At 35.4% G+C, this 72,089-nt stretch overlaps 7 protein-coding genes across 11 annotated transcripts; 3 read left to right on the top strand and 4 right to left on the bottom strand.

Annotated features, from left to right (window-relative positions):
• The first annotated feature begins 26,989 nt into the window (after positions 1 to 26,989).
• Positions 26,990 to 30,748, top strand: LOC140890332 (GDSL esterase/lipase At1g29670-like). The gene is made up of 6 exons (XM_073298091.1): positions 26,990 to 27,092; positions 29,007 to 29,207; positions 29,332 to 29,456; positions 29,638 to 29,883; positions 30,201 to 30,447; positions 30,522 to 30,748. Exons 1-6 carry the CDS (start codon positions 26,990 to 26,992, stop codon positions 30,746 to 30,748), a joined length of 1,149 nt encoding a protein of 382 aa, XP_073154192.1.
• Positions 30,279 to 33,579, bottom strand: LOC140890888 (cyclic phosphodiesterase-like). 5 transcript variants are annotated; one of them, XR_012152348.1, is made up of 5 exons: positions 33,094 to 33,579; positions 32,384 to 32,438; positions 31,332 to 31,596; positions 30,520 to 30,724; positions 30,279 to 30,414 (listed from the first exon to the last, which is right to left on the bottom strand). XR_012152348.1 is itself a non-coding variant. In XM_073299036.1 (3 exons), the coding sequence occupies exons 1-3, from the start codon at positions 33,376 to 33,378 to the stop codon at positions 31,391 to 31,393; spliced, it is 546 nt and encodes a 181-aa protein (XP_073155137.1). In that variant the 5' UTR covers positions 33,379 to 33,579; the 3' UTR covers positions 31,107 to 31,390. The 5 variants fall into 5 exon arrangements, 1 of the variants encoding a protein (XP_073155137.1); XR_012152349.1 differs by having other exon boundaries at positions 30,326 to 30,414; positions 30,529 to 30,724; XR_012152350.1 differs by having other exon boundaries at positions 30,336 to 30,409.
• Positions 33,580 to 35,924: 2,345 nt separating this feature from the next.
• On the bottom strand, positions 35,925 to 36,933 carry LOC140893207 (oil body-associated protein 2C). The gene is made up of 4 exons (XM_073302269.1): positions 36,663 to 36,933; positions 36,491 to 36,573; positions 36,290 to 36,404; positions 35,925 to 36,181 (listed from the first exon to the last, which is right to left on the bottom strand). Exons 1-4 carry the CDS (start codon positions 36,931 to 36,933, stop codon positions 35,925 to 35,927), a joined length of 726 nt encoding a protein of 241 aa, XP_073158370.1.
• A 1,543-nt stretch (positions 36,934 to 38,476) lies between these two features.
• Positions 38,477 to 39,685, bottom strand: LOC140890331 (uncharacterized). The gene is made up of 2 exons (XM_073298090.1): positions 39,130 to 39,685; positions 38,477 to 39,042 (listed from the first exon to the last, which is right to left on the bottom strand). Exons 1-2 carry the CDS (start codon positions 39,683 to 39,685, stop codon positions 38,477 to 38,479), a joined length of 1,122 nt encoding a protein of 373 aa, XP_073154191.1.
• Positions 39,686 to 46,199: 6,514 nt separating this feature from the next.
• LOC140890330 (uncharacterized) lies at positions 46,200 to 47,684 on the top strand. The gene has a single exon (XM_073298089.1). It carries the CDS (start codon positions 46,200 to 46,202, stop codon positions 47,682 to 47,684), a length of 1,485 nt encoding a protein of 494 aa, XP_073154190.1.
• A 3,193-nt stretch (positions 47,685 to 50,877) lies between these two features.
• On the bottom strand, positions 50,878 to 51,988 carry LOC140890329 (senescence-specific cysteine protease SAG39-like). Its single transcript, XM_073298087.1, has 2 exons — positions 51,565 to 51,988; positions 50,878 to 51,476 (listed from the first exon to the last, which is right to left on the bottom strand). Exons 1-2 carry the CDS (start codon positions 51,986 to 51,988, stop codon positions 50,878 to 50,880), a joined length of 1,023 nt encoding a protein of 340 aa, XP_073154188.1.
• Positions 51,989 to 56,724: 4,736 nt separating this feature from the next.
• On the top strand, positions 56,725 to 57,681 carry LOC140890328 (uncharacterized). Its single transcript, XM_073298086.1, has one exon. The coding sequence runs from the start codon at positions 56,725 to 56,727 to the stop codon at positions 57,679 to 57,681; it is 957 nt and encodes a 318-aa protein (XP_073154187.1).
• The last annotated feature ends 14,408 nt before the right edge of the window (positions 57,682 to 72,089 follow it).

The following is a 72,089-nucleotide window of genomic DNA, read 5'->3' as shown; positions in this document are numbered from 1 at the left end:
CAGCTCGTAATAAATCTTCAAGTGTCTGAATAGTCCTTTCAGATTGACCATCTGTCTGTGGATGATAGGCAGTACTCATGGCCAATTTAGAACCCAAAGCTGATTGCAAACTAGACCAAAACTTAGAAGTAAATCTGGGATCACGGTCTGATACTATAGTAACTGGCACACCATGCAATCGCACTATCTGATCAATGTACATTTTTTCCATTTTCGTATATGTCCAAGTACGATCATATGGAATAAAATGGGCAGATTTAGACAATCTATCCACAATAACCCAAATGGCATCACAACCACGATTAGATCGAGGTAGGTGTGTCACGAAATCCATAGTAATGTGTTCCCAATTCCACTGTGGTACTTCAAGACTAAGTAACATACCACCTGGTCTCATTCTTTCAGCCTTAACTTGTTGACACGTCAAACACTTAGCCACAAAATCAGAAATATCATTCTTCATACCTTCCCACCAGTAATGGGCTTTCAAGATATGATACATCTTTCTAATTCCAGGATGTACACTATGTCGACTACAATGAGCTTCTCGTAGTATATCGTCTTTCAAATCTATCAAATTCGGAACCACAAGTCTACCATTATAACGCAAACATCCATCAGAAGCAACAAGAAATTTCCCTGACTGACCAGCTGGAGTTAATTATTTCAAATGATGAATATATGGATCAGTCTTTTGTGCTTCTTTGATTTTTGAAATTATTCGTGGTTCAACTTGAATAGATGAAACTATGAAATGATTACCTTTAGCTCGATAAGTCCATCCTGAAGTTCTCAAATGCTCATGAACTTTAGAAAAAGTTAAAGATGCCAACATCTTAGTATGAACTTTTCTGCTCAAAGCATCTGCAACTCGATTCACGTTTCCTGGCTGGTATTGAATATCACAGTCAAAATCCTTAAGTAATTCCAACCATCGACGTTGTCTCATATTCAAATCAGACTATGTGAATAAATATTTCAGACTCTTATGATCGGAATAAATCACAAACTGTTCACCGTACAGATAATGACGTCATATTTTCAATGCATGCACAATGGCAGCCAATTCTAAATCATGAACTGGATAACGAGTCTCATGTGGTTTCAATTGACGAGATGCATACGCAATCACACGTCCATTTTGCATCAAAACACAACCCAGTCCATTCAAAGAAGCATCTGTACAGACAACAAATCCACCTGAGCCTGAAGGTAATGCTAGTACTGGAGCCGTAGTCAATTTCTCTTTCAAAGTCTGAAAACTAGCTTCACATTCCTCAGTCCACACAAAACGTAGATCTTTTTGCATCAATATAGTCATAGGCCTAGCTATTTCAGAAAATCCCTTGATGAAACGCCTATAATATCCGGCCAAACCCAAAAAGCTACGAATATCAGAGACATTGGTTGGTCTGGACCAATTAAGAACAACTTCAATTTTACTAGGATCGACAGATACCCCTTGTGCTGATATCACATGTCCTAGAAATAATACTCTGTCCAGCCAAAATTCACACTTCGAAAACTTAGCATATAATTGTGATGTTCTGAGTGTCTGAAGAACTAATGTTAAATGTTCTTTATGCTCCTTCCTTGACTTAGAATAAATCAAAATGTCATCTATGAAAACGATAACAAATCGATCTATAAACTCCCGAAACACACGATTCATTAAATCCATAAAAACCGCTGGAGCATTAGTCAACCCGAAAGGCACAACTAAGAATTCATAATGCCCGTAACGCGTTCGAAATGCTGTCTTGGAAACATCTTCCTGTCGAACTCGAAGTTGATGATATCCGGAACGAAGATCAATTTTAGAATATACAGATGTACCCTGCAACTGATCAAACAAGTCATCAATTCGTGGCAAAGGATACTTATTCTTCACAGTAGCCTGATTCAATTGCCGATAATCGATGCACATTCTCATCGTTCCGTATTTCTTCTTCACAAACAAGACTGGAGCACCCCAAGGTGATACACTTGGTCTAATATAACCTTTTTCCAGCAAATCTTGCAATTGCGTCTTGAGTTCTTTCAATTCTGCTGGAGCTAATCGATATGGAGCTCGGAAAATAGGACTTGTCCCTGGCATTAATTCAATGCTAAGATCTATTTCTCTTTGAGGCGGAAAACCCGGAATCTCATCAGGAAATACATCAGGAAAATCCTTAACGACAGGAATATCTGAAACTTTCAATTTCTCTTCATTCGTCGCATCTAGAGCATAAATCATAAATCCTTCATTTCCTATCGACAATAATCTAAACATTTCCATTGCCGATACTAATGGAATGCGAGATTGTGAATCACTACCATAAAAATTCCACTTATTGCCATAATACGGTCTAAATCTCACAATGCCATGGAAACAATCAACCGTAGCTCTATAATTCATCAGTGTATCCATACCCAAGATACAGTCAAAATCAGACATAGCTAGTTTGATTAGATTGGTTATCATGATCTTATCCTCAAATCTAATCACACAATTCAAAACTATCTCATTAGACATCAAGAAAACACCAGCAGGAGTAGCAACAGACACAGTATCCAATAACGGGGTAAAAGCAATCTCATGCTCATCAGCAAATGTAACAGATAAAAATGAATGAGATGCTCCTGTGTCTATCAAGATACGTGCAGGATACTCAAAAATATAACAAATACCTGCAATAACTCCCCCAGGTGCATCTTGTGCCTGATCCTGAGTCATAGCATGGACTTGAGCCTGATGTGGACCTGGAAAACGCTGCTGACTCTGAGGAGATGGATACTTAGGCTGCTGAGTGGACTGTACTGGAACATAAGGCTGTGTAGGAGCAAACTGTGGTACAGGAGCATATGGTCTCAATGATGGTCGTCCAGGAAATTGGCCAAACTGTTGTGACTGAAATTGCTGTCTTCCAGCATTTGGACATACTCGAGACGAATGTCCAGCCTGCCCACAAATATAACAAGTTCCTAGAAATCCTGTACAATGTGCACTCAAATGCTTACCACCACATCTGTCACAGTATACCCTACCAGACGATCCAACTGAACTTTCTGCACGACTACCACTGGAACTCGATGAACTAGACTGCTGTTTCTTTTTAAATGGTTTCCCCTTAGCTTTAAACCAAGGCCTTTTCGCTTGCTGAGAAGATTGAATAGGCTGATATAAAGGTAAACCCATTGGTGTCTGTGAACTACTTCCAGCTCCTTGAGGACTAGCTGCTGGGATTGATTGTGGTTCACCCCTAAGTAGACTTGCTTCAATCTTCTTTGCCTTTTCTACGGCTTTCATAAAAGTTGATGGAGTTCCTGTAGTTACCAATGTGTGGATAGTTCGTGTAAGCCCCTTCAGAAAATGTGAAAGCTTTGACCGATCATTCTTTGCAACGTGTGGGACATAAGGCAGAAGAGCAGAAAACTGAGAAGTATATTCATCAACAGATTTATTGCCTTGCACCAACAGATTAAATTCATCTTCTTTAGGAGAATAGTATGATGGTGGTGCATATTCTTGTGCAAACTGCTTACAAAATACTTCCCATGTGATCTTTTCACCAGAATCAGAAAGTGTTTCTGCTGTCGTTTCCCACCAAAGTTGCGCACGGTCTTTAAGTTGAAAAGGAACTAACTTCAGTCGAATTTCATCAGGTTATTCTAGTCCATTAAACATATTGTTGAGACTTTTCAACCAACTAGCAACTTTCTCACTTCCTTCATTGCCAAAGAACTTTTGCGGACGCAACTCCTGAAATTGAGAAATTATTAATCGTATTCCTCCCATTTTCTCAGTCAATTGGGCTACTGGATCAGCCTCAGCCTGAATCGCTTTTTCTTTGTCAGGATTTACCCGTGGTTGTTGTTCCACCTCTAATTCCACATCTTTCGGAGGCTGAACAGCTGGTCGACCACGTCTTCCCCTGACAATATCATCAAGATTTCTAACATTTTCCGCTGCAGACTCTTCTACAACTTCCTTCCCTTTTCTACCTCTTCCTCCTGGTGCCATTATACAAGACACAAGGATTTAAATACAGGCAAAAATATCTTAAAAAATAGAAAACTATGATAGGAACTCAGAGTTTTAATAGAATTCATAAACTAATTCTAAAGCCAAGAACTACTGGTTCTAACAAATACGTTCAAAAATAAACACCACAAGTAAGTCACGTAAGAACAAGTAGTCACACACATACGCAACCATTTTTTTAGTGTCTAAACTCGAGTGTCCTAGACTCTAGTTCGAGCATATCCCAGTATACGCTCTGATACCAAATGAAAGGGCCCGTGTCCTGATTTAATATTTAATGATCAAACAACCAGGATTAATTAATGTAAACAGCGAAAACGAGTTAAAATTTTGCGTTTGGGCCTACAGAAATTTCGGCATGACCTATTCGTAAATAGGACATCCCAAAAACCTGTACAACACAACCAGCAATATATACTCGAAAATAGAGTCACAACTCCAATTTACAAACTTATAGCCGCACTGGCCAGGACTAAACACATGCAGAGCCGGCAAGGCTCGATCACACAAATAACAATTCAAAACAAGGTCCAAAACTATTTATACAGATACACAGGGCATGACCCCGGCAAATATAAAACTCGCTAAGCTGATATATATACATATATCTGGGAACTCGACTCCACGCTCGCCTCACTGGGTACTATTAGATGACGCTCCACCAGATGCGTCAAATCCCCCTGGATAACCTGCTATGGAATCACAAACAACCACAACATAAAAAGAAAACAGGGGTCGGACCCCAGTACGACAAACTATAAAAATTACGACAAATATAACTGACATGAATAAAATCAAGTACAATGCAATGAAATGCAATGTAATGCATGACAGGTATCAATGAAATAAGGGATACCAAAAGGAGTCCAAATAATCGTATCACAATAAACTCAGTGGCCACCCGTTCTAGGAACGCAGCAGACCTCGAATCATCACTGCTAATCCATACACGTAGCATCGGAGGGTGACAGGAGCGACCCGTCCAGCCTCATGTTGCCATCAGGAGTGTCGTACGTAGCATCGAGAGCACGGTTGCTACCCGCTCGGTCTCGTGCTAACTCAGGAGTGCACTAAATAATGTCACTCGCTCCATCGATGACTCAATACATCTCAAGAGATCAATATCAATAGCAATCAAAGGAGTCAAGGCTCAACGTGCTATGAAAAATTAGTAAAATGAGTGAATGCAATCATATAATTCATATAAGCACATAAAACATGTTAGCACTCATTACAAAATACTTAATATCATTACATGCCATTATAGGCGTCGTAATATAAACAGCTCATACGTACCTCAACCAATTCTTAATTTACCATAGAAATTATCCCAAATATTTCTCGGATATTCCAATCCCAAATTTTCAGAATCTGTAATTCCAGAAAAATTGCTCATAAATCCTAAAATTCATATTTAATATTAAAACATCCTATTAATGATCAAATATCGAATATACGACTCTAAAAGTCGAATTACCTAAATATAAATAATCTGAAATTGTCCATAATTAGTTACTAAATCCTAAATTACTATAAGACAATTCTAACACAGTGAAACATTTAAATAGTAATTGCAATAATCCTAAAAGTCAAAAATCCCCAACTACAATAATCTGAAATTTCGAAATAATGCTAGAATAATTTTTGAAAAATAGCCAATACCTCCAATCGAGTCCGATATAATACCTACAACCAATAATAAATCAAATATTAATTATCGGAAGTCGATTGAATCAAAATTCCCAAAATTCGAAACATTAATCTCGAAATCTACCTCAAATATTCGAATTAGAGGTCTAATCAACCGAAACAACAACCCTCTAAACTCCGGCGGCGATCGGCGACGGCGATCGGCGGTGAACGACGGCGGCTGGTGCGACGGGTTTCCGGAAATCTCAATAAAAATATAAAATATAGGTACCAAAAGATAGCTCTCGTCGAGAGGATTCCAGAACTATATTTACTTTTGAAATCCGGCCAAAAACGAATGAGATACGACCCTTACAAGCGACGAAAAGATTTTGAAAGAAAAAGAAAACGATACAGACGGGGATGACGATGAACGCGTGAGGAGAGAGAAACAGTCTGAATATATATATATCCATATCTATTTAATTGGATATGTATTGCTTTAATGTGTGTCTTATTTTATTCATTCGGGGTCCAAACTTGACCCGGTTCGAGTTATTTCAACTCATGTGTGCTCTATTAATAACATATTCATTTTAATATCGTCTATAAACCGATATTTATAAATACATATTTTTAACACACAAATTAATTAATATATTAATATCGGGTCCTTACAATAGTTGTAATTAATCCTAACACATCGTAAAAGTGTTTCTTAGAAGCTCTCTGAAACACTACCATATCTTTCATGTTTTGCAGATTTTATATATCATCTAGCTATGTCAAGTAAATTTAATTTACTATAATCCTTAATATTACTAGTATTACTATTATTTTATTTTATAAATTTAATTCTTTGATAACGTTGATCATGCCAATTATTAGATATTAAATTGTTGCAGTTTATTTATTGTTATTCTTACCATTGATAATTAGGGATGGAAAAAAATATTGAATTTTTGGTATACCGAGGTTACTATATCGAAAAAATATCGAATTTTTGGTATGTCGATTTTTTTCTAACTGTACGGTAACGGTACTGAATTTTTCGGTACAGTAATGATATGAAATTTGAAAATTTAGTATATACCGGTATACCGATATACCAAAATATTATATAAAATTTTAAAATATATAATATTTTTAAACAATAAATGTATAAATTATAAAAAAATATAACGTTTTTTTTTGTATAAAACGATATATATATTGATACTGTAACGAAATCTCGATATACCGTAAACTTTTGGTATAATCGGTATGCTAGTTATATGCACCGAAATTTTTGGTATACTGAAATTTTCGATACGGTATCGGTATAAAAAAAATTTATACCGTAGTTTTCGGTATGGTATACGGTATACATTTTTCGGTACGGTATGGTATGTCACCCCTATTGATAATGATGAAGCTTGGTCCTGCTTCTGGTATAAGTACTCAATCAATTCCCGAGAAGAGCTGAGTTGGGGTCATTAACTTGGAGTTAGCTAAGTGATTATGAGTTAGTTAGTTGATTCAACAGTATAACCATTTTTTGTTCTTCAAGTTGTATATGTACTTAACAATTCACTCTTGGCCATTGATATTGAATCTCTTGATTGTTGGCTGCCGTGAAGTAGGTATCACATATCAAACCACGTAAAATTCTCGTGTAATCATCTTTTTCATTTCTATGTATGTTTTGCAAGTGAGTTCATGATCTTGAGAGTTCGAATTCATTCTTGGAGTTAAAATTCATAACAAGTGGTATCAAGATCCTGGATGTATTAAAAAATGGAGACGACGATGAAATTTGAGATCGACAAATTCACAGAGAATAATGACTTTAGCCTTTGGCGAATCAATATGAAAGCTCTATTGGTGCATCAAGGAATCTCAGATGCGATCGATAAACAAAGAAGCCATATCCACCAGCACTGATTCATAGAAACTGGCGGAAATTGATTCAAAGGAGCATAATGCAATCCTATTGTGTTTGGGTGATGAAGTCTTGCGTGAGGTTGGTGAGAAAGGAATGACAATGAAAGTCTGGAACAAGCTTGAAGGATTGTATCTCAAGAAATCCTTGGCGAACAGATTATATCTCAAGAATTCACTGTATTCGATCCACTTGGAAGATGGAAAGGATTTGAGGAAACAGGTAGAGGATTTTAATAAGACCATTTTGGATCTTAAGAACATAGAGATTAAAATCGATGAGGAAGATCAATCCATTATGTTGCCGAGTTCTTTTTCTAAGCCGTATGTACACTTTGTTGACACTATGTTATACGGAAAAAAAATCTTGACCATGGAAGAAGTTAAATTTTCACTAATGTCCAAGGAGTTGTAGAGGAAACATGTAATCAAGTGTTGGGCTTTGGCCCAACTAATATCCTTATTTCTCCAGCCCATTTGCTTGGCCCTCATATATATTATTCTTAAGCCCTAAAGAACTAGTGCGCCTCATTTTTGTGAAGCGGCCGAGAGAGAGGGAGAGCGAGAGCGAGATTGAGAGGTTGCTGGGGTGAGAGATTAAAGGTTGCTCGGTGCTCCTTCATTGGTGACTTTGTGTCTTCTCCTTTCTCCTTTGCTTTATGCTATCCTGCTGCGATGGGGCGAGAGAGTGAGGCGGTCGGGCTTAGTGTTGCTGCCCTCTCTTGCCCTCGGTTTTGCATGAGCCGATCTCGTGTGCTCTCGTTTGTGGACTGACCGGAGATTCCTACTGTGTAGGTGTATGTAGAGGGCAGTGAGTTCGGGGTGCTACTACTTTGTGTAGTGCGGACAGTGAGCGTGAGTTGGGTTGGGAAGACTTTGTGGCCTTCGTCGTGGATTTTCGGTGGTTTGGAGAGTCGTAGCGTCTGAGCCCCAGAATCCCCTCTTTGTGTTCACTCACGTTTTACTGTCTATTGTTTTGTTTTCTTTGGTTTCTGTTTTGCCCAGGTCAGTTACGTAGAAGAAGGCGGCAGATCGGACGGTGCGATCGACGATTTCCCAACAGTGGTATCAGAGATTGGTTGTCGTTGGTTTGTCGCCGAGGAACCGGCTCCCTGGACTGAAGCCGCCTGGACTGCCACCTGCCGCTGCCCTGCAGCCCGATGCCATAGCTGCCCGCTACCCAACGTCGCCGCTGTGTGCCGCGCACCGTGCCGCCGTGTTGGCATTACTGGTTTGTTGGAATCGAAACTCTTGCGATGAGTTTCGCTCTGGTATATATTGGCTTGACCTCTTTTACTGCTTTAGTAGTGTAACCGTTTGGTGTCGCTTGGTGCGGATGTTGTTTGCATTTGTTGCTGATAGAAGCCTGGGATTTGTGCATGTGTTGCTCCTAGAAGCCTAGGATTTGTGCATTTGTTGCTGGTAGAATCCTAGGATTTATTTGTGTTTATTGGATCCTGTCGTGTTTTCATGTTTTTTTTGCGTTTCTTTGTGATTTGCCCGTGTCTTTGTGACCATGTGCGTCTTTGTGACCATGTGCATTTTTTCTGTGTGAAAATGTGTTAGCTTTGTGTTTGTGTCTCTTTGTGAGACCTGTGTCTTTGTGACTATGTGCATTTTTCTGTGTGAAATTTGCTAGCATGTTTTTTCCTATTTTTTCTGTGTGAAAAATAGTTGTCTCGATATTTTTCAGAACTTGACTGGCTCCAAGCGAGGTGGAGCATTTATTTGGTTCGAGTTTTGTTTTTTGAAAATGTTTAAAAGTTTAATCTTTGTTGAAAAGTTTTTTAAACTTTGATGTTTTTTGACAGATATGTGTTCTGTTTTTGTTGTAGTATTGTAGTATACTTTGTATTTGCTGCATATTTGTTCTTGTACTAACTTTGTGTTGTCTGTGTGGGGCGATAATGATGGCTATAGGTGACTCTCGTAACTAGTGAACTGGTGTTGGGCCAAAAGGTGGAGATTGTTGGGCTTTGGCCCAACTAATATCCTTATTTCTCCAGCCCATTTGCTTGGCCCTCATAAATATTATTCTTCAGCCCTAAAGAACTAGTGTGCCTCATTTTTGTGAAGCGGTCGAGAGAGAGCGAGAGCGAGAGTGAGATTGAGAGGTTGCTGGGGTGAGAGATTGAAGGCTGCTCGGTGCTCCTTCATTGGTGACTTTGTGTCTTCCCCTTTCTCCTTTGCTTTATGATATCCTGCTGCGATGAGGCGAGAGAGTGAGGCGGTCGGGCTTAGTGTTGCTGCCCTCTCTTGCCCTCGGTTCTGTGTGAGTCGATCCCGTGTGCTCTCGTTCGTGGATTGGCCGGAGATTCCTACTGTGTGTAGGTGTATGTAGAGGTCAGTGAGTTCGGGGTACTACTTTGTGTAGTGCGGGCAGTGAGCGTGAGTTGGGTTGGGAAGACTTTGTGGCCTTCGCCGTGGATTGCCGGTGGTTTGGAGAGTCGTAGAGTCTGAGCCCCGGAATACCCTCTTTGTGTTTACTCACGTTTTACTGCCTATTTCTTTGTTTTCTTTCTGTTTTGCCCAGGTCAGTTACGTAGAAGAAGGCGGCAGATCGGACGTTGCGATCGACAATTTCCCAACATCAAGGAAGAAAGTAGTGGAGAAGGGTTGATGATCAGAAGCAAAAGTTCCAGTAGAGATTTTAGTGGTGATTCAAAAGGAGAATCAAGATACAAAAAGAGTATATCTTGCTCAATGTTCAAAGGCAAATTGATATGTTTTATTTGTCACAAAGAAGGACATTTCAAAAGTAATTGCCCTAATCGGAACAAGAAAGAACAAAAGAAATTGGTGATGCATCAGTAGCAAGTGATGGATATGAATCATCAGATGTCCTACTAGCTGCCATTACTGAATCCAATGAAAATTGGATCATGAACTCAGGTTGTTCTTTTCATATGAGCCCACATCGAAACTGGTTTCAGGATTACTAAGAGGTTGAAGGCGGTTCAGTAGTGCTTGGAAATAATAAATCTTGCAAAGTTGTGGGAATCGGAAACATCAAATTGAAACATGATGATGGCTGTGAAAGGCTACTTGATCTTCTGTAAGATATATTCCTGAATTGAAGAGGAATCTCATGATATCAGTTGGAATGCTAGATCACTTGAATGGTTTTACAAGATCAAATATTTATCTATTTATAAAAAAATATAGATGGTGATTATAACAATACAATTACAATATTTTAAATAATCATATAGCAGTTTACGTCATGTTTCAGTCATTTTATAGTGGGAAAAGTTATTGTAATTTTCCAAGAATTGTACAAATGAAAATTAAACAAGTGATCTCGACTCTGATATTAATAATAAGATGAAATGTTCTACCAAAAGTTGTATTTAGTATTGTTAATCCTAGTTTGAAAAACATGTTAATCTGTACCAGGATGCAAAAAAGTTAGAATTGACGAAAAAAAAAACGAGAGAGAAAAATCAATTCCCTGTAATTACATTAATAATTGGTTGTTGATGTCAAAACAAATATAAAAATAATTGATTGTCACATAGGGATGATCGGGTAGGATTCAATGCCTCGTCTTCATCTGTATTTATTATAGGAAAAATAATTTTTTTGATCCATTAACTTGTCCATGTTTTGGTTTTGGTCCATTAACTTTTTCGACGTGGGTTTTGGTACACTAACTTTTCATTTTCTGTGATTTTTGGTCCAACTGCATACGTGTCATCTTCTGATTGGTCCAAAATGATGACGCGGACCAATCAGAAGCTGACACATATGCAGTTGGACCAAAAATCACAGAAAATGAAAAGTTAGCGTACCAAAACCCACATCGGAAAAGTTAATGGACCAAAACCAAAACATAGACAAGTTAATGGACAAAAAAAAATATTTTCTCTTTATTATATCCATCCTTATAACCCCACCGGAGGATCATATCCATGCTTTATACAAATACCATATTACCACCTTATAAACTAAAACTATATTTTTTTAAAAAAAATTAAAATTATTTCGATAAAATTACTCTTATTTACCAAATTCTTAAGAAATAAATAAGAATAATTTAAATATAAAAAATAAAAAAATCATACAAAATAATAATAAAATATTATTAATAATTTAGGCTACATTTAAACAATAACTTTAAATACGTTTCTAGCCTATTATGATTAGAAAAAAAAACTATAATATGTGTTTGGAAAAAGTTTTGAAATTTTTTTCAGAAATGTTTTTTAAGGAGTTTTTTTAATTAAAAAATAAAAGAAAACTCACGGGTCAAAAAATTGATTTGATCGCATTAGCAACTTAATATTATGTATATTTATTTAGTTATTATATTTTTTTATTTCTAAAATTTTTAATTTTAAATTAAAATAGATGCACAAAAAATAGAGAAAATAATGGATTTAAAATAGATATAAATATATTTTTTTTATCTTTTGAAGGGTACTAAATCAATTTTAATTCGTTTATAATTAATTGGTGCTCTTTTTAATAAGATATAGTAAGATCGTAAGATTACATTTTTTGTTTTTTTATATACATTTTTGGTTTAGGTTGGTCAGCTGAATGTTTTATAAGATCAAATGTTTATTGGTTTATCAAAAATTATAGATGATAATTATAACAAATAAATTTCAATATTTTAAATCATATAGCAATTTACATCATGTTTCAGTCATTTTCTAGTTGGGATAGTTATTGTAATTTGCCAAGAATTGCACAAAAGAAAACTAAACAAGTGATCTTGACTTTGATATTAATTAATTATAATAAGATCAAGTGTTCAGCCAAAAAAATTAGTTAGAAAAATTGTAGTTAGTACTTTTAATGCTATTTTGAAATATATATATGTTAGACTGTAGCAAAATGCAAAAAAAAAAAAATTGACAGAAAAAAAATGAGAGAGAAAAATCATCTACATCATTTTCCTGTAATTACATTAAAAATTGGTTGATGATGTCAAAATAAAAATAAAAATAATTGGTTGTCACGTAGAGATGACAATGAGTTGTGTTCGAGTAGGATTCAATGTCCCGTCTCCATCTCTATTTAAAGTATCCATCGATCCTTATACCCATCCCCACCTGATAGGCCTGTCGTCGAGCCACCAAACTTAAATTCCTACTCCCGAATAAAATGAGTGTAATGGCGAGCAGGGTCGAATCCATAGAGAACGGAGATTTATCTCTTTCAAGTGAAAACAGTTAAAAATGGGATTTTTGGTATGCAGTAGAAATAAAAATAAAAATAAGCGATAATTAAATAAATGAGATGAACAATTAAATAGATATTAAATTCAACAATTGAACAAACTCTGATTCAAGGGGTTTCTGTATTTCAATTATATCACTGGTCATCGGCTAACAAATAATTTATTCATGCAGTTTCTAGCAATTAACCTTAAAATCATAGGGATAGTGTTACGCCTTAAACGCATACAAATCTCGTGTTATGAGATTAATGTTTTTAATGCATTAACAAGTCTCATAATATTATGTTTTGATGATTACAAAACTCGGTTAATTGTTACTAACCATTTAAAGTGAGATTTTGCAGATTAGATTTATTGAAAAATAAATTATTGGAAGTTATTTTGAAGCTATACATGTATTTATAAAGTCTTGTATTGCTCATTGAATGGATGGAACATTGTTAAGAGATATGAAGAAAAAGACAAGAAGAAGCCAAAGTATGGAGCAGCAAATTCCGAAAATTACTGGAAATTTTATATGACTTCAAATCGGATCTCCACCGATCATAATCTAGATAAAGAAGTGTTACAAGTACTGTTCAAATTTGAGAGCAATCCAACGGATAGAATGAGAGATATGAATTTTTCCATATATGCTGCACAGTACCCACTTCTGCAAGGAACGAAACCATGAAGATTCGACTTCAGAAAATAACTGGGAATGTTTGTGAAATCAAATCAAATCTCCACCGATCAGATTCAGTATTATGATGTTATAAAGCTTCTGTCCACATTTCAGGTCAATCCAACGGATGGATTAAGAGATATGAATTTTTCAAATTTGTTGCACAGAACAGGTTCGAAAACATGATGAAGCGAATTCCGAAATTTACGGGAAATGTTTGACTCGTTTAAATAAATTCTTCACCGTTCATAATGAAGATCTGGATGTTTTAAAGCTTCAGTTCAAATTTCAGATCCATCCAACGGTTAGATTGAAAGATATGATTTTGCCACAAAATCCGCTCAGTGCTGGGAAAAAGATGGCAGCGGCGCCGAACACTTTTTTGTCTCTCCTTGACTTCTTAACACATGCTCCAAGCACTCAAATCAGATTCAAATCTTTGCCAACTATAAATAGAGGCCATCCAAGTTCATTTGGAGACATCCCAACTCATCTCTTCTCTCCTTTGCAAGCAATTTCTCACTATCAAAGTGTTTGTGTGATATATTTGAGAGTGTTTGTAAAAATAGTTTGTGAGTTGGTTGTGCTATTGTTGTAAACACTTGAGTGTGAAGCCAAGTGTGTTGTGCTATTGTTGTAAGCACTTGAGTGTGAAGCCAAGTGTTGTGTTGAGGCTATCCTTGGAGCCCTTAAGGCCAAGAGTTTGAGTTGTATCGGCGCGGTGATCGTGTTGAGTTGTACGGCTATCCTTGGAGCCATCAAGGCCAAGACGTTGAAGTGCTAGTGGATCCTTGGTTAATAGACTTAACCAAGAAGGGGAGACGTAGACTATTTATCGTCGAACTTCTATAAACATCTCTTATCCCTTTTACTGCTTTATTTATATTACGCATTTATTTACCGCACTTATTATTTGATTGCTTAAGTCTTCCGTTTGCGTACTTGCATAATCGCTTTAAATTGCTAAAGTTGCCAATAGAACCTAAATCCCCCCCATTAGGTTCTAACAAGTGGTATCAGAGCCACACTTTTGAAAAATATTTCAAAAAGGCTCTATGGCAAATCTAGCGAGCGATTATGCTCAAGGGCAATCAATCAATCGTCCTCCTCTTTTCAACGGCATAAACTACGGATATTGGAAAAATTGAATGTCCCTATATATTCAATCCGTAGATTATGATCTTTGGAAAGTTATGGTAAAAGGTCCCTACAAACCAATGAAAGAGGTTGAAGGGATTAAAATTCCTAATGGAATGGATGACTTTACCAAGGAGGACATGCGATTAATTTCTCAAAATGCTAAAGCTATGAATATTTTGCATTGTTCTTTAGATATGAACGAGTACAACCAAATATCAATGTGCTCCTCCGCTAAAGAAATATGGGATAAATTGGAGATATGCCACGAGGGAACCAACCAGGTCAAGGAAACAAAGATTGACCTCCTAGAGCTCAAACATGAGACATTTGAGTTGAGAGCCTATGAAGATAGCGATGAGGAGGAAGCCAACATATGTCTCATGGCCAAGGATGATGACATCGCCTCCGACGATGATGATGAGGTACCATCTTACGATGAATTACTACAAGCTTATAAGCTTATGTTTGACATGGCTAAATCACTTAGAAAAGAAAATAGAAACCTCAAAAATGAATTAGAATCTAAGGAGCATGAAAACCTAAGATTAAAGGATGACATAGCTCACTTAGAGAAATCTTTTGATAAATTCAATGTAAGTAGTAATAACTTGAATAATTTACTAAGCATGCAAAAATGTAGTTTTGATAAGGGTGGAATAGGGTATGGTAAGAAATCTATAGATTTCACTAGTCTAATTGCTAAAGCAAAAATGAGATCACCCCTGCATGTTCTTACTGTTGTAAAATAGGACATGCTAGACATAAGTGTAGATCTTTAAAATATCAATATGATAAAAAGAGCTATATGAAATGGAGGCCTAAGAGTACTTAACAACTCATTAGTCGGCATTATGAGATCATGATCCAAGGGAGTTCATCATAGACCGGTTTAAATTGCCTTGATGCGACTGGTCTTCCTGATGAACGCTGCTCTATCCAAGAAAATAGGTTTTTAAAGAGGCATAGCCCTACCTACTACTGGGAGCACTCTTAAAAAGTGGCGATGATGTTTCTATGAGAGACTGAACTCTAAGAAGTCTATTTTGTATCTCTCTTTTCTAACACTGTGGACCCAAAAGAACTAAAGGGTACCAAAATAAATTTTTTGTAGGGAAATAGGAAAAATGTTCTCCCTAGCATATGGTATCTAGACAGTGGATGTTCTAGACATATGACGGGAAACAAGGAGCTTCTACAATCCATCAAACCAAAGGAGAAGGGAACTGTCACCTTTGGAGACAACAGCAAAGGAGTTGTCGAAGGAATCGGCTCAATAGGTATATCTGAATCTTGCTTGATTGATGATGTACTCCTAGTGAATGGGCTTAAACATAATCTACTAAGCATAAGTCAATTGTGCGATAGAGGTTATGAAGTCAAATTCACTCCCCAACACTGCACCATATCACTCATGACTGACAAATCCATAAATTTCAAAGGTTATAGAAGTGAAAATGTACACAAGGTTTCTTTAAATAATTTATCTTTATCAAATATTAAAAGCCTTGTATCTTTGAATGTTGATGACAACATTCTTTGGCATAGACGACTAGGTCATGTTGGTCCTAGTACCATAGAAAAACTTTTTAAACTTGATTTAGTTGTTGGTATGCCAAAACTCAATTTAAAATTAGATTCTATTTGTGATGCATGTCAACTTGGCAAACATACAAGGGAATCTTTTAAAAGCAAAAATTTTATATCAACTTCTATGCCCCTTGAACTTCTTCACCTAGATCTATGTGGTCCCTCGAGGAACGCTAGCCTAGGAGGGAAGCTTTATGCATTTGTCATTGTGGATGATTTCTCACGATTCACGTGGACATTGTTTTTAGCCCACAAAAATGATGCCTTTGATTATTTTAAAACTTTTGTCAAACGAGTTGAGAATGAGAAAAATCTTTCAATAAAGCAGATCCGTAGTGACCACGGAACTGAATTTCAAAATGAGAGTTTTTCAAACTTTTGTGAAGAAAAAGGCATCGGTCATAATTTTTCTTGTCCTAGGACTCCTCAACAAAACGGGGTCGTTGAGAGGAAAAATAGGACACTTGTGGAGATTGCGAGGACCATGATATGTGAGCATTCTCTACCAAAATATTTTTGGGCTGAAGCAATGAACACTGCCTGTTACATTATCAATCACGTATCAATAAGGCCAATTCTCAAGAAAACTCCATATGAATTATGGAGAGGGAGAAAGCCTAACATTTCTTACTTTCGAGCTTTCGGTTCCAAATGCTACATACATAATAATGGTAAGGACAACCTTGACAAATTTGATGCCAAATCCGAAAAAGGTATCTTTCTCGGATATTCTACCTCAAGTAAGGCCTTTAGAGTTTTTAATAAACGCACTTTACTTGTTGAAGAATCTATGCATGTTATTTTTGATGAATCTATGGCTACTATTGTTCGCACTAACATTGATGATGTAGAATTACTCGAAGAAGAGTTGGCTTCCTCAAGCCTAAATGATATAGATGTTTCCATTGAGAAAACACCACTTTCGAAGGATTGGACGCTTCACAAAGATCACCCAATGGATCTTATCATCGGAAGTCCTTCGAAGGGAGTAGCCACTCGTTCTTCTCTTAATAATATTTGTAATCATCTTGCCTTTGTTTTGCATGTTGAACCTAAATGCATAGATGATGCTTTGTTAGATGATGCATGGATAATTGCGATGCAAGATGAGTTGAATGAGTTTAAACGCAATGATGTTTGGTTTCTTGTTCCTAGGCCGCATGATAGATCTATCATTGGTACTAAATGGGTGTTTAGGAATAAACTTGATGAGCATGGCACTATCACTAGAAATAAAGCTAGACTTGTTGCTAAAGGATATAGTCAAGAAGAAGGCATAGATTATGATGAAACTTATGCGCCTGTTGCTAGACTAGAATCTATTCGCATGCTACTTGATTTTGCTTGCTCTAGAAATTTTAAGTTATTTCAAATGGATGTCAAAAGTGCTTTTCTTAATGGTGAATTGAAAGAGGAGGTGTACATTGAACAACCTGATGGCTTTGTTGATGCATTATTACCTGATCATGTGTATAGACTAAACAAAGCTTTGTATAGTTTGAAACAAGCTCCTCGAGCTTGGTATGAAAAACTATCAACTTTCCTTATTTCAAATGATTTTTCAAGAGGAAAGATTGATATTACTTTGTTTACCAAACATGACAAAGATGATTTATTAATTGTGCAAATTTATGTTGATGACATAATTTTTGGTTCTACTGACGAAACTCTTTGTCAAGATTTCTCTAAGTTGATGCAGGAACACTTCGAGATGAGTATGATGGGGGAACTTAACTATTTCCTCGGATTACAAATCAAACAGTGCAAGGATGGGTTCTTTGTGAACCAAAGCAAATACATCAAGGAGATTCTAAAGAAGTTTGGAATGGAGAACACAAAATCATCATCCACACCAATGAGCACAGCAATCAGACTCGACAAGGATGAAAATGGTAAAACTGTAGATCAATCTTCCTTTCGTAGTATGATTGGCTCCTTATTATATGCTACTGCAAGTAGACCGGACATTATGTTTAGTGTTTGCTTGTGTGCACGATTTCAATCATGTCCAAAGGAATCACATTTGTTCGCCTTAAAACGCATTTTCAAATATCTTTCAAATACTCCAAATCTCGGCTTGTGGTATTCGAAAAATTCTTTCTTTGATTTAAAAGCTTACTGTGATGCCGAATTAGGTGGATATAAGGTGGACCGAAAAAGCACTAGTGGAACTTGTTTCTTTTTAGGAAACTGCTTAGTTTCTTGGTTTTCAAAGAAACAAAATTGTGTTGCGTTGTCAACGATCGAAGCCGAATATATGGCTGCTGGTAGTTGTTGTGCGCAAATTCTTTGGATGAAGCATCAATTGCTCGACTATGGCGTCTCTTTTTCAAAAATTCCTATTTTCTGTGACAACACTAGTGTCATATGTCTAACAAAGAATCCGATTCAACATTCGCGCACCAAACATATTGACATTCGTCATCATTTTATTCGTGACCACATCGAATGAAATGAAGTTGAACTTCAATATGTTGACACGACAAATCAAATTGCCGATATTTTTACAAAACCACTAGATGAAAATATTTTTATTCGTTTGCGTGGTGAACTTGGCATGATTGAGTTGTAATCACTTGTTGACATATTCTAAAGATAATGACATATTAAGGGGGAGCTTAATATAAAATTCGAGCAACTTAATTTTGGATAATACAAATTAATTGTATTTATTCAATATTATACGCTCATATTTTTTTATTTATGTGAAATTTATGTGTTGCATTTTAGAAATCATATTTCAATTCTCATGTTTTTGCATACTTTTTCAGTCTTTTTGATTATCACAAAAAGGGGGAGTTAGTTTGGTTAAATACTTTAACTAAAGGGGAGAGTTAGTATGGTTAAATGCATGAAGAATAAAATCGGTTATTTGATAAACAAACTCTAGGGGGAGTTTTATTCATGCAATTATATTGTGCAAATTTAAATTATTTATTTAATATTGTACATTTATTTTTCCTATTTAACCAAGTTTTGTGATCATCAAAAAGGGGGAGATTGTTACGCCTTAAACGCATACAAATCTCGTGTTATGAGATTAATGTTTTTAATGCATTAACAAGTCTCATAATATTATGTTTTGATGATTACAAAACTCGGTTAATTGTTACTAACCATTTAAAGTGAGATTTTGCAGATTAGATTTATTGAAAAATAAATTATTGGAAGTTATTTTGAAGCTATACATGTATTTATAAAGTTTTGTATTGCTCATTGAATGGATGGAACATTGTTAAGAGATATGAAGAAAAAGACAAGAAGAAGCCAAAGTATGGAGCAGCAACTTCCGAAAATTACTGGAAATTTTATATGACTTCAAATCGGATCTCCACCGGTCATAATCTAGATAAAGAGCAATCCAACGGATAGAATGAGAGATATGAATTTTTCCATATATGCTGCACAGTACCCACTTCTGCAAGGAACGAAACCATGAAGATTCGACTTCAGAAAATAACTGGGAATGTTTGAGAAATCCAAATCAAATCTCCACCGATCAGATTCAATAATGATGTTATAAAGCTTCTGTCCACATTTCAGGTCAATCCAATGGATGGATTAAGAGATATGAATTTTTCAAATTTGTTGCACAGAACAAGTTCAAAAACATGATGAAGCGACTTCCGAAATTTACTGGAAATGTTTGACTAGTTTAAATAAAATCTTCACCGTTCAGAATGAAGATCTGGATGTTTTAAAGGTTCAGTTCAAATTTCAGATCAATCCAACGGTTAGATTGGAAGATATGATTTTTCCACAAAATCCGCTCAGTGCTGGGAAAAAGATGGCAGCGGCGCCGAACACTTTTTTGTCTCTCCTTGACTTTTTAAAGCACGCTCCAAGCACTCAAATCAGATTCAAATCTTTGCCAACTATAAATAGAGGCCATCCAAGTTCATTTGGAGACATCCCAACTCATCTCTTCTCTCCTTTGCAAGCAATTTCTCACTATCAAAGTGTTTGTGTGATATATTTGAGAGTGTTTGTAAAAATAGTTTGTGAGTTGGTTGTGCTATTGTTGTAAACACTTGAGTGTGAAGCCAAGTGTGTTGTGCTATTATTGTAAGCACTTGAGTGTGAAGCCAAGTGTTGTGTTGAGGCTATCCTTGGAGCCCTTAAGGCCAAGAGTTTGAGTTGTATCGGCGCGGTGATCGTGTTGAGTTGTACGGCTATCCTTGGAGCCATAAAGGCCAAGACGTTGAAGTGCTAGTGGATCCTTGGTTAATCGACTTAACCAAGAAGGGGAGACGTAGACGATTTATCGTCGAACTTCCATAAACATCTCTTATCCCTTTTACTGCTTTATTTATATTACGCATTTATTTACCGCACTTATTATTTGATTGCTTAAGTCTTCCGTTTGCGTACTTGCATAATCGCTTTAAATTGCTAAAGTTGCCAATAGAACCTAAATCCCCCCCCTCCCCCCCCCCCCCCCCCCTTAGGTTCTAACAGATAGCCACTAAGATTTTTATGTTTTCCTACTTTAATTGACCAAACCCAGCATCCAGTCAACACTTATCAATAATCAACTGGGCACGATAGCATTTCATATTGATTAAAAATAGCTTTTCTATTTGTGAAAACAGTTAATCCTAAAATCTAACAATCGAGATAGCTGCAATTGTTAAATCTAGTTAATTCGTTGATTTATTTAGATTAAACATGTCATGACAGCACAACACATGACCTAATCTATCGCTACTCCGTAACAATCATTCATGATAATTACGGATCATTGAATTCATGAATAGCATTCAAAAGACGTAAAATTAATTAATTTGTCAAATTAATCGACCTACAACTTTCATGAAATAAATCATAAATCAACAAATACTAGAAACAAACAAGAACATCAATTTGATCTCAAAACCTCACATTGATAAATTGAAATACAAGAAAATATCTCTTGAATCAGAAATAAAAACTTAGCCAATCATAGTTGGATTCATAATCTCTAAAAAAAATAAAAAAGATCCAACCTAGAAATTATAAAGAAGAAAAGAGAAAAAAAAACGTCTTATCTCTGAACGTGCAGAGGGTGCAGAACAAGATGCAGAAATCTCCCCAAATATGAATTCTAAAACTAACGTGTAAAACTAAGGTTAAAAGAAAATTAAAAAGTTTAGGATATGATAAGATTATCTACAAGGTAAACTAGAGTTTTTATAAAATAAAAAATCTCTACATAATCTCTTTATCCAAAAACTTCTAATCTCCAAAAGTCTTCCATATATTAAATACCATAATTTAGGACTCCTAAAATATGGTATTTACTTCCAAATTTTTTAGCTCCTCCATACAGTCTAAGGCAACAGCAAAATAGTCACAGGGCGTGCCCACGCCTTGCTTCAAAATCTCTTCTGTTTTTGTCCTTCTCCCAAAATTTCCTTTTGGCAACTCCAAATATGATAGAATTCAACTTTTTAGCCCACATTTTTGTCAAAGATCATCAAACTTTCTCCAATTACAAAACAAGACAAAAACACACCAATTAACATATGCAAAAGATAAAGACCCGAGAAATATAATACAAAAAATATAAATATTATGAGTCAATCACCACTGGAGGATTTTTTAATGTTTGGTTTCTTGATGTGTCATTATGTGTGGAGCATTAGAGCAGTATTCAATTAGTTTTCTTTGGTATGTGTATGTATCTTCTTTTCTCCAGGATTTGCATGTCTTTAGAGTTTAGAAATTCCAACAAGAAGTTGTATATTTAAGTGGTTTTTTGAGTTTTTCATTTTTCACTTCTTGCTAACCTATGGTAGATTATATTTCTTAGGTTTTCGGGGAAATACTTTTTTTGGTCTATTAACTTGTTCATGTTTTGGTTTTGGTCCATTAACTTTTTTGATGTGGGTTTTGGTACGCTAACTTTTAATTTTCTTCGATTTTTGGTCCAACTGCATGTGTGTCAGCTTTTGATTGATCCACGTCATCATTTTGGACCAATCAGAAGATGACACATATGCAGTTGGACCAAAACCCACATCGGAAAATTTAGTGCACCAAAACCCAAATCGAAAAAGTTAATCGACCAAAACCAAAACATGGACAAGTTAATGGACAAAAAAAAATATTTTCCCTTTATTTTATTTAGATTTCATGTTTTGCTTTGAACCTCTAAATTAGATATGTAAAATTGGTATATTGTCTGTTTAATTAGATTTTCCATTGAATCTATGGATAGATAACTATGATAGGATGATTTGGTTTTACTTTGTTCTCTTCATTAGAAACATATATGTACCAATAACTATGAAGAGCTAGCTAGGATGTTAGGAATCAATCAGAACCAACTCGATATTCCAAGAACTTTAACAGACAAACACACACACAGTAACACAAGAACACGATCCCAGATAAAACCACAGAACACAAATCAAACATCAACTCACGCAAAAGTAATTAAACAACACAAGTATTTACGTGATTCAGCAAGAAATTTGCCTACGTCTACTGGAAAACAACACAACACTTTTATTTATCACGAACAAGAGAAAATCCAAGGTCAAACCAGAGCTTATTATAGAACCAGACCAAAAAACTCTAACGCTAGATATAGACTCAATTCAAACTTTAAATCCTCGAATCTTTCCGTCACAATCTACGCCCGAGTTCTCTCTCTTTGAATTCTCTCTTTTTTTTCTCTCGAAATATTTTTCTGGAGATTGAAAATTTGTTATGTTCGTTATTCTGATACGGCTGGATTTCATCTGCTTATATAAAAAAATACACCGACTTTCTTCTTGGGCTTTAGGTCAACAACTTACATGTCCCAATCTTAAAGTCAACATGGTCCAACCCGATAATTCATCTGGTTCTTATTGCAATTGATTTGTACTTACATAGTTCGATCTGCTTTGATCTGCTTTCTCGCACCAAGATCCAAACTCTTCGGACAATCGATCTGCCAACAGAACTCATCTGAATAACTCATCTGGCCAAAGACTTTGATCTGATCTGAATATTCTATCTGACCATGAACTCATCTGATCTGAGCTCATCTGATCTCTACTCTTTGATCTGATCCGTTCTTTCTTTCCTGTTGATCTGACAGAAGCATACATCAACAATCTCGACCTTGATTCTTTGCTGCTCTCCAATCTAGCCTTATTTGGCTAATTTTCAATCACCGCATTAACTAAGTCCAAACACTTTTTGAACTTATCATACGGCAGACACTTTGTCATAACATCTGCAGGGTTTTCTTTTCATGTTATCTTCTCAAAGATCACATATCCTTTTTCAATGATAGACTTGGTGTTTTGTCAAGTGTATCGTACTTTGGTGTCACAGTGTACTACAACTTGATCTTATTTTACATCAAGCTCCACTATCATCCGTTTTAACCACAATCCTTCTTTTATGTCCTCGGTAACAACTATGAATTCTGATTCAGTGGTAGAAATGGCAACCACTAGCTGCAGGTTAGATTTTCAAGTGATCGGTGTGAAATAAAAAGTAACACGTATCCATTCAATGACTTCATCGTGTCTAAGTTCCCAGCAAAATCTGAATCCATATATCCAACCACCATATCAATTCCATCTTGCTTTTTCTCAAACTTCAACCCTGATGGTTTACTTGATGGTTATGCTGCTAAAAATTCTCGGTGTCGAAAGGTAAACGTCCCTTGTTTGTTTTATTGCTTTTAATCATTGAGGACAATGATTATACTAAGTTTGGGGGGATAAATCATTTTGTCAATGCTTTAGTTGCTTGGTTGATGATGATTTGAATTCTTGGAAGTTGTTTAGTTGTTTATGTGATGTTTCGAGTTGATTGGTTTGATTCGGATTGTTCTTTACAGTTAAAATTTTTGTTTGAGATTAGTTGATATGTTGAAAAGAGTTTAAAAGAAGTCGAGAAATAATTGGATGCATGACCAATGATGAAAAAAAATTTGTGCTATAACTGATATCCATGACTGTTCACTTATCTAACCAAATTCTAATTTTTGAAAAAATGAAACCAATTAGATGAACACTTTCCTATATACTCTGTGATTTATGCTTGAATCCAAATTTTGAAACATACAGACATAGAGATGATTGAGGCGTTGTTTGAAACTTTGGGCCTGATTTTTATTGAATAAATTTATCCTTAGTTGCCCATTTGAGCTTACACGTAAATGAGTACATGAGGTACAAAAATCTGAAATTTGTTGAAAATCATCGTTTACTGCTGATGATTGTTCTTTCTGCACTGGTTAAAATTTGTATGATTTAATTGTGGATTGAGATTTGTCAAAAACTAGTTCAAACACTCTCCGAGGCGAAATACAAGCAAAACTGTGATTAGGAATGATTTAGACAATTTTTTTGAAATCGTTTGAGCCTTTCAAGCTACCCTATTAATGCATGTTATCTCTAGTACCTTGTTAGAGAATTATTGAAAATCGAATGGCATGCGTGTAAACGTGTGATTAACCCCCATTCGTCATCGTTTCAAGGTCCTACATTGACTACCTATGAATAGCCTAAACACTATTTCCTACCTTTAAGGGAGTAATTTGAATACAAAAATTTTATATGTTCCTAGTTTACAGTTGTGAATATGAAATGGTGTGGTGGAGGAATTAAAAAGGAGAAAAAAGGTAGTAGTGAAAAAAAATGAAAAAATTATTGAAAAATATGTGAAAAAGAAAATATGAAAAATCTATGGGATGAAGAGAAGATATGTGAATTGTGAATGAAAATTATTGGAAATTAGAGTTGAGCATACATTACTCCTTATTTTGAATTCTTAATCCTTCATTTGTAGCCATGAGCCAGACATTACATTACAAACCGATTAAGTCCTATTAACCGAGTCACAGTTGCCCAATATACTAGTGGAGAAGAGTTGCGAGAATTTAACCTATGGACTGTTGATTGATACTTTTAATGATTATGAATTTTTGATCGAAACACGTTTACACTATTATTCTTTGAAACATCTTAATTTTGATCCTTTGCTACCTTGAAAAAGTCCTCATGATCTATGAATGTGTGAATTGAATTTGGATAAGGGTGTTTTGAAACGTGAGTTGTGGAGATTGTAAGTTTATGAGGTTATCTAGTTATGATTAAAATTTTTAAGTGTTAGTAGGTTGGATGAGATTGGATTTGATTTTTAAAATTATTGCTGAGGCTATTGCTCCATAATATTTCTTGACTATTCTTGTTGGTTGTTGGTGATTTGAGTTTTTTGGAATTTATTGTTATGATGGGTTTGCTCGGGACTAGCAAAAGTTTAAGTTTGGGGGTATTTGATAAGTGTATTTTATACACTTAAATTAATTATGATTTTAATTGTTAATTATTGGTTTTGAGCAAATTTATGCGGAGTTTTGTTGTTTTTGTGATTGTAGGAAATTAGTGAAGTATTGTGAAAAAGAGAAGAAAAATAAGAATTTGAGAAGAGAAGAGAAAAGAAAAGAAAAGAAAAGAATAAAATGGAGAAAAGAAAATTGAAGCAGTAAAGAAAAAAAGAAAGAAGAAAAGAAAAGAACAGGAAAAGAAACGAGAAAAGCTAATGGGCTTTTTATTGGGCTTAAATGTTAGCGCTTTTTTAAGCGCTAAAGAAGAGGAGAGGAAGAGCAAACGTGCTTATTCTGTGAAATCAGAACTTTATGCGCGCCCGCCTAGTAATTCGAGCGCCCGCCCCGTTGCTGCATATCATGTTATCGGGCAAGGAAGGTATTTTTACATGGGCTTTTTGCTTGGGCTTTTTGGTGCAACATATAAAAGAATTTTCTAATCAGACAATTGAGGAGGAGCCGCCACACACACAAAAGATTGGAGAAAAGATTTCTGGAAGATTTTGGAACGTGATCGTGTGATTTTCTGAAGGAAATCTGGGCTTAATTTGAAGAATAAAGACGGAGATCAAGAGTCCGGACAAGACATCGCATCGATGGATTTGTTTTCTTTTTTTTTTTTATTTATTTCTGATTTGATGTTTGGATTTTTGAACATGAATTCTTGTTTTCAGAATTTTATTATGAACTAAATTTTTAGAGTCTAGAGGTCGGATGGAACCTGGTGTAGATGCTTTCATGAATTTTTAATTTTATTGAATTGAGTTTTTTTCTAGATTAATTGTTTTTCTAGAATTGATTGTCTTTTCAATTACTTGATCAATAATTGAATTGTAATATTTATTTGAAATCTGACACTCGGGAGAGGAGATTTTGAATAGGACCATTAAAAAATACATTGTTAATTATTTATACAACTCGGGAGAGTATATAATTTTAACAAAGCTTTTGAAAAGAACATTGTTTTATATAGATCACTGCAATTAGATTTTTAATAGGGATATTGGAATTGAATTGTAGTTGATAAAAATTATCTGTTGCTCGGGAGAGGGAAATAATAAACTTAAGTGTTATTGGCTATTGATTGACTGAAATTCATGAAGATTAATTAATTAGGATTGATTGTTGTTGAAACCAGGTGAAATCTAAACTTCTAGACCATTTTTCCTCTGATTGATTTTTATCTGAAAGTTGTGTGCGTGCTATCAAAAACTCATTGATTTTCTAGATAAAATTAGGACTATTGTAATTACAAGAACTGAATATTTTTATTTTACTCTCTGTGGGAACGATACTTGATTTATCACTATATTAAAACTTGACACTCGTACGCTTGCGAGCATTTTTCACAACAAGTTTTTGGCGGCGTTATGCTTAATTGGATGTCCGTATTTGAAAATTGTGAGAATTCTCATGATTTTGAAGAAGATCCTGGATAATAATCAAAGGGATTGGACAAGAACATGAGAAGATGGATGTTGACATGTTGTGATGGACTTTGTTCATATCGAATCGGACACTATGGTTTCTTCCGAGTTGAACCCCTGTGAAGAGACCTGTGTTGAGACGGGGATCTCAGATAACATTGATTATGAAGAAAATGTGGAGGAGATGTTGGTCCAAAGTAAATGAAAGGATGAGATCAAAGGGAAAAGGTAAAGATGATGATGACACATGAGATTTGAAGTTTTGGCAAACTCTGATGATCATGATTCATGGGGAAATTTCGGGTGATATGAGGGAAGAATTCGAGGGTGGAAATGACACTGAATTAGTAGAACCATAGAAGCTAGTCGAGAGAAATCGTTTTGATGTTGGATCAAGTTATTCATAATTTTATTATAATAAATTATGTTTTTTTGTTTTCAACATTTTATTTTGGAAATTGTATGTTTTAAATTTTATACATTTAGTGTGCTTGTAAATATGTCTTTTTGTTTTCAACATTAAATAAAAATTTATATGTTTTAAATTTTATACATTTAATGGTGCACTAAATGAAAGAAGAAAAAAAGAAAAAGAAAATTTAATCACGGCCATATAGAAAAAATAAAATAAAATTAAAAATTTATCAATCGCGAACAAGAAAAAAATCCATATTGATTTTTTTTATAAAATAATTGTCCAAATACATTCTTAATTATTTTTTTACTTTAAAATTTTTCTTCTAAAATAGTTATTCAAACATATTTTTAATTATAATTTTTTTATAAAATAATTGTCCAAACACATATTTATTCTTAAAGCAATTTTTAAAAAAAATTATAATTTTTTTTTAAAAAACACTTCTATAAAAATGTTTTTTTAAACATTGTCCAAACGGAGCCTAATATCATTATCCTACAACAATAACATTAACTTTATATTAATATATTTCTTTGTTCCATCTATGATCCAACTATCATCATTCAACAAATTAAAGTAAATTATAATTAACATTTGTTTAATATAAATAAGATTAGGTCTTTTGTGAGATGATCTTACGGATATATTCTCGAGACGGATCAACCTTACTCATATTTATAATAGAAAAAAAATAATATTTTTGGCATAAAAGTAATTTTTTCATGAATGATCCAATAGAAGATATGTTTCATAAAATTAACCCGTAAAACGTCTCATATGAGTTTTTGTGTATATATAAATACATAAATGTATATGCATATCTTAATATATTATTAAAGTAGAGAACCTTTAATTAACAAATTTTAAATTAATTGGTGAAGCTTGATTTGAAATTACTATTATCTCCTAACTTAATTTTTAATTAAACCAAAATTATTGGACAAAATAGTCATTTGATAAGGTTTCCTATTTTTTAGCCATTAAAAGCTCACTTTGTGTCCTTTGATATTATTTTATTTACAAATATGACATTCACTTTATAAAATATTTGTTTAGAAAAACATTTTATTTTTATTATTTTTTAATTTTACAATTTATTATGTATTGTCTTTTTTTTAAAATAAAAACAAAATGTACTCACGCAACGCATGCAGCGGGATACTAGTATTTATTATAATAGGTTGGATTATATATTATTATCCACGCCTAGCAAATTAGGGCCCACTTAGGTCATGGGGCGTGCCGTGATTATTTATTTATTCAGCCGATATACTAGTGTTATTGGTGCAATTATATATTATTATTATATTTATATTAGGTTAAATTTTTCCCTCCTTTATTAATTAATAATAATATAGCTACAAAATTTTCGAAGCTGTAACAGGATCCCTCGGCTGGAATCCTTAATTGGGATCATCCTACATATGCTAGAACGCAGAAAATTATTGAAATTTAGGATTTAGGAATTAATTAAGGTCTCTTCTCTAGCTTTAACCAATAATTTTTTTCTACGACATTTATTTCACAACTATTCATTAACGTGAGAATGATGATAGTCTTTTGTACGTACGCACGAAGCTTCAATTCATTGAATTACATGGCCCGTGAGTGTTTTCTTTGCTATATATACGTACGTGCTCGAGTCGAATTACGAAAAGTGATCTAATAATGTTTTTGTTGTTGTTGTTTATAGTTTTTATCAAGTCACCCTTGTTGATCGAGGGGGAACCTCAAGTTCCTTGCTTGTTCTTCTTTGGAGACTCACTGTTTGATAATGGCAACAACAATGATATTGCCACACTAGCAAGGGTGGATTTTTCTCCTTATGGCATTGATTATCCGGGATACCCCACTGGTAGATTCTGTAATGGACGGATCATTCCAGATTTTATTGGTAAACTTGTTAGAGTTTGGTTTTCATGTCGATTAACTCGGGCACACTTCAGACTAGCTTCATTTATATGATCAAAATATTAAACTCGAACAGTACTTGATCAGTTTCTTGGCTCTTGGTGCAGCTGAATACTTGGGTTTTGAAGAATATACTCCACCTTATGCAACCGCGACAGATGCGGACTATCTCACGGGTGTAAATTACGCGTCGGGAGGGGGAGGGATCCTGAACTACACCAACTTAATTCTGGTGACTAAAAGATAGTGAAATTCCTCTCAATTTACACAGTTTGTTAATTGCATGCATCATCGGCCCACAGCTTGCAAGTTTTCATGCATGGCATAATGTTTGCTTCATGCATGGATGAAATTTGATTATTTTATTGCAAAATGCAGTTATCAGTAGCATACATGTTCAAAATTTCTTGCAGGGTCAGCGATACGACATGGAAAAGCAGATTGAGCTTCATGCGCACACAGTCTCACAAGTTGAGCGTATACTCGGGAGTGCGACTCAGGCGACGGAGCTTCTGAACAAGTGCATGTACGTAAGTAACATCGGCAACAACGACTTTCTCAACTACGTCTTAGATCCGATACTTTACCCAGGTAGAATATTATATACGCCAGATCAGTTTGCAGAAGTTGTGGTTCAAACATACTCCCAACAACTTGAGGTAAGTACATGGTTTGAATTTTTTGGCAACTGAATTTTCTTTCACACCAATATTTGAAATAATTTTCTCTGGTAGGATTAGAGATCTATTCCAAGTGAGTAAGTCAAATTTTTTGACAGAAGGAATTTTATTTATGAACTTGAAATCATTTTGTTTTAAATCATTTTCGCGGGAGTGGAGATGTGACACTAAATGCGTCGATGCCATATCAATGTCACATAAGTATGATGTTGGGGAAAAAAGCCTAAAAATGCATAAACCTTTAGACAGAGTATATATATACCTTGAGAAATGTAAATACATTTTCTTGGATCCAGAAACTGTACAGCTATGGTGCAAGGAAAATAGCCGTTTTTGGAACCGCGCCGCTAGGCTGCATTCCTCAAGTATTACACCGTTATCCTACGGATGGAAAGTTCTGTGTGGAATGGATCAACAATGACGCAGAGCTGTTCAATACAAGGCTGATATCTCTCACAGACCAGCTCAACTCCAATCTGCCTGATGCACAGTTCGTCTTCATCAACTACACTGCCATTTCATATACAGATATTATAGACCTCGGTATGTTAATAGAAAGAATTCATTATGTTCATTTTTTCATAATCTTAAAGTTCTGACATGAGTTTCACTTACAGCTCTTACAGGTTTTAGAGTTCTTAACATCCCATGTTGCTTGACAGAGAGCACAGGTGGGCTATGTTTTCGTGATTCAACTCCGTGTCCCGACAGAACAAAATTTTTCTTCTGGGATAATTATCATCCTACGGAGATTTCAAACATGGCCGCAGCTACGAGAATGTACAATGCATCATCGCCACATGATACCTATCCAATGGATCTGCAACAACTCGCCATGAAATAACACTTGATTGACGGACTCGAATAAGATGATGCAATGCAATCCCTTGATCTCCATCAAATTTTTTGTTGTTTCAAATGTTATTTACTTGAATCTTCTGCTTTGTAATTGTAATCGAGATCCACAAGTGGCTTTGGAAATATGTCGAAAATTTCATCCAATTCATGGGTAAGTAATAGGACAAACTGCTTTGTGATACTAAGGGATATTTGTCATACACTTACAACTAGGGGAACCATAGTTAACGAAAATACATAAAATTAAGCATGCACACCAAAAACGGCGCAAAGAGGTGAAATGATTCAACACTGAGAGGTTTTAGCATTGATTATCAACATATTTAGAATTATGTTCCTGGTACAGGATCCAACACCTCTATCTAGTCATTTACCAACTCTATATAAAAGAGGTAAAAACTTCTGTAAAATTGGATGTACTAATAGTAAATTGCGGTAACAAAGAAGACAGAGGATCCAACACCTCTATCTAGTCATTTACCAACTCTATATAAAAGAGGTAAAAACTTCTGTAAAATTGGATGTACTAATAGTAAATTGCGGTAACAAAGAAGACAGAGGATTATTACTCGTTGGTGGCTTCTTCATAGTTTGCTCGGATCTTAAAAAAAGGCCAACTGTGGTAAACTTAACTAGTCCTTAGCTCGCATTCAGCTACCTTCTCCCATGATTTGCAACTTTTATCCTCAGTGTCAGTTTTATATAATGCTAAGTGTGTTATCTTGAAGCTTAGACTGCCAATGTTTTCATCGAGAACGTAAGCTTTCTCACGAGCTGTTTTCTTTTCCTCTTCGGTTATATCCCCATAGAGAAGGCTCAAGTGTGGCATATAAGCTGCAAACATGATGATATGTCAGTTGGAAGCTAGCACAATCAGCACTCAAAACAGAACATACATCACATTAAGTTTCTTTTTTTAAAAAAAAAAAAAAAAGACAAGTTTTGTACATCACATTTTCTTTAAAAAAAATAAATAAATTTGCTGCTTCAATTTTTTTTAAAAAAAACTGAATTAAAATACTTTTGTTCTGCCCTGTTCTGGAATCAAATAGGGTCATAGAGTTGTAAGCATAAAACAATGCACTTCCTCCCATCTTTTCGTTCAATGATGCATAATGTTTCTCGTTCGACAGTTCATCATATTGTTTCTCCATTTTTTTTTCTACCTTCATCTTCTTTTGTTTATGCAATTCATGACCTTAATCTTAGTACCTGGCGATATGTTAGTGATTCTGATATGGGTCAACGTGCCAAATATATGTGTCAATATGTTTACCCAGAAGACTCAGTCCATGGAAGTTGAAGACTTAGTTACTTTATTTAATTATATGCTTTGTTTAAATTTCCATCATCCAATCATGTACATAGTGGGGAGCATATTGGGAAGTTTAAAAAGAAGTTGACAGCATTGTTCCGATATTTTCTAGCTTGTAAGATTTATAAGAATCATGAAGGTGATGAATGGAAGGCATACAGAGAAAAAGCCAAAAATGTCATTCTACTAAAATTCTTCTCATCAGATTCACATTCATAGAGCAGAGGTATGGGAAGAGGAGAGGGAAGGAATCAGTGGTTTAAATTACACAGACTTTTGAGAATCAAAAGTAGCGGCATGACTTACGCGTCGAGTTCTTGTAACCAAAACAACCACAGCAATGTGCACTAGCCTCCACCACCTGCTTAATTCCGAGGAGTTTCACAAAAGCAACAATAGAACAATAAAAATACTACAGTATCATGTACACTCTAGAAGACATGGATGCACAAAATAAAACCTCGTCAACAAATCCAGAAAGAGAGATAACGACTAAATTTCATTCTTAAGATTTTGTCTTTACTCATCAGATAAAATCAGACAGACACTCATTGTTTTCCCTTGAATCCCATCTCTCTTTCAATCAAACTTCAAAGCATCGTGCATTTCAACACTACAGGCAGCAAAACATTCTTAAGAATCTGCTGACAGCCACATTCTAGCATCGTATATCATCACAAGATAAAGAGGAATCTGATGGTTTTAGCGTTCAAAAGCAAAAACTCACAAACGTAAGAATATTCGAAGTACCAAACAACCGACAATTTGCAAAACGAATAGCATAACCAATATGATATCTTTGATCTCCAAATCAACAGATTCATCTCCCCACATCGTTTTGATCAGACCCTCACCCTCCTCCCACAAGCTCCAGCTCTCAATTCAATGAACCAAAACATAGTCTATACTCAAGATTTGATTTTGATTCAAAAAACAAGATTCCAATCTTCAGCTTATTGGATTAACAATTATTTCAAGATATTCCCGTAAAAAAAAAAATTATTTGAAGATATTACCTGAGGTGTTGGATGAAGCAGAAGAAACACACACTGGTAAAAGAAAGTTCCGGTGGCAACCCTCTCCACGCGGGCGTCGTATGCCTGGAGTCTCTCACAAGCCTTGGTGAAAAGGTCACGTGCCTCGCTCTCCGTCGAGCTGACGGCCCCAACAACTGTCACGTGCGGCTCGAACTGGGGCCCGCCGAACTCCGACCTGAGACCCTCCATCAATTTCATCAGTCGCGGCCTCAATTCCTCCGGCGGAAGCGCCCACACCGAATAAACATCTCTCTTGGCTTCCATGGAGATTGGGGATGTGAACAGAGACTCGCCGATGATTCCAAAAAAAAGGAGAGGGATCGAATGAGGTGAATTCACTCGGAGGTTCAAGAATGGCCAATGTTTTCAAGATTGGATTCTGATTATCTGCAATCGAATAGTGTGCCTGCCAAACTGGGAGAAATTCAAGTAGTGGCAGTTGAATGTGAATCACGCATCTCAGAGAGGAATATGCTGCAAAAGCATCGTTATTTTATGAGAAAATTATATTTTTACAGTTGATTTTGCTTATCTATATTTTTATATTTTAATTTTAGTTTGTTATTTTTATTTTTTTAAAAAATTTATTTCTTTTTTTGATATGACGCTGACGCTGACGTGACACCAATTCAGTGATGTGGAGCTAACGTGTATAGTGTCATGTAAGCATTTTCGAATACAAAGAACTAAAATTGTCAAAATCGAAACATGCAACACTAAAACTGAAATATAAAAACATAAAGGACCGAAATCGCAAAGTGACAAACATAAAAGACCAAAATTATAGTTTTTTTTTCTTTTAAAATCACTGTCAAACTAAACAAGGGACGCACTTGACACAGATGACAAACTAGGGTGATCATTCCGTGGGTTTGCGATTTTTTTTAAACAAATTCAAACTGAATTGTAACGTGCGATCGGTTAGTATTTTTTTAAAAAAATAATCAAGGTTTTACATATAGAATTAGTTTAACGATTTTGAATGGTTTCGGTCTGTTTGCGGGTTTTTTTAATGCAAAATATTAGAAAAAATATTCAAATTGATTTTAAAAATAACAATGTAGTGTGTTTCAATTTTCAAATATAAAATATGGCTTAAATCGTACAAAAATAAAGCTAAATAAAACAATAATCGAAATTCAAAATTAGGTTAATAATTTAGCCCAACAAAACACTCGCAACAAAAATGACATTTACACTATATTGTAATTTTTTTAACTCTCAAACAAAATATTTGTAATAAAAGAAATAAATATACTAAGACTAATTTGAAGAATATTTAAGAAGATGAGTTTTCTTTGTAAGATGCGTAATTTTGAAGAGAGTTGAGATATAATGACGACTTCTTTAAATGAATATGTTGTTTACAATTATTATAACTCTATACCAAGTACTATGACAAGCGGTTTAAACGGGACGGTTTGGTGCGGTTTTTGACCCAAAAAATTAATCGAACCAGGTATGTTGTGCGGTTTAAGGTTTATAATTTTAATCGCGTTGTTTGAAAGAAAAAAAATATGGAAAACGATGCAGTGCAATTCAATTAGGGCAATTAAAGCGGTTCTCAAAAAAATTTGATCACCCCTTAGGACAACTATACTCCATGAGAAAAAAGAGAGGCAAAAAAAATTTATATAGGTACGTAGGAAGATATTGGACGAGTGCTACTTGATAATCAAGAAGATCACCAATTTCAAATCGACTACTTGAACATATATATATATGAACACATTATAAATTCGATGAAAAATGATTAGTTTTTTAATTATAAAGCAATTAATGATCTACTATTTTATTTTATGAAATATTTTGTTTACGATCTTATCAAATCTCTTACTATTATGAAATATTTTGTTAACTCTGTCAAATCTCTTACTATTGTATCCATATATGAAGAAGGTTATAATATTACTTTACCATGTTTACTTCTATTGGAGGCGATGTAATGAGATTCAAAGCCCTTTGTGCTCTACCTCTGGAATATGTGTGGATCCTTACTATTTTTTTCTTTTTTTAATGTTCTCAATTAAGTTTAAGTTTATTTTTATCGAATTATTATTTTTAGATAAATAAATGTATATGATCAATCAATGTATTAAAAGTACTAATTATATTATTCATAATAAATGAAACTATAAATTAATAACGATAAATAAAAAAATATAAATAAAAAAAATTGTTGGAGAAATTTATGATAATGAGAGAAGTTTTGAAAATGAATTGGGTTTTTCACTTTTTGACATAACAGTACGTAACGTAACACTACATAAGTTTTTATAATTGTTGATGCCCTTTTGAGTGATGTTATATTGTTATAGCCCATGCAAGATCGACTAATTAAGACCTTGATTAATTTACATTTATCAATTCTTACATATTATAGATACTTGTCGTTCGAACTTTGTCAGATCGGACAGGACAGCTTCTTGTTATCGACTTTGATGCTTAGACCGATCGACTTATATATCTGATATTTTGATTGATGTTTCTTTGCTCGGAATTCAGTCTGCCCGTTCTTAATTTTAACTCCAAATTTTATTCTTCCATTCATTTCTCAAACATTTTGCACCACATTCTCTCCGTAAAATTTCAAGAAAACGAGCTAGAGCAAAATACCTAGCTATATATAAACCCCATCATATCATATGTATTAAATATTTAAATCAAAGCTAGAATATATGTACAGATACATTATACTTCATTACTTGCGATGATGATTTACACCACCAAAAAAAAAAAAAGAGAGTAATATTAGCTCAAAACAGATTCATCAGGGGAACAGCTAATTTTGTATTTTGATATGGATTTTTTCAAGGGAAAGGAGCCGTTTTGTTCATCTCGGTGGTCTCCACATCAATGGCAAAACCCTTTCCATGCTGCTTCCAATAGTCTGCCTGAGGATTTATCCATTCCGGTTCCGCCATCTCCACCCTCGACTTCATCAGATCATCTCTCGATATGTTGTATTTGGCATCTCTCTTTGCCACTAATTCCGGTTTTATCATCCCCTCCTTCACTGCTTGAGGGGACATCATCAGTGCCGGCAGACCCATCGGAAGCTTATCACCTGCATGCAATATATATATATATTGACCAATATTAATCCGGCCACACTTAATTATCTTTTATGTACGTTAGTCTTTTTTTATTTTTATTCGATTTTAATATAAATTACCCCGGTCAGTCTGCCAAGTGCACCAGAATTTGCCGTATGTCTTGGCAAGATTTTGAAGTTCTTGATTCATCATCATCTCTGGAACACGCGGATTGACCCAAAGTCCTGATTTTATCTGCTAGCTTAATTCATGCAAAATACATGATCGGTACGGTATGAAAAAATCAAGCTGAAATTTACAATTTAATTATATAATTTGACCTCGTACGCATGGGAATGCCAAAGTTTCTGCTCGTCAGGAGATAAAGTTTCGAAAATCTTATCGGATATTATGTACTCCACTCCTGGCATGCACCAACGAACCATGCACGAAATTATAAATCAGAAGCTAGAGAACAAATTGAATATATAATTAAATTAAATGAATGAGAACCAATGAGGCGAGCGTTGGATTGATGAGAGTCATAAACAGCACACTGGAGGAAATCCTGGTTGGTTCGCGTGACATAATGGTGAGTCTCGATCTGGCGAGTCAAGTCATGGCCATACAGAGCGAAAGTGCATACGTGCTGATTCATGTGATTGATGGGCTTTAATGACTGCAACATTTGAGCCCCTTTGTCCAGCATGTGTTGCTCCATGCTCATCGGCTTCCCCGGTGGTATTTGCTCCCCCGCCCCCACAGTTCCATCAGTTGCAGCCATGGTGCATGTGCTAATTTAGCTTTTGTTTAATTGCTACGTACGGTACTTTCAATGGTGTGAATTGGACTTAATTTGTGGTGATAAAGTAATTAAGGAGGAGGAATTTGGTGATGACGGGTGGGCATGCAGGAGTTTCGAGGTGGCTAAGAATGGAGGGTAACACATGGATTATATATATAATATAATATATGTTGTCTGCATTCGCGGGGGACACGTTAGACGGCTAGAACTCCCGAGATTATATATATATATGCGAGAAAATACCTTTTTCATGTTACATGATAATTCAATTTATATCGGAGTAGTTTATCATCCGAGTAGTTTATCTGATGTCAGGATTTTCAAGATAATAAAATATTATATGAGACGGTTTTAAAAGTTATTTTATTTAGATGGGTTTCTTATATGAGTTATTTATTAAAAGTATTACATTTTATACGAAAAATATTATTTATTATTATAAATATAGGTTAGGTTGATCGTCTCACGGATTAGATCGTCTCAAAGTAAAATAAGTGATTTTCATGAATATTAAAAGTGTTTTTATAATTTAAAATTTTAAAAAATATGAAATAACTAAAAGCTAGATTAAAAAAATTTCCGGTAAATTTCGGAATGTTTTAATTTTTAAAATCGAGTCATCCGGGTTAATATAAAATTAATCCATAATTTTATAAAATTAATATATATATAATTTTTTAAAAAAACAAAAAAAAAATTCTTTCTCCAACCAAACGGGTGGGTTCCAGGTGTAGTGTGGAAAGATTTTATTTTATTTCTTTTATATAAACTAAAAGCGTTAATACGAAGTTTTAAGTTGTTCCGCTTTAAACAAGAATAATTTTTTTTTTTTTGATTTTTTAGTAATATTTTTATTATCTCTTACTATTAAATAGACTAAATAAATATATATATATATATATCTATATCTACATATCTTAAAGCGTAAAGAATGCAAAACGGGCCAGTTTCCTCCCAGTTCCAGGTAAATAAAAAACCACGCGTCAACCCGTCAATTACCATTGTCCAAAAGAAACAACACGTCGAAGGATTAGTGGTAAGGGAGTCGGTGATTACCACTTCTCTCGTTCTTCGCTTTGGAGCATGTACAAGGATGTGAGAAAGTTGGTGTGGTCAAGTTGATAACTTGATCGCATGATGATGTCAGCGTTGATGACTTCATTGCATGTTTGTACAGTGGTATGGTGATGTTGTAGTAGTGATGTTGAAATATTATTTTTTAATCTATTAAACAATGATTTTAAAACATAATAAAAATACAATTAACAAATTAAAAATATACATAATTAAATTTAATAATTACATAATAAAAATGCACATAAATATAAAAAATTAAAAAACATTGTTTAAAAATACCGATAAAAAAAAATTTAAATCACAAAATATTCCAAACTAAAAAGCACACAAGAAAAAAGGTACATCAGTTAAAATTAAGCACAAAATATTCCAAACTAAAAAGCACATAAAAAAAAAGGTACATCAATTAAAATTAACACAAGTAAATAAAAGTGGACAAGTTCCACTATGCATCCCCATGTAAATTCCAAATATGTTCGATCAGGTCTTTTTGAAGATTGTGGTGCAATTCTCGGTTTCGAATACTGACACGTCGTTTTAAAAAGACGTTGAACTTTACAGTAGGATCTCTTGAAGGGACAACGTTTGGTGACACATGTTCATCATCTCTAGTTGGAAAATCGTGATCTTCGAGTATATCCTCCCTTCCGTCCTCCACAATCATGTTATGTAGAATGATATATGTTTTCATTATATAATCTAGATCAATTGGATCCCACAAGCGAGATGAACCTCTCACTATATGCCAGCGTGCTTGGAGTACACCAAAGGCTCGCTCAACATCTTTTCTCACCCCCTCTTGATATCGTGCAAAAATCCTATGTTTTTGCGAGAGGGGTCGAGGGATAGTTTTGACAAAGGCGGCCCAAGATGGATAAATACCGTCGGCGAAATAGTATCCCATGTTATATTCATTCCCGTTCACCTCAAATTGAACTGGAGGGGCTTCTCCCTTTGCAAGATTTAAGAACAAGTTGGACCTCTCCAGTACGTTGATGTCGTTGTTGCATCCTGATACGCCGAAATATGCATGCCAAATCCATAAATCTTTTGATGCAACCGCTTGTAGTATGATTGAAGGTTCTTTTTAATGTCCACTTTGATATTGCACTGCCCAAGCTGTCGGACAATTTTTCCAAGCCCAATGCATGCAATAAATGCTTCCAAGCATCCCGGGAAATCCTCTTCTAGCATTTTCAGCATTTAGCCGAGCAACGTCCTCAGATGTTGGTTGCCTCAAATATTGTTCAGAAAATATCTCATGCATCCCCCTGCAAAATATTTTCAAACACTCCAGTGCTGTCGATGCACCTATCCTCAAATATTCATCAACAGCATCGCCTGCAACATCATATGCAAACATCCGAACAGCAGCCATAACCTTTTGTAGTGATGACAACCCGAGTTTACCGGTTGCGTCCCTCCGTTGGACAAAATAAGGTACATTGGTCTGTAGAGCTTCCATAATTCTCAAAAACAAAGGTCTTCTCATACGGAATCGCCTTCGAAAATCATGCTCGTTGTAGACGGGACTGTCGGCGAAGTAATCTTTAAATAATCTTCGAGCCCCGGCAACACGTTCTCGATTTTTTGATTTCCGTTTGTAGCCACGTACGCGACTTGACTCCCCTGATTGAAGCGTACAAACGTTCATTATTAATTTCTGGGTTATTGAACGTGGTGGGGAGATAAAGTCGTCCATCATCGGATCATGTGACATAATTTCATCGTCTGATGATGAAGAACTCATGTATGCCATGAAAAATATCAAAGATTTAGTGTGTGAATATGTTTAAACAAAGTAGAGAATGTGTAAAATGAAATGAAAATGAGTATATTTATAGAAAATTTCATGGATTTTGAAAATTATGGCCGTTTGTACTTTTTTAGAATATTTTTAAAAAAATTCGAAATTTTTAAATTTTTTTTTTGAATTATTAATAATTTTTATAAAAAAAATCAGGCTGGAATTGATTTGGCCGTTGAAGACATCCCAGCCCTTTTTTTTTTTTTTGTTCCGTTTTTATTATTATTTTTTTTTAAATAAACGGGCCATATTTTTCTGGCCCTTTATTTATCAACGGCCAGAAATATTTGGCCGTTGATAAATTTTATTAATTGGTGGGCTCCGCGTTAAAAAAATAATAGAAAACCAATAATGGTGGGGCCCACATAAAAAAAATTAAAAAAAATAAAGAAGGGTGGGCTTGACCGCGCGGAGAGGCTCCGTGCGGGGCCCACCACTTGATCGCACGCGGATAACATCCGCGTGCGATTTCCTCGCCCCTTGGATGGGCGAGTGATGAGGGGGGCGATCAAGTTGGGCTGATCGCCCCGTTGGACATGCTCTTAAGAGCATGTACAAGGGGCGATCAAGTTGAGCGATCAAGCCCAACTTGATTGCCCCATTTAAATATTGCCCCCTCCAAGGGGCAATGATATTGCACGAGAAAACTTCCTCGTGCAATCAAGATTAACTCTCCGCGCGGTGAAGCCCACAAATCTTGTTTTTGTTTTTTTTTTTTAATTTTTTTTTCGCGCGGGCCCCATCAATCTTTTGTTTTTCTTTTTTTTTTTTAATTTTTTTTAAACATGGTAGGGAGTTGATCTATTATTTTAATTTATAAAAATGATTTTAATTAAAAATAAATTGTTAAAAAAATCAAAAAATTTAAGAATAATTAATAAAAAAATTTAAAAAGGTCAATGACTATATTTTTCAAAATCAATGAAATTTTATTTTTAGTGTCAAGTTTAATTCATGTGTTTTTTTTTTCATGTTTGTTTTTTATTTTGGAATATTATGTTTGATTTTAAAATTATTTTTTTTTATTTTTTAAAAAATATTATTTTTTATTTCTTATATTTATGTACATTTTTTTAATGTAGTTTTTAAATTTAATTATGTTTATTTTTAATTTGTTATATTTATGTGTATTTTTATTATGTTTGAAAAGCATTATTTAAATGATTAAAAAATTATTATTTCAACATCACCACTACAACATCAACACACCATTGTAGGAACAAACAATGAAGTTATCAACGCTGACATCATCATGCGATCAAGTTATCAACTTGACCACATCAACTTCCTCACATCCTTGTACATGCTCTAAACTGTCTGGGCCTCCTCCGTCTCGCTTAGATCTGTTCTTCAGAGTGTTTGGTTCTCGATTCCGTTGGTTTTGCTCCTTTGGTTTGTTCTTCACTTCTGGTTATTCCTCACAGCTTCTTGAACAAGATACGATACCGTCGACTTCGATCCTTCTTCTATCGGGTTGGCTCTCTTTTTTTTGTTTTTGTTTTTGTTTTGGGTATTTTCTTTCCGTTTTTTCCAGAAAAAATTGAAATAGGTTTTAATGGAATACAGCTGCAAACCCACATCCTTTGTACCGCTAAAATCTGGTCTTCAGAGCTTCGTTTGGGTTAGTTCTCTTCTCTGGTCCTACATCTTTGTTTTGAATTTTGTACTTCTCTGAGTAATGTAATTCACACAAAATTAAAATCGTTTTTTGAAACTTATGAAATGATTGGAATTGTCCCGAGTAATTTATTTCTCTTCGGGAAATATTTGGATGTAGATGCCAAAACTCAGATCTTTGTCTTGAAATTTGATTTTAACATGAGGGTAACGGTCAACAGCAGCTCTAAAAGGCTGAATATTTTCATGGTGAAGTAAATTGTCTTTTAAGTTGTTGAAAAAAGTGGACTGTGTGAGTTTCTTGGAAGCAAAGAACACAAACCGGATGATTTGTGCATTAATAAACGGTTTAGACTAGGATGCGGATTCAGGAGCTTAGCTGGAGCATCGAGTTACAAAATTTATATATTCAGAAAATTATTCAAGTTGTTTTTGCCTTTTAAATTTGGGTTCCCCCCACCCCCCCCTCCCCTCAACTCCGTTATATCCACCTAAGTTTTGAACCATAGTCTTCATCTGTCAAGACTAAGATAAACATGTTGTTGCTTGCCAGATATATTTATTTTTTAACATTTTCTTTGATGGTTTAGGATTCGTTTTGAATATTTGTATGATATGCAAACAACAGTTAAAATAATTAGTTTCTCAAAATCTAATCTGTAATTTTTTAATTTTAATGAGTGATTGATGAGTATGCAGATTGATAGCTTGTATTGATCGTTACTGATTGATATCTATGTTTTTTTATCATTAACATGTACAAGGATATGAGGAAGTTGATGTGGTCAAGTTGATAACTTGATCGCATGATGATGTCAGCGTTGATAACTTCATTGTTTGTTCCTACAATGGTGTGTTGATGTTGTAGTGGTGATGTTGAAATAATAATTTTTTAAACAATTAAATAATGTTTTTCAAACATAATAAAAATACACATAAATATAACAAATTAAAAATAAACATAATTAAATTTAAAAACTACATTAAAAAAATGTACATAAAAATAAGAAATAAAAAATAATATTTTTTAAAAAAATAAAAAAAATAATTTTAAAACCATACATAATATTCCAAAATAAAAAAAAACATGAAAAAAAAACACATGAATTAAACTTGACACTAAAAATAAAATTTCATTGATTTTGAAAAATATAGTCATTGACCTTTTTAAATTTTTTTATTAATTATTCTTAAATTTTTTGATTTTTGTAACAATTTATTTTTAATTAAAATAATTTTTATAAATTAAAATAATAGATCAACTCCCTACCATGTTTAAAAAAAAATTAAAAAAAAAAAAAGAAAAACAAAATATTGGTGGGGCCCGCGCGAAAAAAAAAAAGAAAAACAAGATTTGTGGGCTTCACCGTGCGGAGACTCTCTGCGCGGGGCCCACAATCTTGATTGCACGAGGAAGTTTCCTCGTGCAATATCATTGCCCCTTGGAGGGGGCAATATTTAAATGGGGCAAGCAAGTTGGGCTTGATCGCTCAACTTGATCGTCCCTTGTACATGCTCTTAGACAAAGACATTCTGAATAGTACTGTGCCATGTATGACATTTGTGGAACTCGTAGTGATGGTAAAGTTCTGAAGTGCCCTTTTGTTTCTCCATCTGTCAAGGTATAATATTTGCCAGTCTGTTAAACTGATTTTATTGTAACAATATATGCATGTTTTTTTTTGAGTTCTCTGCTCAACTTTAATAAGTAACTTAGCTTTGTATCACAAACTCACAGTGTGTTGTTCCATAGGTTCGAACAAGATTAAACTTACGAATATGTAGGTTACACTGCTTTATCCTTTAGCTTTTTGTTTACCTGTAAAAAATACTTAGCTACTAAACTTAGTTCTATAACATAGTGTGTTTTATACAGTTGTTTTGGACAAAATTAAACTTGCGAATATTTGGGCTTCACTATTTTACATTGTTTAATAGTTGAAATTGGCGATAATGTCACAAAATGGAAAAGAACATGTCTTAGATGTTAATAAGCCAATGAAATCTGAAAAAAGGAAATATGTGTGGTTAGAAGACCGTAGAGTAGCAAAAAATACTCGACGAAGAGAACAAAGGCAACTGACAAACCTAAATACCATTGGCACTGAAAATATTGAGGCTGATCCATTAAGATATATAGTAAGCAGTCCAGATCTATTGCCTGATGTGCCAAATTGTAAATTTTGTGATGCCGACAGAAATGCCTTCTGAGTTAGTCCAACTATATCTTGGGAATAGTCAAGATGCTAAAGAATTCAATAATTGTGTTCGTAGTTACAATAACATGTTTGCATTCACATCAATGGGCGTACATTGTGACAAATCTTTAGCTACAAGAAATGTTGGAATTTATACATTTCGTGTACAAGGTCAAGTTTATCATTTCATGGATCAATTAATACCATCAAATAATGAAAAACCTAAAAAATCTGCAATTATATTTTTTTGACACTGAACATGAGCTCTTGAATCGGATGTGTATTAGTTCAAAATTTAAGGAAACTTTGTAGATAAAATAATTCATGTTTTAACAATAAATCCATATGAAAATTTTTTCCGGAGTCTTAATAGTATTCATAACCTTAACGAATATAAAATTTCTCTACAAGCTGATCCTATCATTGACCAACGCGTCTTTAACAAGCCTAATGTGTCTCAAATTGCCGGAATATGGCTAGAAACGAATGAAGACGAACAATATACAAGTCAACACATACAAGTATATCCAAAATACAGCCACCCTCAGATAATTAAATACTATTTTGCTTGTTATGATCCTATGAAATATCCTCTTATATTTTCAAATGGAGAATCTGGCTGGCATCGAAAAATTAAAAAATTAGGTCAAGGACAAAAAAGAATAACTCCTACTCCAACATGTGGTGGTGAAACCATCTATGATATCCGAAATTCCACAAATGCAAATGACTTCATACACACTGAAGGTTTTGATAAGAGAAAGACCCAAAGGTTAACGGTGTCATGTCGTGAGTATTATTGTTATAAGCTGCAAATAAGAGATAATGACAGATCTTTCTTACTACATACTGGTAGACTTTTGCAACAATATATAGTAGATATGTACATTAAAATCAAAACATCGAGGTTAGACTTTTTCAGAACTAAGGACATGCAAAATCGTTTGTGGAACGAAGTATATCATGGTTTACTAGATAGTATTAAACAAGGGTGTGAAATGGGTAATGATGTTGGAAAACGCATAATATTACCTTCGTCATTCATTGGAGGACCTAGAGATATGTGTAAAAGGTATATGGATGCTATAACTTTAGTTCAACGTTATGGAAAGCCTGATATTTTTTTAACAATAACATTAAATCCAAATTGGCCAGAAATTAAAGCCTTGTGTCTACCTTCTGATGAAGTACAAAATAGACCTGATTTAATTGCTAGAATATTTCGTGCGAAGCTCCAAGTTTTAAAAAATGAATTGTTCAAGAATGACATTTTTGGTCACGTTGTTGCTTATACTTATGTAATAGAATTCCAAAAAAGAGGTTTACCACACGCTCATTTCTTGCTTATTTTGAACCAGACATCAAAAATGTTTTACCCTGAAGCATTTGACAGAATTGTTTGTGCTGAATTACCTGGTCAACATACTGATCCATATTTATTTTCATTAGTAGTTAAACATATGATGCATGGACCTTGTGGCTTACTTAATCCAACATGCTCTTGTATGAAAAAGGGTTCCTGTAAATTTAATTACCCTAGAGAATTCTCAGAAAATACTAAATATGAAACAAACTCATATCCAATATATCGGCGTCGAAACAACAATCATGTTGTTACTATTAGGAGTTCACAGCTTGACAATCGGTGGGTAGTGCCTTATAATCAATATCTTCTGGCTAAATTTAACTGTCACATTAATGTTGAAATATGTTCAACCATTCAAGCTATAAAATATATATATAAATATATTTATAAAGGACATGACAAGATTTTGTATACATTAGTTGCAGATGAAATAAACCTCGTACTTGATGAAATTAAAAATTTCTAATGTGCAAGATGGATTTCACCTCCAGAAGCAATTTGGCGAATTTTTCAATTTGATCTTAACCATGTGCATCCATCTGTAATATGATTACCAATTCATTTAGAGAATGAACAATTAGTAACTTTTCTTGCTAATCAATCATTATATAGCATTGCTAATAACCCTACAATTAAAAAAACTACGCTTACACAATTTTTCTACATGAACAAATACAATGAATATGCTAAAAAACTGAACTGCTTATATGTCGAATTTCCTGAACACTTTACCTGGCACAATGACTCAAAAGAATAAGAACCACGTCAAAAACATCAAGTAATAGGTCGAATTTTTAGTTTCCACCCATCAAACGGCAAAAAGTTTTATCTCAAATTGTTGTTAATGCATGTTAGAAAACCAACTTCCTTCAGAGACTTGAGAACAATCCATGAAAAATATTTTAATACATTTAGAGAAGCTGCACAAACGTTAAGATTAATGGAAGATGATAATACTATTGATATGTGTATTCAAGAAGCCGCTGCTTACCTAATGCCTGCTGCTTTACGACAATTATTCGCAACCGTCCTTGTTTACTGTAATCCTAAGAATCCTGAACAGTTGTGGTTAAAGTATGAAAATTTTTTATCACAAGATTTTGAACTGGATACAACTCTTACTCCTCCTGTAATTAGACGTTAAGTTTTAAACAATATTATTGCTTATTATATTTATTCGATGGGAAAAAAATTGGAGGACTTCATCTTCATAAACGATGATGTAATTATAAGTTCTCATGACAGTTTAACAAAAGAATTACAAACTGAACGGAATGTAATTATATCTAACGAAGATCTTTTAGCCTTTGAGCAGTTAAATGAAGAACAAAAATTTGCTTACGATCGAATATTATATCATGTTAACAATAATTTTCCACATGTATTCTTCATCGATGGTCTTGGAGGTACTGGAAAAATGTTTTTATATAAAGCGCTTCTTGCTACAATTCGCTCAGCCGCTCATATAGTGCTTGCTACAGCCACTTCAGGAGTGGCAGCATCCTTACTTCCAGGAGGATGCACTTCACATTCAAGATTTAAAATTCCTTTAGATGAAAATGATCCCAAACCTTGTAGCATCAGTAAACAAAGCACATTAGCTCATCTAATAAAGTTAGCAAAATTAATTATTTGGGATGAAGCCACAATGGCTAAACGTAGTATTATAGAAAAATTGGACGAAATGTTGAGAGACATAATGGATTCAGACATAATATTTGGTGGTAAAATCATTGTATTTGGTGGAGATTTTCGACAAACATTTCCCGTAATTCTCAAAGGTACCAAAGATGATATTATAGATTCTTCGATTGTCATGTCACCTTTATGGAACCAATTTGATAAAATAAACCTTAAGAAAAATATGCGAGCATTACTTGATCCTAATTTTTTGACTTACTTGCTCAAAATTGGTGATGGAGTTGAGAATACTAATGAAAAAGATGAAATTCAAATACCTCCTACAGCAAACATTCCATTTATAGATGACATAACATCTTTAAATACTTTAGTAGACATGGTATTTCCAAATATTGATGATTGCAATTTATATTTCTCTTTATTTGTTAATCGAGCCATACTCACCACAAGGAATGATTTTGTTCACGAAATAAATGATGTCCTAATTAATAGATTTCCTGGCGAAGAGACTACATATTTTAGTTGTGATGAAAACACAAGTAGTTGTGTTATACCAGACCAAGAAGAATTGTTTCACTGTTTAACTCCTCAAGGACTTCGTCCTCATAAACTAACTTTGAAAATAAATGCACCAATCATATTGCTAAGAAATATTAATCCAACCGAAGGACTTTGTAATGGTACGCATCTTCTTTGCAAAGGTTTTAGTTCGAATATTATTTACGCTGAAATTTCGGTTGGCGTCCATGCAAGAAAGCCTGTATTTATTCCTCGTATAACATTAGAAGCTCCATATGATCATTTTTCATCTATTCCATTTAAAAAAAAACAATTTTCAGTACGATTATGTTATGCGATGACAATTAACAAAGCGCAATGTCAAACTTTAGATTTTGTTGGTGTATATTTAAAAGAACCTGTCTTCTCACATGGTCAACTTTATGTTGCATTATCAAGAGCGAAAAGTCTAGATCAATTAAAAGTGCTTATTAGACCATCAACACCATTAATCCAAAGTACTTGATATACAAAGAATGTTGTATATCATGATGTTCTAAAGGCCTCAAGTACTGATTAATATACAGGTAAATCCTTATCTTATTATCTTTTCATTTATTATATTTCTACTTTTTAAATTCTATTAAATAGTTTGCATACTTTGTTGTCATATTTGAGCTGTAGAATGGGTCAATTTCTTGCCCGTTGCCGGTAACCAAAAAAACACGCCTCTTGTGCTTCTCACTCCACGACTGCTGTGAAAAACACGCATCAAAGGGAACGGGTTAGGGCAAGAGCTTATTACCTCTTCTCCCATTCTTCGCTTCTCATTTTTGCCCCATCTTCACACGCTTACAATTCCTTCAACTTTCGATCCTTTTGTGTGATGTTCCCCATAGACACTTTCCATAAATCTATCCATACATCCAATTCTACTGATGAACTCTCTAAGATGATTGGATCAGAAGAAAGTTTACATAGAACTTTGTACCATTTGATGAGTGACAGAAGGTAAATGCCTTTAGGACTAAAAACCTCTTCAAACTTCGTTGCACCCAGTAGTCGCTTATACTTCTCGTACTTGCAATGCCGCCTCCTAGGATAAACGACTAAACAATTTTTGGCATACTGAATATTAAGCTCCAACAAATCCACCTTCACTGCAACCTCTTTCTTCAAGTGTTTTTTAAGCATGCACACTTCCATAATCTCGGTTAAATGTAATTATATTTGGCTATTTTCTTTCGTGCAAAATGTTTTTTGCAATATGTATATACAAACAATGTTTAGTTTCCTTCAAGATATTTTTTCCGATATGTATAAATATAACAATGTAATAAGTGATAACCATGATTTCGATTTACAGATATTAAATCTATTAACAACCCAACACCTGTCATGTTCATGCTGACTAATCTATAAACACTTAAATTGACAAATTACTAAAATAGTTTTGTTGCAATATAAATAATATATATATATATATATATATATATATATTTCAATAAAGCCTTATTTTCTTTTTAATACTTTCAAGTTTAACATTCTTACAATTATTTTCAACTATCTTTTAACTAAAAACCCGGGTGAACACCTCAAATATTGAGGTGCCCGTGCCTAATATATATATATATATGTATATATATATATAAGTAGAGTTGTGTGTTATTCATGGTAAAATCTCGCCAAAATTGACTTGCTAAAAATGGCAATTGATTTGCTAAAATCGAAAATAAAATTTAGATTAACCAAATCATACATATTTGAATTAGTAAATAAATGATATATATATATATATATATACAAAAAAATCTCATAAGTTTGTGATTCAATCAATAAATTTTGCTTTCCAAATCTTTGTTGTCCATATATATATATATATATATATATATATATATGTATGAGTTTTGTTATGCCATCCAACAACTATGTCCAAATCAATGCCAATCATGTACAAGTCAACTCACTTATTGTATTGGTCAAATCACTTATTGTACATGGTGGGCACGGAGTTGGGCATAGTTGTTGGGCAGCATAATAAAACTATATATATATATATATATATATATATATATTATCGGGTAGACATTATCTATATCTCTTTCTATCTCTTTTTATTTTATAAAGTATCACGTCACATAGAAAATTAGAAACTACTTTGTACGTTTGGTATGACCAATGGATTAAATCCATTAAAAACCCAAAAAAAAAAACTCTCACGCTGGGTGAGACCCATCACTTTGGTGTGGTCGAAAACAAATTAAAAAACCATCTCCTTTCTCTTCTTAGATTGTGGCTGACATGGAAAAAGAAAACTATGAACAACGATCGGTTTTTAGATTCCACTTCGGCAAACCCTCCTCTATTTGCTACAACCCCTTATTTTCAAATTACATCACGTTCTCAATTGAAGGCGCTAAACTCATACGACGACGGGATTGGAAAATCGACTACACCCTTCACGTTCCAAAGAACCTGGTACTTGACTTTCAAAAAATTGAAAATTTTCAGCTTCTTTTTGTGTGTATGTTGAATCTTTATGAATGCTTCAGGTAAAACTGTTGAAGCGTTGAAAGAAATCGGCTCTCATCTTGAGTGGTGGAATGAAGAATCGATACCAACGGTGGTTGCAGAATATAGATTGTTTGGTTTAATTCCCAGTGAGGAGAAGCTTTTTCTGAATTCCATTTCTCTATGTTTGGCAGACGCGTTTAAGTTAGGAAACAAGCAGACGGTGGCGAGGAAGGCATTTTGAGCAAGGATAGATTGGAGAATTACTTGGAGTTGTTAAGGAGATTAAAAGAAGTTTTTGATCACGGGGATGCTGAGGAAAGAGTTTTGGCATTGCTGATGTTTGGTTTCTGGGCTAATATTGCGAAAGATTGCGCAGATATAAGGTACATCGTGTTGTCCAGTGATGTTCTTGAGGTAAATGATTTACGTTTAAGCCCAGGAATTTGGAGTTCCAGTGCTCGAGTTGTTTCTACTATCCAAGCTTCAATATGCGGAATCTACTATCGAATTTAATGCTTCCAAGGGTTGCCCAACAGGGATAAATATTCTTCTAGAAAATAAGCAGAATTTTTTTTTATTTTTATTGAAGTTGACAATTTTTCTGCTGAAATTTTCATGTGGCTGTTGGGGTGTCTTCCTTGCGAAACTATGCATGGTATTTATAGTCCTAGAGAGGTAATCTGAAAATACTGTCATTCAAGGCCATTACAACCCTATTTTAATTTCATCATTAGTCTTAAAATGGTTGTTACTTGTGCTGTGACAGCCCTTCTAATGCCATCAATTGATACACAAAGGCTGATCCTATTTCAAATTTTTGAAATTTGTAGAGTTTCTGGATGCTTCAATTTTTTTATTTTTTCGAATTTATTGGGAATCCTGATTTGGTGTTGCTAAATTCCAATTGTTCAGTGCTTCTATGTGAGAAAAATTTTTGTGTCCTCAGAGAGCTACATTTCAATTTCTAAATGACAACTAAAACAGAAAAAATCTCGAAACACATTTTTTTTTCTTGATCAACAAGTTTTACATAAACATCCATCTGCACAAAACAAATGACACAGAATGAAGGTAAATTAATCTCGCCCTCAAGAAACCTCGTACGTAGAAGAATTCATATGAGCTTCAACAGTTATTCAAAGAGTCAAACACGAAGCTTGCTTATCATGGCAATCCCACACGTCATCAATATTCATCCCGGCTTGTTAACAAGAAACAGTGGGATAACAAGCTTGCATGGCAATCCCACACATCCCTTCCTTTGCCTCAACGTCTCTCGCAACTCTGACATATCCTGCCTCACCCCACTCTGAACCCCAATAATTCTTCACCAGCCAATATTTTGTCCCATTTTCAGTCTTCCCATATCCGACTGCGGTAACTCCATGATCCAAATTTGTCCCGCAATCGCTTGTGATCACGCCACTGGAGTAAAACTGGAAAGATTGTCCGCTTGCATCAATGGACACTGATACAGGTTGGTTTGCAACAGCTTTAAGTAATGAAGATTCGTCATTGACTGGCACGTTCTCGTACCCAGTAATCGTTGCTGCGCTTGATTCTTCCTTTTGGCTGTTGCAGGTGCCAGAGATTCCTTGATATGGGTAGTCGGATTCTGTGGTGAGGCCTATATTATTTACTATGAATTTGAATGCAGATTCCATAAAACCTCCGTGGCAGTCCTGATTGTCGTCTGTTCTATCGCAGTCCAAGAGTTCTTGTTCTGATAATGAGATCAGCTGTTTTGTTGAAATTTGGTTGATGCCTTCCATTGCTGCAACTGTTGAAAATGCCCAGCATGAACCTGCATGTATACACACAAAATCTTAAACTATTTTACAAACGTGAGATATAGACATAGTAATTTCAGATTTTTGTTGTTATTGTTTTACCACATTGGCCTTGATCCTTGACTCCAGTCACGGCTCCCTTTTCTCTCCAATCCATACTCTCAGGAACATCCTTTACACCTTCGTATCTAAAGGGTGTCGATGATTTCTTATGAGGTAACTTCTTGTATCCGTTACGAGTTGCCCGAAATTCTTCGTTTTGCAAGTCGGCAAATTCATTTACACGAAGCTTATATGTCCTAGTTCCTTCACTGTTTGAACGTTCGATAAACTCCACATTCTTCTTGAATATCTTGAATCGTTTGGCCTTTTCATGTGTGTCTTGGTAAACACGTCCATACTTGCGCATCCACAGCTCATGTCTCGCGGCCATATTGGTTTGGTCTAGACCGCTTCGACCTGCTGCTAGAGATGAACACATCCCAATAATTAACAACAATGTAATTGTGTCAAATTTCGAAGCCATTTGATGCTGAACTTTGAAATATGTATGGTTTTGTAGAATGAGAATGAATAGATATAGAAATCAAAACTAGTGTATTTATAGAGGTTAAATTGCTTGTTAAGAACGAGTCACAAGGAGATAGATTGACGAAAAGTTTGTTAAGATATGGACAAAGAATTATGAAGTTTTGGACAGAGAATTATCCATTGAATTATTTGTTTTCGGATTATGTATTAAAGATCACGCAGATCAAACATCAAACTCGGAGCTATGCCTTCATAGGAGGAAGAACATAACAAGTGGCAGAAAACAATCCTATGATATTTAATGCTTCAAAAATGTTCACGAGAACATTGTATTTTCTTTAAAAACAAAAAAATAAATAAAAATTTGCTAGTTGATCGCGATGACACAACCTACCCTTCCAATTCGTGAGTTTTCAAAACCCTTCCAATTCTTCAGTTTTGCTTTTTTACCTGTCATTTACGTGTATTTTATTTGCTCATACCTTTTTTTTCGCTGAACTTTGATTGCTCATCACTTCATGAATACATAGCTACTTTTTTAATAACAAGAATTATCAAAATAAATTTAACTTCAAAACATACAATGACATTTGAAAAATAATTGTTGTCATAAATAAATTATCTTCTTTTTTATTTTAATTTCCTACCAAATAGATGGGCACAGATATGGTTTTCAAATTATATATGAATTGCACATTCTTATATTTCTCAACTAAAACTTTATTTTGCAGTTTCATCTTTGTCAAAACTAATATATGGTTCCACTATCTTATCCATATAACAATATTTTTATATTAAACTCAAATTTTTAATTTAAATAAACTATTATATTTACATTAAAATTTAAAAATAAAACACATTTGATACGAAATTATGAATATAACTTTATAACTTAAAATATGGAGTATATTTAAAAATATATGTTGTTATAAAGCCATAAAAACGATATGTGTTTTTTGTTTTTTTACTTTGAATATTTTTAGTCTGAACATGTAATTTAAAAATTTTATTTTAAAAACACTAAAACATAGTTTGTTACATGACAAATTATGAACGAATCTAATTTTCTTAAGACAGTTTAAAATATTTTAATAATCTCTAATGTTTTTCAAAAAAATATGATTTTCTAAAAAAATACTTCTTCTCTTCTTCTTTTATATGTTATCGAGCTTCCAATAGTGAATACTCATTAAACTTATGCTTACTTTTAACTTCAAGATATATATGATAATTTATAAATAAGTTGGTTCTCCCAAAAATGCGTTGATACGCAAAACCTTCTGTTCGGAACATCCCGGGTCGTGCTTTATCAAATGAAAATATCTATTCAATGCAAAAATGAAGTGAGATTTTTTTTATGATAATTTCCTATCGACAACAAATGTAACTAATAGAAAAGTTACTTTTTCTTGGACAACATTGTTTCACTTACGTATGTATGAATAATGTCAAAAAAAACTATTAAATAGTTTGTTAAATGACAAATTATAAATACATCTAAAGTTACTTAAAATAATTTAAATTTTTTTAATATTTTATAATATTTTTGAAATAACTTCTGAACAAATGATTTTCTAAAAACAAAACCACTTATCTTCATTTTTTATATTTAATGAATATTCATTAAACTTATGGTTACTTCTTCGAAAAATTTTGTCCGCATTAATTTTTAAATTTTAAGATTCATAAGTATAAAATGAATAAATATTTTATAACACATTCTATTTTTTCGTAAAAAAATAATCAATTAACAATATATTTTTATCAAACACCTGACATTTCGTCCAATAGCATTCATTTACTAACACATATATGAATAATTTTTTAAAAAGCACTAATATGTAGTTTGTTAAATAACATATTACGAATACATCTAATTAACTTAAAATAATTTAAAATATTTTAATATTTTATAATGTTTTAGTAATAAATTTCTAAAATTATGATTTTTTTTAAAAAAAATATATACCATTTCTCTTCATCTTTTATATATATCCGTGAATACTTAGCACTATATATGCTATTAATCTTATCTTACAAGAGACTCATGACTTCGAAATATATTATGAAATATTTATAAGAAAGGTTCGCCATAAAAAAATTCAAATTGATGAAAAATCTTAGTCTGACCGTATTAATTTAAAAATTTTAATAATCATTTAAAAATAATTGTTGTCGTAAATACTTCAAATTGATCTATTTCATTTTTTAAAAAAAAAAAACCTTTGATTGCTCATCACTTTAAGAGTACATAGCTACTTTTTCAAAAACAAGAATTATTAAAATAAATTATAACTTCAAAACATACAATGACATTTGAAAAATAATTATTGTCCTAAATAAATTCAAATTCATATATTATCTTATTTTTATTTTATTTCTTACCAAATAGATGAGGACATATATGATTTTTGAATTATATATGAATTGCGCATTCTCTATATTTTTCAACTAAAACTTTTTATTTTATTGAGATGTAAAAAATTTTAAAGAATTTTAAGTGTAACTAATGGGCCGTGTTGAAGCCCCTTAGTCACAGAGAAAAAGCGTTCAGAAGTTTTCTGAACTCTCATTTGAACGCTTACTCTTCTTTCTCAAAATTTCTCTCAAACACTGCGATCTCCAAGCTAGGGTTCTTTGGCTTCTCAAGGCTAGATCGTTCCGCAGTCCAGGTTAATCCCAATCAGACGATCCAGGCAAGTTTTTACTGTTTTTAAACCCATTCAAGAATATAGTTATTTTCAAGATAAAACCCTAGGTGTTTGATTGATGATCTATGAATGTTTTCTTGAAAATTTTATGAGTATGTTGCTTGATTGTGATACGAGAGGCATTCCTGATGTTTTCGGTTCAAGTTTATTGAGTTTTGAATGATTTGAAGGCAAGAAATCAGATTGTTGGGGTAAAAGTTGAATGAGGGTTTTTGATTCAAAATCTTTGAAATGGTTGTTGTTTTGGGAAAAGTTATTTTGAAGTTTTGATGTTGTTGAATGGTATTCTGATGGAAAAACGTCCCAAAGCATTGTGGGTTTTGAAGAAAGTGCAAAAAAGATCAGTTTTCGAAATCAGACGCCGCGACGGCGCGCCCGCGCTGCCGAGCAGCGCGCCCGCGCCTGAGCTGCAAAATCTCTACGCACAGACGGCACGCCCGCGCTGCTTTGTCGCAAGAAGTCGAGCGGGCGGCACGCCCGCGCTGTTGAGAGAGAGCGGCCGCGCCTCAGGCTCGATTTTTCCATCCCATTTTATGAGTTTTTGAGTCCTAAAAATCATGATTTTTATACTTTAATGTATTTTAATTATTTTTAAGAATGTTCATGAAGAATTTTAATGTTTTCAAGGTCCGAAACGGATGGAATGCCTCACGTGGATCAGTCAAGTTATGTATTGTATGATTATGTGATTTTCTCATGAAAGTTAATTTCTCATGAAATTTTTTGACGGATTTTAAGCATGTAGCATCATGAGAAACTTTATGATCATGTACGAGATTTATGAAATGACATGATAAGATGAATGATATGATGCATGGAAAATATTTTGATGATTTATGCGTCTTGTGGTGATTATATGGGATATGCACTTCGGGATGAGCTCCGGAGCGGCTATCCAAACATGGCTCATGGGATGGTTATACGGGGTATGCACTTCGGGTTGAGCTCCGAAGCTGCTATCCAAAGAATGAAAGTTACGGGCGTAATACCATATGCTTGTTGATCAATAGGAAACTATGAATGGCTCGTTATGACGGTTACCACACTACTCATACTTCATCTCCCCAAATATTTCTATGATATAGCTATATTAAAGTTATGTTTATTGTATGGGAGTTTAAGTTAATGTTTTCCTTTTAAAGTTATAAAATCCTTTTCTGCATGCTCTTGCTGAGTCTTTCGACTCACTATACTTGAATGGTGCAGGTAATGATGATGTGGATGCTTTTATTGATGATTATGTGGGCGGATATGAAGAAGAGGCAGGGGTCGGTCCGACGGACAATGCATGAGTGTGAATGCTTTAGAATGGAAGATGTTTTAAACCTTTTTATTTGATGAGAGGCAAACAAGTTTTAATTTTGTTTTAGTTGATGGACATGTTTTGGAAAATATTTTTAGATGCTATTTTATGTTGTGCACATTTTATACGCTATTTTAATAAATAAGATGATGCTTCCGCAAATTTTTTTATTTTTACCAAAATTTTAAGTAAGTATGTTTGAGTAACGTTTCGATTGAGAAATTAGGACGTTACAGCTTGGTATCAGAGCAGTTCGCTCTGGGTTTGTCGCACACATGCATTCTCTCCACGACCCTATGCTTCGTCTTCATGTCTGTAAGTTCTATGTTATGGATTGTTAAAGATGCATGATAGCTTTTACGATTAATATTTATGCATGTTAATTAGGATTTTATGTTTAAATAACGTAATTAAGCATGTGGACTGTATGGACATAGGATCATGGCTAACCGTAGGAATCCGAACAATGAGGACAATCAGAATAACCAGTTTTTGGCTAGGTTGGCGACTCTGTTGCAAGAGCATAGTAGAGCCCAAGGGGAGCAGATTCAACAGTTAATCCAAGCACAAGCGGGAGGACGGAACAACAATCAGCCACTACTAACTAATCCGATCTTTAAATAGTTTAAGGATCTAGGGCCGCAGGAGTTCAGAGGAGGGGCTGATCCCCTTGTAGCCGAGGAATGGGCGCAGTCATTGGAGACCATTTTTGACTACATGCAGCTCACTGATGCAGACCGTGTGAGGTGTGCCATCTTTATGTTTCGTGATGATGCAAGGGTTTGGTGGCAGGGAGCCCGTTCTGCTGTGGATATGACTACGTTGACTTGGAATGGATTCAAAGATGTGTTCTATGGAAAATATTTCACTATCAGCACCAGGACTAGACTTGCTAGAGAATTCCTGGAGCTCCGCCAAGGGAGCATGTCCATTGCTGAGTATGTGAAGAAGTTTGAAAGGGGGAGGTATTTTGTGCCCATGATTTCGAGTAATGCTGTAGAGGAGTTGAAGCATTTCACGGAGGGACTGAATGCCACTATTCGTCGTGATGTCAGATTGAGTGGGGCACAAACGTACCGAGCAGCATTCGATGAGGCTATGTTGTCAGAAAAAGATGGGAATGATATTATCAAAGAATCGCAAGCGAAAAGAGCCAGTTACCAAGGGAGAGAACAACAAGGGTCTAGTCAGAAGAGGCCGTACCAAGCCCCAGCTCAGAGAAGACCGCAGCAGCAGCAGCGCCAAAACCCCAATCAGGCGCAACCTCAGGGACAGAATCAGCCGAACGCCAATGCTCCAAGGCCGGCGAATGCACCTATCTGTCAAAAGTGTGGGAAGTCACACTCAGGTCAATGCATGCTTGGGACCAATACTTGCTTTATTTGCAAGAAGCCAGGGCATTTCGCCAAGGATTGCCCGCAGTCAAAGGATCCTATCAGGGGAAGAGTGTTTGCTATGACTCACGATCAGGTTGACCCAGATTCTGCAATTGTCACAGGTATGATCTGTATCGCTGGTTTACCAGCTTTCGTGTTGATTGATTCAGGAGCTACGCACTCTTTTATATCTGTTAATTTTATGATGAAATTGGGGGTCTTGCCGGATGAATCTATTTCAAAATTTTGTGTGTCATTACCCTCAGGAGAAGAACTAGAAAGTAGTAGTGTGGTATGAAATTTCAAGGTTCAGATGCAGAGTCTAGTTTTGTGTGCAGATTTTATTGTTTTGAAAATGGTGGATTTCGATGCAATATTTGGGATGGACTGGTTGTCTCGGCATGAGGCTATTATTGACTGCAAATGGAAAACTGTCTCATTGAAAGATCAGAACGGGAAACCGTTTGCGTTCCGCACTATCTCTAAGAAGAGCGCACCAGGTATGATTTCTGCAGGAACAACCTAGCAATTATTGAGTAATGGGTGTACAGGCTTTCTTGCGAGTATAATTGGTGATTGGAGGTACAACGACCAAAACTTGTGGAAGTGGAGGTAGTGAAGGACTTTCCAGAAGTTTTTCCCGATGATGTTGCGGGATTGCCTCCAGTCAGGAAAGTCGAATTTGGGATAGAATTGTTGCCTGGAACTAAGCCAGCTTCTAAGGCACCGTACAGATTGGCACCGACCGAGATGAAAGAATTGAAGGATCAGTTGCAGAAATTACTGGATAATGGGTTCATCAGACCGAGTGTATCGCCTTGGGGTGCACCAGTGTTGTTCGTCAAGAAGAAAGACGGGTCAATGAGATTGTGCATTGACTACAGAGAACTAAATCGAGTTACAGTGAAGAACAGATATCCTTTGCCCAGAATAGATGACTTGTTCGACCGATTGCAAGGGGCAGAGGTGTTCTCAAAAATTGATCTGCGATCAGGTTACTGTTGGAGAACGGCGATCAGATCAATCAGAATTGATACACGGTGCAGCGGAAGTTTAAAATTTTATATGGAACGATTTCATAATGGATATCAAAACTTTACGATTAAATTGTGTGTGTAAAAATTAAATAACAATTATAAATTTTTACCTCCAATTTCGAATCGAGATTATGGACACCAACAGATTACTCTGCTCTTGTTGTATATCCCAGGAACTGATGGACGAACTGTTCTTCAATCAAGTCCACGAACAGAGATTTAATCCCTCTGATAGATTGCACTAGAAAATCTATCAGAAGTTTCTACGAAGAGAATTAACGAATTTGATCCGTTAAACCAGACTGCAAATTCAAAATTCACAGACTGGATTTTTCCCGAGCAGAGGGGAGGGGGCGGCCACTTTTAGAGAGAAAAACTAGGGTTTTCGAAAATTGTGACCTCAGTTATATAATTTCTGTACTGCAATAACTTATTTATAATATGGGCTGCTAACAGCTTAGGGCCCATTAGTCATAAGTTCAAGCCTGACAAGCAAAGCCCGCATGCTCAGAAATTAATATAAAATTTATCGTGACTCAGATTGATAAACCAATTTCACCAATGTTCACAGAAACCATTTCTGCATCTTTTAGAGTCAAGATAAATTTTCTGAATCCGTATTCAGTGGTTTCCAAAAATGCTCATCCCTATGTCATTTTAGGAAATCTTACTCCTCTACTCTTAAATAAGAAATCCCACTTCTTAGTTCATTAAATTTACCTCTTTAAATTTAACTATCTCAACGGGGATTAAAAATCCATTACTCTGTGTGACCCTCAATGGTTCAGGGATACAGCTAGCCGTGGGCTCACAACTCCTTGTGACTCGGAACAACAATTTCCGACTAGCCCATCGAATCATGGTAAGAGCGTCTAGCAACATCGCCCCATGATTCCCTAGGTATCACTGATAGTGCCTGCAAGAACCAATAGATTTTGGTTAGCGTACAGTACGGTCCCTTCATCCATATATCCCGATCGAATCAACAACCATTGGTAAATCGAGAGTCGTTCGAGATTCGATAACTATGCAATACATCTTGAAGATCAAATAGTGACATCGCATGTGCTACTAAGAAACCATTTCTTAAAACACATCATGTACTCTGGCCAGAGATTCGTCACACTAATATCTCCTCAGATTGCATAGGATATCCACACTATCAAGTATGTGGTGAATCCTTGACAACAAAGCATCGACTCCTATATGTGTCGTAACTGTACCCAATCCCGACACCTGATGACCCTAATAGAGTCGGTAAACGAGTCAAAGCACAGTACTAGCATATAGAGTCTCAATGATGTTTCAAGTAGTAAAGACTAATGGTGTACAACCAAAACCACGGACTTTATCCACTCGATAAGTGATAACCACTTGGAAAGTCCGAATAGGGTAGTTCGATCATTCATCGTATGAATATCCATTTGCATGCTTTGAACATCTCTATGTTCCATACCAATGAAACGTGGTACTCGGCATCGCAAATGCTAGTCTCAATCTCGAGCGATCCTTATCCTTATTAACGGACGACTCAATCGACTAGGAACCGTTTAGAATATACAGTGACTATAAGATGTGTTTCATGATAGACATCCCCATGTACTACCACATCTTACATACACTATAGTATATTCAAGGTATTTATCAAAACAACAATAGTATATCACAATATAACAATATGAAGAAAGATAAAGTCATTTCCATTAATAAAAAGTGTAAATTATATTAAACAAAAAGATTATTTATACAAAGAGTCATCAAAGCCCTTAGCCTCAAGTTGGCTCACCGGGCACCCACTCTTTCAATCTCCTACTTGCCCTAAAGCCAACTAGTCATACTACGTAGACCCATTGCTTCGCGATGTTTGTCAAATAATGGTCGTAGCAAGGGCTTAGTAAGTGGATCAGCGATATTGTCTGTAGAGGCCACTCTCTCGACAGTGATGTCTCCTCTTTCCACGATCTCCCGGATGATGTGGTATTTCCTCAGTACGTGTTTGGATCTTTGATGAGACCTTGGTTCCTTTTCCTGAGCAACGGCACCCGTGTTGTCACAGTACACCGGGACTGGACCAACAACTTCAGGAATGACGCCCCACTCTTGGACGAAATTCCTCATCCAAACGGCCTCTTTAGCAGCAGCTGATGCTGCAATGTATTCTGCCTCAGTGGTGGAATCCGCTGTGGTGTCCTGCTTGGAACTCTTCCAAGAGACAGCACCGCCATTGAGCATGAACACAAATCCAGAGGTTGACTTCGAGTCATCCTTGTCACTTTGGAAGCTAGAGTCGGTATAGCCTTCCAATTTTAGTTCTCTTCTTCCATATACCATGAACATATTCTTAGTCCTTCGTAATTACTTAAGAATGTCCTTCACGGCTTTCCAATGCATTTGACCGGGATTAGCTTGATATCTGCTCGTGACACTCAGAGCAAATGCTACATCCGGTCTGGTAGATATCATCCCATACATGATACTATCTATGGCTGACGCATATGGTACATGTGTCATTTTCTCTATCTCTTCATCAGTCTTGGGACACATAGACTTGGATAGAGAAACTCCATGACACATGGGTAGATGTCCTCTCTTGGACCCATCCATTGAAAACCGTTTCAATATGGTGTCGATGTAGGTTGCTTGAGTGAGTCCTATCATTCTCTTAGATCTATCTCTATAGATCTGTATCCCTAGAATATAGGATGCCTCACCCAAATCCTTCATCGAGAATCTACCTGATAACCATATCTTTGTTGACTGCAACATCCCTACATCATTCCCAATGAGTAGGATGTCATCAACATAAAGTACTAAGAATGTCACAGCATCCTTAATTACTTTCTTGTACACGCATGGTTCCTCCGGGTTCTTGATGAAACCAAAATCCTTTATTGTTTCATCAAATTTTTGGTTCCAACTTCTTGATGCTTGTTTGAGACCATAGATCGATCTCTGAAGCTTGCATACCTTATGCTCGCTTCCCATGGATGTGTATCCCTTAGGCTGCGTCATATAGATCTCTTCCTTAATGTTTCCATTAAGAAATGCAGTCTTCACATCCATTTGCCATATCTCATAGTCATACCAAGCAGCTATGGAAATAAGGATTCTTATGGACTTGAACATTGCAACTGGTGAAAAGGTTTCATTATAGTCAACTCCTTGTCTTTGAGTATAACCTTTCGCCACCAATCGCGCCTTGTAGGTCAATACCTTACCATCAGGCCCAAGATTTCTCTTGCAGATCCATTTACACCCTATTGGAACAATTCCATCGGGAGGATCTACTAAAGACCAAACTTGGTTTGTATGCATCGAATCTATTTCCGACTGCATAGCTTCAAGCCATAAATTTGAATCCGCATCAGAAATTGCTTCCTTGAAGCTTCTTGGATCACATCCAACATCGGGTTCATCTTGATCCCCTTCAAGAAGAAGACCATATCGAATAGGAGGTCTAGAAGTCCTCTCGGATCTTCTAGGTATAGGCGTGTCTATCAATGGTTCCTGAGGTGTAGGATCATTATTTTGTATTTCGGGTTCTTCTCGAATTTCTTCGAGTTCCATCATCTCGCCTTTCTTATCCAATAAGAACTCCTTCTCCAAGAAGGTGGCATTCCTTGAAACAAACACCTTTGTTTCAGCAGGATGATAGAAATAATATCCGATTGAATTCTTCGGATACCCTACAAAATAACATAAGGTGGATCGACTATCCAACTTATCTCCCACTGTCTGCTTCACGTAAGCAGGACATCCCCAAATCCTCAAGTACGAATACTTAGGAGCTTTGCCATTCCATAACTCGTATGGTGTTTTATCCACTGCTTAAGTGTGGACGTTGTTCAACAACAACACCGCCGTTTCAAGCGCGTAGCCCCAAAATGAAGGTGGAAGCTCAGTGAAGCTCATCATGGATCGAACCATGTCCAACAAAGTTCGATTACGGCGCTCCGATACACCATTCAGTTGTGGTGTCATAGGAGGAGTCCACTGAGAGAGAATCCCATTCTCTTTCAGATAGTCCAAAAACTCGGTACTTAAGTATTCTCCACCTCGATCCGATCGAAGTGCTTTAATACTTTTACCTAGCTTGTTTTCTACTTCAGCCTTGAATTCTTTGAACTTTTCAAATGCTTCAGACTTATATTTCATTAAATATAAATACCCATACCTAGAATAATCATCAGTAAAGGTAATGAAGTAGGTGTGGCCAAATTGAGTACCAATTCTAAATGGACCACAAACATCTGTATGGATCAAATCCAACAGATTTTGACTACGCTCAGGTTTCCCCTTAAAAGGAGATTTAGTCATTTTTCCTTTCAGGCAGGACTCACAAGTAGAAAGAGAGTTAATATCAGACATATCAAACATGCCCTCTCCCACTAGCTTGTTCATCCTCCTTGAGGAAATATGACCTAGCCTAGCATGCCAAAGGTTTTCCGGGTTTTGACTATCGATTTTACTTTTGTTTGTTGTTACCGGTTTATCAACATAATTTATTGGAACGTCTTTTAATTTTAAGTTATATAGATCGTTTTCAAGTTGTCCATTTCCAATCAAACATTCATTCTTGTAAATATTGCAAATCCCATTCACAAAATTGCAAGAAAAACCATCTCTATCAAGCATAGAAACAGAAATAATGTTTTTAATTAAATCTGGAACAAATAAAACGTCTCTCAAAAGTAACTTAAAACCGTTCTGCATAATTAAATAAACATCTCCCACAGCTTTAGCTTCAACTCTGGAACCATTTCCGAGCCTCAGCTGGGTCTCACCCATTCTAAGCTTGCGACTTCTTGTCATCACTTGCAAATCATTGCAAATGTGAGATCCACATCCGGTATCCAATACCCAAGAAGTAGTATTAAGTGAAACATTTATTTCAATATAGAACATACCCTTCGCAGTTCGCAACTGCTCTAGATATTCCTTGCAGTTACGTTTCCAATGACCGGGTTTCTTGCAGTGATGGCAAACATCCTTGGACTTTTCCATGTTTGAAGCCTTTGTCTTGTACTTCTTCTCGGGTCCGGTTTTCTTGGGTGGGGCAGAACGTTTCTTACCCTTTGTACTTGGCCCCTTCTTAGTAGAAGAAGAGGAGCCCACCAAGAAAGCCGGTTTATCCTTCTTTAAAGTGGATTCATATGTTACAAGCATATTGACCATCTCTTCAAGGGAGGCCTCTATCTTGTTCATATTGAAATTCACCACAAATCCGTCAAACGACGAAGGAAGAGATAGAAGTAATAAGTTCACGTTGAGTTCATGCTCCAACACCAAATCAAGCGTTACCAACTTCTGTATGAGCCAAATCACTCGTACCCCATGATCACGGACAGAAGTCCCTTCACGCATGCGACACGTCATTAGCTCTTTTACAGTAGCGAACCTTTCAGCTCTCGATTGAGCCCCAAAAAGTTCTTTGAGTTGTACGTGAATGTCAGCAGCATTCACGGTATCCTCAAATCGCCTCTGGAGTTCATAAGACATCGAGGCTTGCATATAGCATTTGGCCTTGATATCATGGTCCCACCATGTATCAAGTTTGGCCAACTCTTCCGGACTTACATCAGCTGGTGCTTCCTTCGGAGGAGATTTTTCTAACACGTAGAGCATCTTCTCCGAGGTCAAGACAATCTTCAACTTACGGAACCATTCCGTATAGTTTGCGCCAGTCAGTTTATTTTGTTCGAGGATAGAGAATAGTGGATTACGCGAATTCATCTTTATGAAATACTGAAAAGAAACAGACAATTATCAGTGATTGTTTAATTAATTTACTAAGACATAAAATAGGCTAAATTTATTTTATGAATCTCACTCCCACTATTTTAACGATTTCACTACCCTCTAGTAAAAACGGGAAACTGTTTTCCTTAGTGGGAACATGGAGTCCAATTGACAAACTATGGTCCCGAATAATATCAGCCAACCATAATTTTCAAAAGGTAGAGCCCAATTGCTTCCAAAGCAACCTCCACGTTTTTACCTCATGTCCAATAAGGGCTCAATAATATGACGCCGTTTATTGTGACATGTCAAGATGACCCATCAATATTAAGTTGTGATGGACGGTCGCCATGTGGATCCCCCAATAATATGAGCCGATCCCATGGGAGTTCCACCCAACTTACAACATGTGTCGATCCAATGTACAACTTTCCGACGAACGGGCCCCCCCAATAATATGAGCCGGACCGTATCCGCGGGTAGCATCTCATACATTGATCGTTGATGGAAGGTAGGAACATTTAAACAATTTTAAATTTCCTTTATTTATCTTGATATCAATTTTAAATCATATTTAAAATGAGGGATTTTAATTTTGAAAATTTGTCTCATCATTTAAAATTTGTATGCTTGCGGGATTCATACAATTTTGTCTAAAACATGCATACACCTATAATATCATATATTATATAGGATGATCGATTCCATTTCTAATCGACCCGTGGTTGCCAATCACGAGTCTAAGTCCAATCCTAGGTAATATGCAGGTATGCAATGCAATCCTATTACATTGAGCTTCCAATTTACATTTCTTCAGTCTTTATTGTCTGCTGGGCCCACCTCCGTCTTCAAATCTTCATCTCCCACTAAGTCTAATGTATTTACAATAAATAACCATGACAAGTAGGGGATACATTTTAAGGGGTGGGAACGGGCCATAAACCAGGCCCACTTTTATTACATATGACAATTCATATTGGACCATAAACCAGACCCATTAATAAATCCAACAACAATAAAAATAAATGTAAATTCCTAACATACACCTACAAAATTGGTCATGGCAATCGATCATCCTTATCCAATAATATTTAATTCAAAATTAATTTATTGGATAACATGCAATGACAATTTAAATTAAAAGGATAAAATCATATTCCATATATAAAATCTTATTTTATATACAAAATCATATTTTATCTTTTTATCAAATAAAATCATATTTTACATATAAAATCCAATTTTATACATAAAATCATATTTTACTCAATATTTCCATAAGATCATATCTTATCATCAATTGTACCAAAAATAATTAATTTCATAAAATCTGATTTAACGGATAAAATCTATAAATTTTCCAAAAATTCAAATTTATCCAAAAATCAATTTTAAAATTTTCGGACTCGAACAATTCGATCCGACGCCTCGTGGACCAATCAAAAATAATTTTCGATCGGACCAAAAATAGAATTTTAACATATTAAAATTTTAATTTTAAAATTAAAAATTAATTTTCGCGGGCCGCCCGGGACGCTCCCGGGCTGCCCGCGCCCCAAAACGGCTCGGGCCGGGCAGCGATCACGTCGCCGCCCATGGGCAGCGACCCTCGCTGCCCCCCAGGCAGCGATCCAATCGCTGCCCGTGTTTTGCCCGAAAAAAAAATTTTTATTTTTAAAAAATTTATTTTGTTTCAAAAATCGAGGCATAAAAATTTTTGTACAATCGATTAATTTAATCGCTTGATCTGAGCAACCTGGCTCTGATACCACTGTTGGAGAACGGCGATCAGATCAATCAGAATTGATACCCGGTGCAGCGGAAGTTTAAAATTTTATATGGAATGATTCCATAATGGGTATCAAAACTTTACGATTAAATTGTGTGTGTAAAAATTAAATAACAATTATAAATTTTTACCTCCAATCTCGAATCGAGATTATGGACACCAATAGATTACTCTGCTCTTGTTGTATATCCCAGAAACTGATGGACGAACTGTTCTTCAATCAGGTCCACGAACAGAGATTTAATCCCTTTGATAGATTGCACTAGAAAATCTATCAGAAGTTTCTACGAAGATAATTAACGAATTTGATCCGTTAAACCAGACTGCAAATTCAAAATTCACAGGCTGGATTTTTCCCGAGCAGAGGGGAGGGGGGCGGCCACTTTTAGAGAGAAAAACTAGGGTTTTCGAAAATTGTGACCTCAGTTATATAATTTCTGTACTGCAATAACTTATTTATAATATGGGCTGCTAACAGCTTAGGGCCCATTAGTCATAAGTTCAAGCCTGACAAGTAAAAGCCCGCATGCTCAGAAATTAATATAAAATTCATCGTGACTCAGATTGATAAACCAATTTCACCAATGTTCACAGAAACCATTTCTGCATCTTTTAGAGTCAAGATAAATTTTCTGAATCCGTATATAGTGGTTTCCAAAAATGCCCATCCCTATGTCATTTTAGGAAATCTTACTCCTCTACTCTTAAATAAGAAGTCCCACTTCTTTGTTCATTAAATTTAACTCTTTAAATTTAACTATCTCAACGGGGATTAAAAATCCATTACTCTGTGTGACCCTCAATGGTTCAGGGATACAGCTAGCTGTGGGCTCACAACTCCTTGTGACTCGGAACAACAATTTCCGACTAGCCCATCGAATAATGGTAAGAGCGTCTAGCAACATCGCCCCATGATTCCCTAGGTATCACTGATAGTGCCTGCAAGAACCAATAGATTTTGGTTAGCGTACAGTACGGTCCCTTCATCCATATATCCCGATCGAATCAACAACCATTGGTAAATCGAGAGTCGTTCGAGATTCGATAACTATGCAATACATCTTGAAGATCAAATAGTGACATCGCATGTGCTACTAAGAAACCATTTCTTAAAACACATCATGTACTCTGGTCAGAGATTCGTCACACTAATATCTACTCAGATTGCATAGGATATCCACACTATCAAGTATGTGGTGAATCCTTGACAACAAAGCATCGACTCCTATATGTGTCGTAACTGTATCCAATCCCGACACCTGATGACCCTAATAGAGTCGGTAAACGAGTCAAAGCACAGTACTAGCATATAGAGTCTCAATGATGTTTCAAGTAGTAAGGACTAATGGTGTACAACCAAAACCACGGACTTTATCCACTCGATAAGTGATAACCACTTGGAAAGTCCGAATAGGGTAGTTCGATCATTCATCGTATGAATATCCATTTGCATGCTTTGAACATCTCTATGTTCCATACCAATGAAACGTGGTACTCGGCATCGCAAATGCTAGTCTCAATCTCGAGCGATCCTTATCCTTATTAGCGGACGGCTCAATCGACTAGGAACCGTTTAGAATATACAGTGACTATAAGATGTGTTTCATGATAGACATCCCCATGTACTACCACATCTTACATACACTATAGTATATTCAAGGTCTTTATCAAAACAACAATAGTATATCACAATATAACAATATGAAGAAAGATAAAGTCATTGCCATTAATAAAAAGTGTAAATTATATTAAACAAAAAGATTGTTTATACAAAGAGTCATCAAAGCCCTTAGCCTCAAGTTGGCTCACCGGGCACCCACTCTTACAGTTACCATCAGCTGAAGGTAAAGGATGCAGATGTGCAGAAGACAGCATTCAGGACTCGCTATGGCCACTATGAGTTCTTGTTAATGCCGTTTGGGTTGAACAATGCACCAGCTGTGTTCATGGATTTGATGAACAGGGTGTTTCAACCTTTCTTGGATCAGTTTGTCATAGTCTTCATAGATAAAATATTGATATATTCTCGCAGTAGGGAGGAGCATCGTCAACACTTGGCTACGGTGTTGAAAATTTTGAAAGAAAAGCAACTGTATGCTAAGTACAGTAAGTGTGAATTCTGGCTGGAGCAGATTTCATTTTTGGGTCATATAGTTTCAGCTAAGGGGATTGAGGTGGATCCGTCAAAGGTGGAAGCAGTTCGTAATTGGGCTGCCCCGAAGAATGCTATAGAAATATGAAGTTTCTTGGGTTTAGCAGGCTACTACAGGAGATTTATTCAAGACTTCTCCAAGATAGCCCTACCACTGACTTCCTTAACTCGAAAAGGTGTGAAGTTTGTGTGGTCAGAACAATGTGAGAAGAGCTTTACAGAATTGAAGGAAAGACTGATTTCAGCGCCAGTGCTAGCAATTCCTGAAGGCATGGGTCGCTTTGTGGTTTATACCGATGCTTCTAATAGTGGATTATGAGCTGTGCTGATGTAGGATGATAAAGTAATAGCATATGCATCTCGACAGCTGAAGGTCCATGAGAGGAATTACCCGACTCATGATCTTGAGTTGGTGGCAGTTGTTTTTGCTTTGAAGCTATGGAGACACTACTTGTACGGAGAAAGGTGTCAAATTTTCACTGATCACAAAAGCCTAAAACATTTCTTCACTCAGAAGGAGTTGAATATGAGGCAGAGGCGATGGCTGGAATTAGTGAAGGACTACGACTGTGACATTAACTACCATCCTGGTAAGGCTAATGTTGTAGTAGATGCCTTGAGTCGCAAGTCTGCAACATTGAACCAATTGACAGTGCAGCAGGAGTTGATTTCTGAATTTGAACGTATGAGTTTGGAGGTATTTGAACCAATGGAGGTATGCACTCTAGCAGCCTTAACAGTAGTACCTAGTTTGCTTGAGAGAATCAGAGTAGGCCAAGCTTCTGATGAACAGTTGACATTGTGGAGGAACAGAGATGAAGCCAAGGGTGGTACATTGTACACTGTCAAAGATGGAATTGTTCATCACCGAGGTAGAATGTGGGTGCCAGCAGTAGACTCATTGAGAGTGGAAGTGATGACTGAAGCCCATACTGTTCCATATTCCATTCATCCAGGAAGTACGAAAATGTATAAGGATCTGCAATCCTTATATTGGTGGCCAGGTATGAAGAAGGATATCGTAGAATTTTTGAGTGAATGTTTGACTTGTCAACAGGTAAAAATTGAGCATCAAAGGCCAGCGGGACTCCTGAAACCCTTGCCAATACCCACATGGAAGTGGGAAGATGTCACTATGGATTTCGTAGTAGGATTGCCAGTCTCACCGCGAAGGATGAACTCGATTTGGGTGATAGTTGACAGGTTAACTAAGTCAGCTCATTTTATTCCAGTCAGGAATAACTTCTCGATGAATCAGTATGCAGAGCTGTAAATTCGAGAAATTGTCAGATTTCATGGAGTTCCAGAGAGGATAGTATCTGACAGGGATCCTAAGTTCACTTCAAACTTTTGGGGAAGTTTACATAGAGGATTGGAAACAAAGATAGCTTTCAGTACAGCTTTCCACCCTCAGATAGATGGTCAGTCAGAACGAGTGATCCAAATACTCGAAGACATGTTGAGAGCTTGTATGATCGACTTTGGAGGGAATTGGGAATCGAAATTACCTTTAGTGGAGTTTACTTACAACAATAGTTATCAAGCAACTATTGGCATGACTCCTTATGAGGCATTGTATGGGAGAAGGTGTAGAACTCCCTTGCACTGGGATGAAGTTGGAGAGAGAGCTGTTTTGGGACCAGATATAGTGACTCAAACGGTGGATGTAATAGCTAAGATCAGAGACAGAATGTTGACAGCTCAAAGTCGACAGAAAAGTTACGCCGACCAGTGACGTAGAGATTTGGAGTTTGAAGTAGGTGACCATGTATTTTTAAAGGTGTCAGCATTGAAAGGTATTATGAGATTTGGAAAAAAGGGTAAATTGAGTCCAAGATATATAGGACCTTTTGAGATCCTAGAAAAAGTTGGGGCTCGAGCTTACCGAGTAGCACTACCACCCAACTTGGGGGATGTCCACAATGTCTTCCATATCTCTATGCTAAGGAAGTATGTGGCAAATCCTTCTCATTTTATCCGCCATGAGCCAGTGAAATGGACGCCAGACTTGTCCTACGAGGAGATGCCTGTTCAAATCTTGGAAAGACAAGTTCGTAGGTTGAGAAACAGAGAGATTCCAATGGTGAAAGTCTTATGGAGCAACCAGTTGGTTGAAGAAGCTACTTGGGAAACAGAACAAGATATGCGAGCACGCTATCCTGAACTGTTTGGTAAGTCGAATTTCGAGGACGAAATTTTTTTAAGGAGGGTAGAGTTGTAAGGTCCAAAAAGTCCACTAGCTTAATCACGATTAATTGATTTAATTATATGATTTAATGCATGTTATTTATAATATTAATTGTTATGTGAATTATGTGTTATATTATTTTTTTTAAAAAAGTTTTAGGTTGGGTTCAATTTTGGGTCGTAAGGACGAGCCTAGCCTTGAAACGAGTTAAGAAAAATATTTTAAGTAAAGTTAGTAGATGCAGAAGTATTTTATTGAGAGATTAAAAATTTTTAAAGAATTTTGAGTGTAACTAATGGGCCGTGTTGGAGCCCCTTAGTCACAGAGAAAAAGCGTTCAGAAGTTTTTTGAACTCTCATTTGAACGCTTACTCTTCTTTCTCAAAATCTCTCTCAAACACTTCGATCTCCAAGCTAGGGTTCTTCGGCTTCTCAAGGCTAGATCTTTCCGCAGTCCAGGTTAATCCCAATCAGACGATCCAGGCAAGTTTTTACTGTTTTTAAACCCATTCAAGAATATAGTTATTTTCAAGATAAAACCCTAGGTGTTTGATTGATGATCTATGAATGTTTTCTTGAAAATTTTATGAGTATGTTGCTTGATTGTGATACGAGAAGCATTCCTGATGTTTTCGGTTTAAGTTTATTGAGTTTTGAATGATTTGAAGGCAAGAAATCAGATTGTTGGGGTAAAAGTTGAATGATGGTTTTTGATTCAAAATCTTTGAAATGGTTGTTGTTTTGGGAAAAGTTATTTTGAAGTTTTGATGTTTTTGAATGGTATTTTGATGGAAAAACGTCCCAAATCATTGTGGATTTTGAAGAAAATGCAGAAAAGATCAGTTTTTGGAATCAGACGCCACGACGGCGCGCCCGCGCCTGAGCTGCGAAATCTCTATGCACAGACGGCGCGCCCGCGCTACTAAGTAGCGCGCCCGCGCCTCTTTGTCGCAAGAAGCCGAGCGGGCGGCGCGCCCGCGCTGTTGAGACAAAGCTGCCGCGCCTTTGGCTCGATTTTCCCATCCCATTTTATGAGTTTTTGAGTCCTAAAAATCATGATTTTTATACTTTAATGTATTTTAATTATTTTTAAGAATGTTCATGAAGAATTTTAAAGTTTTCAAGGTCCAAAACGGATGGAATTCCTCACGTGGATCAGTCAAGTTATGTATTGTATGATTATGTGATTTTCTCATGAAAGTTAATTTCTCATTAAATGTTTTGACGAATTTTAAGCATGTAGCATCACGAAAAACTTTATGAGCATGTACGAGATTTATGAAATGACATGATAAGATGAATGATATGATGCATGGAAAATATTTTGATGATTTATGCGTCTTGTGGTGATTATATGGGGTATTCATTTCGGGATGAGCTCCGGAGCGGCTATCCAAACATGGCTCACAGGATGGTTATACGGGGTATGCATTTCGGGTTGAGCTCCGAAGCGGCTATCCAAAGAATGAAAGTTACGGGCGTAATACCATATTCTTTTTGATCAACAGGAAACTATGACAGGCTCGTTATGACGGTTACCACACTACTCATACTTCATCTCCCCAAATATTTCTATGATATGGCTATATTAAAGTTATGTTTATTGCATGGAAGTTTAAGTTAATGTTTTCCTTTTAAAGTAATAAAATCCTTTTCTGCATGCTCTTGCTGAGTCTTTCGACTCACTATACTTGAATGGTGCAGGTAATGATGATGTGGATGCTTTTATTGATGATTATGTGGGCGGACATGAAGAAGAGGCAGAGGTCGGTCCGACGGACAATGCATGAGTGTGAATGCTT

This window comes from Henckelia pumila, chromosome 3 (genome assembly GCF_033568475.1).
Source record: "Henckelia pumila isolate YLH828 chromosome 3, ASM3356847v2, whole genome shotgun sequence".
In the NCBI taxonomy this organism is placed as follows: Eukaryota; Viridiplantae; Streptophyta; class Magnoliopsida; order Lamiales; family Gesneriaceae; genus Henckelia; species Henckelia pumila.
Note: the sequence above shows the minus strand (reverse complement) of the source record. Positions and strands in the feature narration are given on the sequence as shown.

Excerpts from the sequence above, each read along its gene's own strand:
- LOC140890332 (XM_073298091.1), top strand. The coding sequence starts at position 26,990 with ATGGTTTCTTCCGAGTTGAACCCCTGTGAAGAGACCTGTGTTGAGACG. Across the intron at positions 29,208-29,331 it reads GATCATTCCAGATTTTATTG|CTGAATACTTGGGTTTTGAA; the intron begins GTAAACTTGTTA and ends CTCTTGGTGCAG. Across the intron at positions 29,884-30,200 it reads CATACTCCCAACAACTTGAG|AAACTGTACAGCTATGGTGC; the intron begins GTAAGTACATGG and ends TCTTGGATCCAG.
- LOC140890888 (XM_073299036.1), bottom strand. The coding sequence starts at position 33,378 with ATGGAAGCCAAGAGAGATGTTTATTCGGTGTGGGCGCTTCCGCCGGAG. Across the intron at positions 32,439-33,093 it reads TGCTTCATCCAACACCTCAG|GTGGTGGAGGCTAGTGCACA; the intron begins GTAATATCTTCA and ends GGAATTAAGCAG. Across the intron at positions 31,597-32,383 it reads TGGTTACAAGAACTCGACGC|CTTATATGCCACACTTGAGC; the intron begins GTAAGTCATGCC and ends TCATGTTTGCAG.
- LOC140893207 (XM_073302269.1), bottom strand. The coding sequence starts at position 36,933 with ATGGCTGCAACTGATGGAACTGTGGGGGCGGGGGAGCAAATACCACCG. Across the intron at positions 36,405-36,490 it reads GGCATTCCCATGCGTACGAG|ATAAAATCAGGACTTTGGGT; the intron begins GTCAAATTATAT and ends TTAAGCTAGCAG. Across the intron at positions 36,182-36,289 it reads CACTTGGCAGACTGACCGGG|GTGATAAGCTTCCGATGGGT; the intron begins GTAATTTATATT and ends TATTGCATGCAG.
- LOC140890331 (XM_073298090.1), bottom strand. The coding sequence starts at position 39,685 with ATGAACGTTTGTACGCTTCAATCAGGGGAGTCAAGTCGCGTACGTGGC. Across the intron at positions 39,043-39,129 it reads TTGGGCAGTGCAATATCAAA|GATGCAACAACGACATCAAC; the intron begins GTGGACATTAAA and ends TCGGCGTATCAG.
- LOC140890330 (XM_073298089.1), top strand. The coding sequence starts at position 46,200 with ATGGGAAAAAAATTGGAGGACTTCATCTTCATAAACGATGATGTAATT.
- LOC140890329 (XM_073298087.1), bottom strand. The coding sequence starts at position 51,988 with ATGGCTTCGAAATTTGACACAATTACATTGTTGTTAATTATTGGGATG. Across the intron at positions 51,477-51,564 it reads CAAGGATCAAGGCCAATGTG|GTTCATGCTGGGCATTTTCA; the intron begins GTAAAACAATAA and ends GTATACATGCAG.
- LOC140890328 (XM_073298086.1), top strand. The coding sequence starts at position 56,725 with ATGCAGCTCACTGATGCAGACCGTGTGAGGTGTGCCATCTTTATGTTT.